The sequence below is a fragment of the Ambystoma mexicanum genome, chromosome 2q, assembly GCF_040938575.1.
Source record: "Ambystoma mexicanum isolate Mex_15411 chromosome 2q, UKY_AmexF1_1, whole genome shotgun sequence".
Lineage (NCBI taxonomy): Eukaryota > Metazoa > Chordata > Amphibia > Caudata > Ambystomatidae > Ambystoma > Ambystoma mexicanum.
In genome coordinates, this window is record NC_090924.1 from 1,476,617,907 (window position 1) to 1,476,678,854 (window position 60,948).

At 52.7% G+C, this 60,948-nt stretch overlaps 1 protein-coding gene across 1 annotated transcript; it reads left to right on the forward strand.

Annotated features, from left to right (window-relative positions):
• Positions 1-24,209: 24,209 nt before the first annotated feature.
• Positions 24,210-52,376, forward strand: LOC138570289 (zinc finger protein 271-like). Its single transcript, XM_069649061.1, has 2 exons — positions 24,210-24,313; positions 49,018-52,376. Exon 2 carries the CDS (start codon positions 49,181-49,183, stop codon positions 50,285-50,287), a length of 1,107 nt encoding a protein of 368 aa, XP_069505162.1. The 5' UTR covers positions 24,210-24,313; positions 49,018-49,180; the 3' UTR covers positions 50,288-52,376.
• Positions 52,377-60,948: the final 8,572 nt, after the last annotated feature.

Sequence of the window (60,948 nt, forward strand, 5' to 3'; positions counted from 1 at the left end):
CATGAGTGGGGGCCTGGTGGAGGGTGCCCTGCACTGCTGGGGGGTGGGGGTGCTGGGAGACATGAGTTGGACATGAGTAGGGGCCTGGTGGAGGGTGCCCTGCACTGCTGGGGGGTGGGGGTGCTGGGAGACATGAGTTGGACATGTGTGGGGGCCTGGTAGAGGGTGCCCTGCACTGCTGGGGAGTAGGGGTGCTGGGAGACATAAGTTGGACATGAGTGGGGGCCTGGTGGAGGGTGCCCTGCACTGCTGGGGAGTGCGGGAGCTTGGAGACATGAGTTGGACATGAGTGGGGGCCTGGTGGAGGGTGCCCATGGATGCTGGGGGGTGGGGGTGATGGGAGATATGAGTTGGCCATGAGTGGGGGCCTGGTGGAGGCTGCCCCTGGATGCTGGGGGGTGGGGGTGCTGGGAGACATGAGTGGGGGCCTGGTGGAGGGTGCCCTGCACTGCTGGGGGGTGGGGGTGTTGGGAGACATGAGTTGGACATGAGTGGGGGCCTGGTGGAGGGTGCCCTGCACAGCTGGGCGGTGGGGGTGCTGGGAGACATGAGTTGGACATGAGTGGGGGCCTGGTGGAGGGTGCCCATGGATGCTGGGGGGTGGGGGTGATGGGAGAAATGAGTTGGCCATGAGTGGGGGCCTGGTGGAGGCTGCCCAAGGATGCTAAAGGGTGGGGGTGCTGGGAGACATGAGTGGGGGCCTGGTGGAGGGTGCCCTGCACTGCTGGGGGCTGGGGGTGCTGGGAGACATGAGTTTGACATGAGTGGGGGCCTGGTGGAGGGTGCCCTGCACTGCTGGGGGGTGGGGGTGATGGGAGACATGAGTGGGGGCCTGGCGGAGGGTGCCCCTCAATGCTGGGGGGTGGGGGTGCTGGGAGACATGAGTGGGGGCCTGGTCGAGGGTGCCCTGCACTGCTGGGGGGTGCGGGTGCTGGGAGACATGAGTTGGACATGAGTGGGGGCCTGGTGGAGGTTGCCCTGCACTGCTGGGGGGTGGGGGTGCTGGGAGACATGAGTTGGACATGAGTGGGGGCCTGGTGAAGGGTTGCCTGCACTGCTGGGGGGTGGGGGTGCTGGGAGACATGAGTTGGACATGAGTGGGGGCCTGGTGGAGGGTGCCCTGCACTGCTGGGGGGTGGGGGTGCTGGGAGACATGAGTTGGACATGAGTGGGGGCCTGGTGGAGGTTGCCCTGCACTGCGGGGGGTGGGGGTGCTGGGAGACATGAGTTGGACATGAGTGGGGGCCTGGTGAAGGGTTGCCTGCACTGCTGGGGGGTGGGGTGTTGGGAGACATGAGTTGGACATGCGTGGGGGCCTGGTGGAGGGTGCCCTGCACTGCTGGGGGGTGGGGGTGCTGGGAGACATGAGTTGGACATGAGTGGGGGCTTGGGGGAGGTTGCCCTGCACTGTTGGTGGGTGGGGGTGCTGGGAGACATGAGTTGAACATGAGTGGGGGCCTGGTGGAGGGTGCCCAGCACTGCTGTTGGGTGGGGGTGCTGGGAGACATGGGTTGGACATGAGTGGGGGCCTGGTGGAGGGTGCCCTGCACTGCTGGGGCTGGGGGTGCTGGGAGACATGAGTTGGACATGAGTGGGGGCCTGGTGGAGGGTGCCCCTGGATGCTGGGGGGTGGGGGTGATGGGAGACATGAGTTGGACATGAGTGGGGGCCTGGTGGAGGCTGCCCTGCACTGCTGGGGGGTGGGGGTGCTGGGAGACATGAGTTGGACATTAGTGGGGGCCTGGTGGAGGGTGCCCTGCACTGCTGGGGGGTGGGGGTGCTGGGAGACATGAGTTGGACATGAGTGGGGGCCTGGTGGAGGGTGCCCTGCACTGCTGGGGGGTGGTGGTGCTGGGAGACATGAGTTGGACATGAGTGGGGGCCTGGTGGAGGGTGCCCTGCACTGCTGGGGGGTGGGGGTGCTGGGAGACATGAGTTGGACATGAGTGGGTGCCTGGTGGAGGGTGCCCTGCACTGCTGGGGGGTGGGGGTGCTGGGAGACATGAGTGGGGGCTTGGTGGAGGGTGCCCCTGCACTGCTGGGGGGTGGGGGTGCTGGGAGACATGAGTTGGACATGAGTGGGTGCCTGGTGGGGGGTGCCCTGCACTGCTGGGGGGTGGGGGTACAGGGGGACATGAGTGGGGGCCTGGTGGAGGGTGCCCCTGCACTGATGGGGGGTGGGGGTGCTGGGAGACATGAGTTGGACATGAGTGGGGGCCTGGTGGAGGGTGCCCTGCACTGCTGGGGGGTGGGGGTGCTGGGAGACATGAGTTGGACATGAGTGGGGGCCTGGTGGAGGGTGCCCCTGGATGCTGGGGGGTGGGGGTGATGGGAGACATGAGTTGGACATGAGTGGGGGCCTGGTGGAGGCTGCCCCTGGATGCTGGGGGTTGGGGGTCCTGGGAGACATGAGTGGGGGCCTGGTGGAGGGTGCCCTGCACTACTGGGGGGTGGGGGTGCTGGGAGACATGAGTTGGACATGAGTGGGGGCCTGGTGGAGGGTGCCCTGCACTGCTGGGGGGTGGGGGTGATGGGAGACATGAGTGGGGGCCTGGTGGAGGGTGCCCCTCGATGCTGGGGGGTGGGGGTGCTGGGATTCATGAGTGGGGGCCTGGTGGAGGGTACCATGCACTGCTGGGGGGGTGGGGGTGCTGGGAGACGAGTTGGACATGAGTGGGGGCCTGGTGGAGGGTGCCCCTGCACTGCTGGGGGGTGGGGGTGCTGGGAGACATGAGTTGGACATGAGTGGGGGCCTGGTGGAGGGTGCCCTGCACTGCTGGGGGGTGGGGGTGCTGGGAGACATGAGTTGGACATGAGTGGGGGCCTGGTGGAGGGTGCCCCTGGATGCTGGGGGGTGGGGGTGATGGGAGACATGAGTTGGACATGAGTGGGGGCCTGGTGGAGGCTGCCCCTGGATGCTGGGGGGTGGGGGTCCTGGGAGACATGAGTGGGGGCCTGGTGGAGGGTGCCCTGCACTACTGGGGGGTGGGGGTGCTGGGAGACATGAGTTGGACATGAGTGGGGGCTGCTGGTGGAGGGTGCCCTGCACTGCTGGGGGGTGGGGGTGATGGGAGACATGAGTGGGGGCCTGGTGGAGGGTGCCCCTCGATGCTGGGGGGTGGGGGTGCTGGGAGACATGAGTGGGGGCCTGGTGGAGGGTACCCTGCACTGCTGGGGGGTGGGGGTGCTGGGAGACGAGTTGGACATGAGTGGGGGCCTGCTGGGGGGTGCCCTGCACTGCTGGGGGGTGGGGGTGCTGGGAGACATGAGTTGTACATGAGTGGGGGCCTGGTGGAGGGAGTCCTGCACTGCTGGGGGGTGGGGTGCTGGGAGACATGAGTTGGACATGAGTGGGGGCCTGGTGGAGGGTGCCCTGCAATGCTGGGGGGTGGGGGTGCTGGGAGACACGAGTTGGACATGAGTGGGGGCCTGGTGGAGGCTGCCCCTGGATGCTGGGGGGTGGGGGTGATGGGAGACATGTGTGGGGGCCTGGTGGAGGGTGCCCTACACTGCTGGGGGCGTGGGTTCTGGGAGACATGAGCTGGACATGATTGGGGGCCTGGTGGAGGGTGCCCCTGGATGCTGGGGGGTGGGGGTGATGGGAGACATGAGTGGGGGCCTGGTGGAGGGTGCCCTTCACTGCTGGGGGGTGGGGGTGATGGGAGACATGAGTGGGGGCCTGGTGGAGGGTGCCCCTTGATGCTGGGGGTGGGGGTACTGGGAGACATGAGTGGGTGCCTGGTGGAGGGTGCCCTGCACTGCTGGGGGGTGGGGGTGCTGGGAGACATGAGTTGGACATGAGTGGGTGCCTGGTGGAGGGTGCCCTGCACTGCTGGGGGGTGGGGGTGCTGGGAGACCTGAGTTGGACATGAGTGGGGGCCTGGTGGAGGCTGCCCCTGGATGCTGGGGGGTGGGGGTGCTGGGAGACATGAGTGGGGGCCTGGTGGAGGGTGCCCTGCACTGCTGGGGGTGGGTGGGTGGGGGTGCTGGGAGACATGAGTTGGACATGAGTGGGGGCCTGGTGGAGGCTGCCCCTGGATGCTGGGGGGTGGGGGTGCTGGGAGACATGAGTGGGGGCCTAGTGTAGGGTGCCCTGCACTGCTGGGGGTGCGGGGGTGGGGATGCTGGGAGACATGAGTTGGACGTGAGTGGGAGCCTGGTGGAGGGTGCCCTGCACTGCTGGGGGGTGGGGGTACAGGGGGACATGAGTGGGGGCCTGGTGGAGGGTGCCCCTGCACTACTGGGGGGTGGGGGTGCTGGGAGACATGAGTTGGACATGAGTGGGGGCCTGGTGGAGGGTGCCCTGCACTGCTGGGGGGTGGGGGTACAGGGGAAATGAGTGGGGGCCTGGTGGAGGGTGCTCCTGCACTGCTGGGGGGTGGGGGTGCTGGGAGACATGAGTTGGACATGAGTGGGGGCCTGGTGGAGGGTGCCCTGCACTGCTGGGGGGTGGGGGTGCTGGGAGACATGAGTTGGACATGAGTGGGGGCCTGGTGGAGGGTGCCCCTGGATGCTGGGGGGTGGGGGTGATGGGAGACATGAGTTGGACATGAGTGGGGGCCTGGTGGAGGCTGACCTGGATGCTGGGGGTTGGGGGTCCTGGGAGACATGAGTGGGGGCCTGGTGGAGGGTGCCCTGCACTACTGGGGGGTGGGGGTGCTAGGAGACATGAGTTGGACATGAGTGGGGGCCTGGTGGAGGGTGCCCTGCACTGCTGGGGGGTGTGGGTGATGGGAGACATGAGTGGGGGCCTGGTGGAGGGTGCCCCTCGATGCTGGGGGGTGGGGGTGCTGGGAGACATGAGTGGGGGCCTGGTGGAGGGTACCATGCACTGCTGGGGGGGTGGGGGTGCTGGGAGACGAGTTGGACATGAGTGGGGGCCTGGTGGAGAGTGCCCCTGCACTGCTGGGGGGTGGGGGTGCTGGGAGACATGAGTTGGACATGAGTGGGGGCCTGGTGGAGGGTGCCCTGCACTGCTGGGGGGTGGGGGTGCTGGGAGACATGAGTTGGACATGAGTGGGGGCCTGGTGGAGGGTGCCCCTGGATGCCTGGGGGTGGGGGTGATGGGAGACATGAGTTGGACATGAGTGGGGGCCTGGTGGAGGCTGCCCCTGGATGCTGGGGGGTGGGGGTCCTGGGAGACATGAGTGGGGGCCTGGTGGAGGGTGCCCTGCACTACTGGGGGGTGGGGGTGCTGGGAGACATGATTTGGACATGAGTGGGGCCTGGTGGAGGGTGCCCTGCACTGCTGGGGGGTGGGGGTGATGGGAGACATGAGTGGGGGCCTGGTGGAGGGTGCCCCTCGATGCTGGGGGGTGGGGGTGCTGGGAGACATGAGTGGGGGCCTGGTGGAGGGTACCCTGCACTGCTGGGGGGTGGGGGTGCTGGGAGACGAGTTGGACATGAGTGGGGGCCTGCTGGAGGGTGCCCTGCACTGCTGGGGGGTGGGGGTGCTGGGAGACATGAGTTGTACATGAGTGGGGGCCTGGTGGAGGGTGTCCTGCACTGCTGGGGGTTGGGGGTGCTGGGAGACATGGGTTGGACATGAGTGGGGGCCTGGTGGAGGGTGCCCTGCAATGCTGGGGGGTGGGGGTGCTGGGAGACACGAGTTGGACATGAGTGGGGGCCTGGTGGAGGCTGCCCCTGGATGCTGGGGGGTGGGGGTGATGGGAGACATGTGTGGGGGCCTGGTGGAGGGTGCCCTACACTGCTGGGGGCGTGGGTTCTGGGAGACATGAGCTTGACATGAGTGGGGGCCTGGTGGAGGGTGCCCCTGGATGCTGGGGGGTGGGGGTGATGGGAGACATGAGTGGGGGCCTGGTGGAGGGTGCCCTTCACTGCTGGGGGGTGGGGGTGATGGGAGACATGAGTGGGGGCCTGGTGGAGGGTGCCCCTTGATGCTGGGGGTGGGGGTACTGGGAGACATGAGTGGGTGCCTGGTGGAGGGTGCCCTGCACTGCTGGGGGGTGGGGGTGCTGGGAGACATGAGTTGGACATGAGTGGGTGCCTGGTGGAGGGTGCCCTGCACTGCTGGGGGGTGGGGGTGCTGGGAGACCTGAGTTGGACATGAGTGGGGGCCTGGTGGAGGCTGCCCCTGGATGCTGGGGGGTGGGGGTGCTGGGAGACATGAGTGGGGGCCTGGTGGAGGGTGCCCTGCACTGCTGGGGGTGGGTGGGTGGGGGTGCTGGGAGACATGAGTTGGACATGAGTGGGGGCCTGGTGGAGGCTGCCCCTGGATGCTGGGGGGTGGGGGTGCTAGGAGACATGAGTGGGGGCCTAGTGTAGGGTGCCCTGCACTGCTGGGGGTGCGGGGGTGGGGATGCTGGGAGACATGAGTTGGACATGAGTGGGGGCCTGGTGGAGGGTGCCCTGCACTGCTGGGGGGTGGGGGTACAGGGGGACATGATGGGGGCCTGGTGGAGGGTGCCCCTGCACTGCTGGGGGGTGGGGGTGCTGGGAGACATGAGTTGGACATGAGTGGGGGCCTGGTGGAGGGTGCCCTGCACTGCTGGGGGGTTGGGGTGCTGGGAGACATGAGTTGGACATGAGTGGGGGCCTGGTGGAGGGTGCCCCTGGATGTTGGGGGGTGGGGGTGATGGGAGACATGAGTTGGACATGAGTGGGGGCCTGGTGGAGGCTGCCCCTGGATGCTGGGGGGTGGGGGTCCTGGGAGACATGAGTGGGGGCCTGGTGGAGGGTGCCCTGCACTACTGGGGGGTGGGGGTGCTGGGAGACATGAGTTGGACATGAGTGGGGGCCTGGTGGAGGGTGCCCTGCACTGCTGGGGGGGTGGGGTGATGGGAGACATGAGTGGGGGCCTGGTGGAGGGTGCCCCTCGATGCTGGGGGGTGGGGGTGCTGGGAGACATGAATGGGGGCCTGGTGGAGGGTACCCTGCACTGCTGGGGGGTGGGGGTGCTGGGAGACGAGTTGGACATGAGTGGGGGCCTGGTGGAGGGTGCCCTGCACTGCTGGGGGGTGGGGGTGCTGGGAGACATGAGTTGTACATGAGTGGGGGCCTGGTGGAGGGTGTCCTGCACTGCTGGGGGGTGGGAGTGCTGGGAGACATGAGTTGGGCATGAGTGGGTGCCTGGTGGAGGGTGCCCTGCAATGCTGGGGGGTGGGGTGCTGGGAGACATGAGTTGGACATGAGTGGGGGCCTGGTGGAGGCTGCCCCTGGATGCTGGGGGGTGGGTGCTGGGAGACATGAGCTGGACATGAGTGGGGGCCTGGTGGAGGGTGCCCCTGGATGCTGGGGGGTGAGGGTGATGGGAGACATGAGTGGGTGCCTGGTGGAGGGTGCCCTTCACTGCTGTGGGGTGGGGGTGAAGGGAGACATGAGTGGGGGCCTGGTGGAGGGTGCCCCTTGATGCTGGGGGGTGGGGGTACTGGGAGACATGAGTGGGTGCCTGGTGGAGGGTGCCCTGCACTGCTGGGGGGTAGGGGTGCTGGGAGACATGAGTTGGACATGAGTGGGTGCCTGGTGGAGGGTGCCCTTCACTGCTGGGGGGTGGGGGTGAAGGGAGACATGAGTGGGGGCCTGGTGGAGGGTGCCCCTTGATGCTGGGGGGTGGGGGTACTGGGAGACATGAGTGGGGGCCTGGTGGAGGGTGCCCTTCACTGCTGGGGGGTGGGGGTGAAGGGAGACATGAGTGGGGGCCTGGTGGAGGGTGCCCCTTGATGCTGGGGGGTGGGGGTACTGGGAGACATGAGTGGGTGCCTGGTGGAGGGTGCCCTGCACTGCTGGGGGGTGGGGGTGCTGGGAGACATGAGTTGGACATGAGTGGGTGCCTGGTGGAGGGTGCCCTGCACTGCTGGGGGGGGGTGCTGGGAGACCTGAGTTGGACATGAGTGATGGCCTGGTGGAGGCTTCCCCTGGATGCTGGGGGGTGGGGGTGCTGGGAGACATGAGTGGGGGCCTGGTGGAGGGTGCCCTGCACTGCTGGGGGTGGGTGGGTGGGGGTGCTGGGAGACATGAGTTGGACATGAGTGGGGGCCTGGTGGAGGCTGCCCCTGGATGCTGGGGGGTGGGGGTGCTGGGAGACATGAGTGGGGGCATAGTGGAGGGTGCCCTGCACTGCTGGGGGTGGGGGGGTGGGGATGCTGGGAGACATGAGTTGGACATGAGTGGGGGCCTGGTGGAGGGTGCCCTGTACTGCTGGGGGTTGGGGTGATGGGAGACATGAATGGGGGCCTGGAGGAGGGTGCCCCTCGATGCTGGGGGGTGGGGGTGCTGTGAGACATGAGTGGGGGGCCTGGTGGAGAGTGCCCTGCACTGCTGGGGGGTGGGGGTGCTGGGAGACATGAGTTGGACATGAGTGGGGGCCTGGTGGAGGGTGCCCTGCACTGCTGGGGGGTGGGGGTGCTTGGAGACATGAGTTGGACATGAGTGGGGGCCTTCTTAACTTTTTGTTCTGAACTGGTCCAATCTTTCGATAACAATTTGCGACAAAGACTCGAAGTGCATTTCCACTGAGATACTTTTTGGGACATATCGCCTCGCCTCTCTCCGAGTGGGCCTGGCCTCTGGACTTTGCGATCTACAGTAGACCCTGCCTTACTTGTCTTGCATTTGTTCGTAAAAGTATTGATGCTGAGTTGATTTCATACCCTGCCTTTTTCTCTCCCATCCTAACGAATACTAGAGTGCCATCTAGGTTAAAGCATTCACCTCTGTCTGCAAATAAGTGGTGCCGTTGAACCTAGACTTGTCGAACTATTGTTAGGGGGATTGATCTACTTATAGTAATTGTCGTTGAAGTTGTTTGCCGTATTAGTGCCAGAGTGTTTTTCATAGATGTGTTGTTATAAATAAATACCTTTATATCTTTACACCGAAGCTCTGTTCGTGTTTTCTTGTTCTACTGTGTAAATTGCCCTATTTTGTATACTCCACATACTGCCTAACTCTTCTTGAGGGAAGTCTGACTGCTCAGCCACAGCTACCAAGTGAATCTGTGTGGTACAGACTGCTACCAAGTAGGTTTACTGCCAAACACCTGTAGTCCTAAATCTTTTGCAGTGGTTCCAGAGGGAACTGCACAGGTTTCCGCCTAACACTAGTGTACAGCGGTGGGATTTGTATCGAGTATACAGTTTAGAGTGCTTTTCAACACTTTAGGATAACTAACCTCAAAGCTTAGCACTAAAAAGCAACTTTCAAAAACATGTCTACTATGGAAGTTTACAGCCAAGAGTCCTTGTCAGGTGAAAATACTGAGAGTTTGAAAGCTCTCTGTAGACAAGAGAATCTTTCTGTAAGAGGCAAGAAAATAGAACTGATAGCGAGATTGCTGGCGAACCAAAGTCTGGGTACTGGTTCAGAGGAACCAACTTCTCCAGCAAATGTAGATAACAGTAATGGTGTTGATCTAAATCAAAGTGATGATAGTGATGATAGTGATGAAGAGGCTGAAGAGGGAGGAGAGGCTAACAAAACTGTCTCCCCTGCTCCCCTGTCTGCCTTACCAGCTGTACCTATGGGGCCCATACCAGGTCCCACATGTAACCCTGCTTATTTTGAACTTGAAAAAATGAAACTCGAATTAGAATACAAACGGTTTTTGGCCCAGTCTGAAAGAAACCAAGAGCTCGAGTTCAGACGGATGAATGCCCAGGCTGTGCAGAAGCAAGCTGAGTTAAGGCTCAGAGAAATAGAACTTAATAACGAGTTAGAGATGAAAAAGTTGTCTGTGGAAAATGCTTCTCTCTCCTCTGGTTCCTCTAGAAGCTCCAGTCCCAAAAGACCCCGGATGCCGAAGGAATTAGTGGGTATGTATGAACCGAGATTGGATGTTTTGGATTGGTTAAAACTGTTTGAGTACAATCATGGGCTCCAGGACATCACTGGGAATGACTTACTTCCCTGGTTGTTCTCTAGGCTCCCCCCTGTTGCGACTGATGTGGTAATTGAGTTGGGGGAGGCAGATAAGACGGATTATGAAAGTGTGAAACTAGCTTTGATAGCGAGATTCGGGAAGACCCCTTCCCAGTATCTTAAGAGGTTTAGAACCCTCAAAAAGCATGATGGTACCCCTTGGGCTACCTGGGTGAGTGAAGGGTTGAAAAACTTAGAGGGATGGATTAAGGGTTACAAAGTGAAAACTTATGAGGGTATGAAGAATCTTTTTATGTTGTAGTCTATTTATGATGCCTGTTCTCCTGAGCTCAGACAGCACTTGGCTGATTCGAAGGAATTGGATTCCAGGAAGCTAGCTAAGGCTGCTGACTTGTGGGTTGCCAACAGGGCTACTCATAAGGATTCTGGGGCCACTCAGAAAAAGGATGAGGGAAAGCAGCCTAAGAAAGACTCAAAAGAGAATTCCAATAACTCAAATTCCAAAGAGGGCCCCAAACAAAACCAGAAGGGTAAGCCACAAGGAAAACCGTAGCAGAATAGTGTGTCTTCTGATGCCAAACCGGAAGGAGGCCAGAACAAGCCACCATTCCAGAAAGCATTCGGTAAATGCTTTGTTTGTGGCTCGACTGACCACGTGAAAGGAGATCCCAGATGTAAGGGTAAAACTTCAGGGGTCCAGCTTGTCTCCTTAGCCTTCGCTCCAGAGGGGGAAGCCCAAATGGCAAGTGGAAACTTTCTACTGTTAGCTGATGAACCCACTGGAGTCTCAGCCAGCGTTTCTTTAGTATCTCTGGGGTTGTGGGAACAACAGAATTTAGATGTCTATAATTCTATCCCTGATAATACTAAAGAGTATTATAAGGACAGTGTCCAGGTGAATGGTCAGGAGACTCCTGCCATTAGGGACACTGGGGCCAGCATAACTGTGGTGGATAAATCGTTTTTTCAGGCTGAGGATGTTGCTAAGGCACCAAACGCCTCACCAAGTTAGCTGGAGGGCCTGTGCAGATGCTTCCCCAATTACCAGTTCTCATCCAGTGTAACGACATAACTGTGAAGATACCTGTCAGCATACAGAGTGAGGTACCAGGACGTGTTCTGTTGGGTAACGATTTGAAAACTCTCGGAGTTGTATCTCACACCCCCAGACCTCCTAGTAAACGGTTACAGGAGCTAACCAGACCTGCAAGAGAGAGAACCATGCGCGGTACTCTCCAGGAGATGATGAAGAAAGAAATCACTCCTGCTCCACTGGAATTGTCAGCTGCTATCTCCAAGAAATCGGAAGCGAAAGGGAAACCTAAGGCTTCTATACCAAAACCAGTAGTCAGCATTCCAGTGCAGCCAACGAGGACATCCCCGCGGTTGCCCAAAGTTACACCCGTAACTCCACCTCCAGCTAAGGCTGAGAGGGAGGTACAACCCGGTGTGGTAGAATTAGTCTCTGAGGAAGAGCTAATGGAAGGCCAGGAACTCATTGGAGATCTGGATCCTGTTGACCATCCTGAGCTGCAGTCTTTACTGGCAGAAGGTGGACCCAGCAGGGCAGACTTCAGTAAGGGACAGAGAGAATGTCCAACTCTAGAAGGTCTTCGCCACCAGGCAGAAGCTCAGGCTGAAGGGCAAGAGCCTGGGAAATACAGGTTGCACTGGGAAGATGGCCTCTTCTACAGTGAACCGACCGAGTCTGCACCTGGAGACTACAAACGACTTGTAGTACCCCAAGAGAACAGACCACAGTTCTTGCAGTTAGCCCACGAGATTCCTTTCGCTGGTCACTTGAGTTTCAAGAAGACTAAGGAAAGGCTCTCTCTCTACTTTTATTAGCCAAAGATGGGGGCCAAAGTAGAAAAACACTGCAGGAGCTGCCACACCTGCCAGACCTCTGGTAAGGTTGGCTCCAAGAATGTGGCACCCTTAGTGCCTCTCCCAGTCGTGGGAGTCCCATTTAAGAGAGTAGGGATTGACATTGTTGGTCCCCTTGATCCTCCAACCTCCTCAGGCAACAGGTTTATACTTGTTGTAGTAGACCATGCTACTAGGTATCCTGAGGCAATTCCTATGAGGACTGTTACATCTCCGGCTTACCAGGGTCGGCTTTCCTAAGGAAGTAATCTCTGACAGGGGGTCAATCTTTATGTCCCACTACATGAAGGCCATGTGGAAAACCTGTGGAGTTACTTACAAGTTCTCAACAGCTTACCACCCACAAACCAATGGGCTGGTAGAACGGTTCAACCTAACCATGAAGAGCATGATAGGTGCTTTAGAACAACCCCTTAAGCGTAAGTGGGACCTTCTACTGCCATGCCTTCTATTTGCTTATAGAGAAGTCCCTCAGGAGGGAGTAGGTTATTCTCCCTTTGAGCTTCTCTATGGTCATCCCGTCAGAGGTCCATTGGCCCTGATTAAGGAGGGGTTGGAGAGTGCTCCTTCCCCCAAGCCAGTCCGAGTGACTGACTATTAGATAGGTCTCCGGAGGAGAATGTCGCACATGATGACGGAAGCAAGCGATAACTTGAAAGCTGGACAAGCATTGGTCAAGCACTGGCACGATCAAAAGGCTAACGTGGTTGAGTTCTCTCAAGACCAGCTCGTTCTCGTTATGATCCCAACAAGGCAGAGGGCCTTGCAAGACAAATGGATGGGAACCTTCAGAGTTGTGGGTAAACTCGGAGAGGTCAACTATCTGGTGGACTTGGGCAATCCCAAAGAGGCTCCGACAGTCTTCCACACCAACCGACTCAAAGCGTATGTCTCAAGACCTGATGTAGGAGCATTGCTTCTAGCATCATCCGAGGAAGAAGAAGAGAGTGAAGCTCTTCAGGATCTCCTCAGAGGCTTACCTTTATATGAAAAAATTGAAGGAGTGAATCTCTCTTCAAATCGGACACCCGAGCAACAAGACGAGTGCAAATCTATGTTAAATCAGTTTGCCTCTCTGTTCTCGCTTTCGCCAGATTGACCCCTTGGGGCCAGCACGACATACTCACTGGTGACTGTCTGCCAGTCAAAAGCAGAGGATACCGAATGTCAGAAAACGTACAAACCCACATCAAAGGTGAGGTCAGCAATATGCTTGATCTCGGGGTAATAGAGCCCTCTACTAGTCCATGGTCTAGCCCAGTTGTGTTAGTACCAAAGGCCGGATCTAAAGAACTTAGATTCTGCATGGATTATAGAGTTCTTAATGCAGTCACCAAGACTGATGCCCACCCTTTGCCAAGAACAGATGAGTTGGTGGATAAACATGGCGCCGCCAAGTTCCTCAGCACATTTGACTTGACGTCAGGCTATTGGCAAATAGCCCTGACAGACCATGCCAAGGAGAAAACGGCATTTTCTACCCCCGTTGGCTTACACCAGTTTAAGGAAATGCCTTTCGGATTGAAGAATGCCCCTGCTACATTTCAACGGATGGTAAACCAGGTTCTGAAAGGGATGGAGGACTTCTGCATGGCATACTTGGATGACATAGCAGTGTTCAGCAATTCCTGGGAAGAGCATGTAACCCACCTGAGAGATGTTTTGCAGGCTCTTGGACGAGCCAATCTGACCATAAAGGCGAGTAAATACCAAATTGGACAGAGTAAGGTAGCCTGTCTTGGACATGAGGTAGGAGGTGGAGAAATAAGGCCTTTGCTCAGTAAGATTGAAGCTGTGCAAAATTGGACAACACCTACTACTCAGACCCAAGTGAGAGCCTTCCTAAGCCTCACTGGGTATTACAGGAATTTCATAGAGAACTATGGGACCATAGCTTCTCCACTGAATGTCATCTCCTCGCCCAAATTTCCTAAAAAGTTTAGATGGAATGAGGAGTGCAATCAGGCTTTTGAAAACCTGAAAAAGACTCTTTGCCAAGCCCCAGTACTCAGAGCTCCTGATTACCACCAAACTTTCATTGTGCAGACAGATGCTTCAAATGTAGGAATAGGTGCCGTACTCAGTCAACTGGATGGGAAAGGTAGGGAGCACCCAGTTTGCTTCATCAGCCGCAACCTGAAGGATCCTGAAACAAGGTGGGCAACAATCGAAAGAGAATGCTTTGCTATCGTGTGGGCTCTGAAGAAGTTTAGGCCATACTTGTATGGTTCTACTTTTGTCATTCAGACTGACCACCAACCCTTGAGATGGTTAATGCAAATGAAAGGGGAAAACCCAAAACTATTGACATGGTCGATCTGCCTGCAAGGGTTTGATTTCACCATTGAGCACAGGTCAGGGTGTCACCACCAAAATGCTGATGGTCTCTCTAGGATGTATGTCATCGACTAGAGGTATGAGATTCATCCAGGAGTTGATTAAATCCTCCTGTCCCTTAGTCTGGGGGGGCGAGTGTTATGGAGAATTCTCTGTTTAGGCTGAATTTCCTAACCTAGTGAGTCCCCCAGCAGCTCTGCTGGATTTCTGGAGTTTGTTTTTTTCCATCCTGCCAAGAGTGGAACACTTTTTCTCCCGCTCTTGGACATGAATGTATGTAATTCCTTTGATTGTCAATGTGTTCGATGGGCTATGCGGTCTTTTACTCCATAGGGTCTCATACGTTGTGCTATGTGTGTTACACCGCACTCTCCGTGCCGTAGCACTGGGGCGTCCTAGCGGATCTTCCTCATAGACTCCATACCCGGGGACTGACTACTTTCTCCCCGGGCATGTAAAGTCACCATTGGCTTTACTAGACCTAAATTTACTAACAGAACTAGTACAAACCATCCTATTGTGGACGTACTAGTAGGGGTAATTCGATTACTCCTGGGTCTGTTATTCGAGGGGGCACTGTCCCGTCCCCCCTCGTCGAGTTTTGGCTGGTGGCAGTGGAAAACTACTTGTTATATTCGACCCCTAATGTAACCCTATGGGATTCTTCCCATTGTTGGAGGTTAATACTTGTTCTCGTTAATCTCTAACATACCACTGGTTTATTTATCTTAAATTAATCTATCGGTTGGTATTTTCTGCCAGAACTCGGTTTTTAAAATGGCATCTGTGTTCGTCTCTGTGACTCCTAAACCAAAGATTGAGCCCTTTGTTCCACTTTTGGCGGGCCTCTACACAGAGGCCCTCCAAAGTGGTGCCATTCTGTCTGGGTTACCACAGGGGGTATGGGAGGGGATTTAGGCACCCTGGACTGAGTTGCCTTGCCAACTCAAGTCGCCCTCTGGTGTGATTGGCCCAAGTGGTGAGCCACCCCGCTCACCACTTAGCGTGTTTTGATTGGCAGCTAGGCTGAATGAATGGGGGTTTTCTGCATAAAAGCAGGGCTTTTGGGACTGGATCTTCAGAAGTCGCCACAGGACCTAAAAATCCGACGAGGGTATGTCCACAATAGGATGGTTTGTACTAGTTCTGTTAGTAAATTTAGGTCTAGTAAAGCCAATGGTGATTTTACATGCCCGGGGAGACAGTAGTCAGTCCCCGGGTATGGAGTCTATGGTGGAGGTCTGCTAGGACGCCCCAGTGTTACGGCACGGAGGGTGCGTTGTAACACACATAGCAAAAACATATGAGACCCTATGGAGTAAAAGACCCCATAGCCCATAGAACACATTGACATTCAAAGGAATTACACACATTCATGTCCAAGAGTGGGAGAAAAAAGAGTCTCACTCTTGGCAGGATGGAAAAAAACAAACTTCAGAAATCCAGCAAAGCTGCTGGGGGACTCACTAGGTTAGGAAATTCAGCCTAAACAGAGAATTCTCCCTAACAGGACTTTCCATCCCTTCTTGTAAATCCGATTGATAATCCTGGGCTTTGTCTTTGGGTTGTGGTCATTTGAGTACGCTGGGTGGATCGGCTGGTCTCTGCCAGCAGAGCAAACACTGGGTAAGTCTGTCCAAGAGAGCCTCACTCCCTCTGTGTTTGGGGATTGGTCCTTGGGCACTCTCCACCAGTTGACCACCTCCCTACTCTGCCCACATACAAGAGGCCAGGAGAGTAGGTCCCCTTGACGGACATCCAACACCTGCATAGCAATAAACCTGACTTGTTTCATTGTAGCCAACAAACCTTAGGACGCACAGTATTCGTAATATTAGAAAAGTCTGATTAAAAATTCTATTTAACACTCATGGCTTCTAAATTGAGTCGCAGAATTCACTCTGTACATACCAATAGTTATCAAAGCATTTTATAGTACAGAAATATGCACAAAACAGAGTAACTTTTCAAAGTAACTTACAAATTCATAATTGACAGCGATACACAGACATTTACATAATCTCATTCCACAGAGCTACAGACGTTTTTACAATGTGGTAGACAAGATGACACAAATATGCTTCATCCAATAGTCAAAATTATTGCTCCTGCAGTATACAAATATGTATTCCGGCAATTTGGGAACTCCTAACACATAGAATTCTGCACCTGCGTGTAGCAGAAAACAGTGTGGAGCTCTTCCTCCGGTACTTGTATATGAGCTTCCCATGGAGGAGGAGTTTGAAATCACCTAGGGGGACTAGGATTATTCGTCAATTGAGGTCAAGGTAATCGCATGGCGGATGATCGTGAAAAAAGGAAATACAGAAAGAGGACTAGGACAGGATCTGGGATACTGGTAAGTAGTTATTTTTCCTTTACTAAGAGCTTCACATTAACCTCACCGGATATATCAATGTCTCCCTCTCAACTGAACCACATTCTGCATTTAAGTTCCAAGTTCTACTGGACATTCAACAAATGATTAAATGGTAAAACATCTCCCTTTTTCCCAAACTGAAAGATTCAGATGGAAGAAAATCTACTAGAGCGCAGGCTACAGAAACAAGATATTACAGGCCCGAAGAGGGCGAACTATTTACAGAAATCAAAATTACAAATGACTGTAGTTGCATAATAATAGGAAAGAAGTCCCAGGAGGATAGCTCAGAGAAAATGTGTCATTTAAGCAAGAGGACAGGATCGACACAGGTTTGATCCCCGGTCTGCGCTTAGAAACCTCTGGGTATTAAGTGCGTTATAAATGAGCTTATCATATCATATCAAGTTCCGTGAGGTTGAGGTATTAATAGGTAACACTCTAGATAGAAGCAGCATGCACAGTTGTTATTAAGCCTGTTTGGGAGTTCAGGCGGTTGAGCCTAGTTCAGCTGAGTGCGATCTAGTCTGCAAGAGCTGAATTGGCGCAGGAGGGAAGGGGCCGACGCGTACAGCAATGCCCCGCGGTCACCACACTCGGCACCAGGACGCTGACTGTCATGGATGTCACGCCAGATGGAATGATCAACGCCCTCTCTCTCCTGCTTTCACACTCCTCTACCTGTTCTATTGTTTACTTCTTCCTGTTGAAAATGTAATAAAAAATAAAAAACCTCACTACCCTGTGTGTCTCCAAGGCCAGTGAAAACACCTGGTTTTGTGTTAGGCGGGGGAGAGCCCATTGAAGTGTATGGGTGTATTGAGGGCTTGGCGGGTGAGGACAATGATTACAGGGCGGGTGAAACCGGCCAAAAGCGTTTGAGTTGAGAATAATGCTTACCCCAAACAGGGCCGGGAAACAGGGGCTACATCACCTTGGCTTTGCCACAGTGGGATAGAAGTGTGTGTGCTTCCCACACCCCGGGTCCTGCTGAACACAGAAACAATTATATGCAGGCATGTAGGAAGTCATGGTAATGTATTTCAAGCCTTAAAGGGACATAAGGAAAAAAAAGATTGAAGAGTCACTGCAACATGAGTAAGCACTGGAACATGAGTAAGCACTGGAACATGAGTGAGCACTGCAACATGAGTAAGCACTGGAACATGAGTAAGCACTGCAACATGAGTAAGCACTGGAACATGAGTAAGCACTGGTACATGAGTGAGCACTGCAACATGAGTAAGCACTGCAACATGAGTAAGCACTGGAACATGAGTAAGCACTGCAACATGAGTAAGCACTGCAACATGAGTAAGCACTGCAACATGAGTAAGCACTGGAACATGAGTAAGCACTGGTACATGAGTGAGCACTGCAACATGAGTAAGCACTGCAACATGAGTAAGCACTGGAACATGAGTGAGCACTGCAACATGAGTAAGCACTGGAACATGAGTAAGCCCTGGTACATGAGTGAGCACTGCAACATGAGTAAGCACTGCAACATGAGTAAGCACTGGAACATGAGTAAGCACTGGAACATGAGTAAGCACTGCAACATGATTCTATGACAAGACAGGAGGCTCATATTATGCATTACAATCTTTACTCTGAAACCACAGCAGCAAAGAAAAAACTTTTACAAACAAAAAAGTTTCAACAACAGAACTAGATAAAGTTCAATGTTAATGCATGGGGAACTCCCCAAACCATCATGGAGGATAGGTCATACCCTGCAGGGGACCAATGAGCAGGGACCCTCCTTTATATATGTCCATTACTCTAACGCCAACCCCTCTTTCTTTGCTGCTGACACCACAGAGCTAAGTCACCCCTTTCAGTTGTGTCTTACATTGTTTGTCAGTAGTAGGCTTTATTAGTTTGAATATGGCATATATGGTAAATATGTGTTAATTACCTTTTATTATAAAGGAATTTGTGTATTTGATACAATGTATCTGGATAGCCGCGTGCGGCCGTTGGTTTCATTTTGGTGTCTTTCAAAAAGAAAATATGTATTATGCTCATACATCCTGTTTCAGCTGAAGCAGTGGTGCAATGGTTGAATTTCGGACTACAGTCCATGAGGTTGTGAGTTCGAGGGAGCTCTCTAATTTATTTCTTCTTTAAAAATTTCTCGCGCTTGTAAACTCAGGTGTTTCTAGTGCATTAATCAACTCGCTCCCGGCGTGCGCGAGAGCAGTGTTGTTTACACTGTTCCCTCTTCATTTCGCCTGTTTGAATTCGTGCCCCTTGACAGATTTATGGTCACCTGGGGATTCCAGGTGCTGCAGGCTTTGGGTTCGGCCTGCCCCTGTGGCTTAAGTTTATAACAAAAGCCTCTGTTTCAGTACTGAGCCAAGTTAGCTCAAATATAGAGCTGCAGGTCTCCCATGCAGGAAGACCCGGGACCAGCGCATGTTTATTTGTATATTTTAAGATTAGATATTTTAATTGTTATATTTTAAATAATTGTATTTTACAGTGGAGGTATTTGATTGTCACCTTTTTTGCTCAGTTGAGCAGGGATTTCCTAATGGGCATTTGGTTGGTTCATGACTTCTTCAGAAAGATTATAGCACAAACATTTTAATAGTAAAAATGTGGTTTTGTTAAATGTTTGTAATTTCGTATCCCTGGTGACACAACACATTTCCTTACCTTTAGTGCTGGAAAGAAAGAATGTTTACTGATAGACTGTGGGTTTGTTAGGTCAAAGTCTGACCATCCAGCGCAAGAGCCCGATGCACTGCCAGTCTGCAGTTTTATTTTATTTTCTTTGTTTATTTATTCATTTACTTATTTCTTAAGTTATGTGCTTTGCCTTCACTGTAGGTGCCATAAGTTCGGTTTCAGGTTCAGCCTGATTCTATTGCGAGGTTACCCCCTCGTGTACTGCTGATTATCACACCCTGCTCGGGCGAGCAGTTGGAGGTGCACTTGCTCAGTGTATCCTACCTTCAACTTGACAGTTTTCTTTTGTTTGGGTTATCTTCCCTGGAAAGGTGCAGTCACCTGCTTGGTGGCAAGGTTGCCTGGGGTTTCTGCGAGGGGTCCCCTTGTATACGGCTGTGTCCAAACCCTGCTAGGGTGAGCAGTTGAGGTACACTTGCTCAGTGTTTCCTCCCTTAAAGTGGGCAACTTGGGTAATTACCTTAACTGGCATGCACCATAACCTGCTCGGTTTCAGGCTCTGCCTGAGTTCTAATGCGTGGTTACCCCCTCGTGTACTGCTGATTATCACGCCCTGCTCGGGCGAGCAGTTGGAGGTGCACTTGCTCAGTGTATTCCTTCCTTAAGGTCGGCAGCTTTGTTTAGGTGCTGCATATGGCTGACGCCATTGTTTGGTCTTGTAGGCGTGCAGTAACCTGCTCGGTTTCAGGCTTCGCCTTGTTCCTACTGCGAGGTGCTCCCTCGTGTACTATTGGTTGCCTCACCCTGCTGGGGTGAGCAGTTGAGGTGCACTTGCTCAGTGTACGCTTTGATAAACAATATGTTTAAGTGTTGACTGGAACACATTTGCGTTTTTTCAGAATTGTCAGTGGCCCAGAAAGCTCCGTGAGTATCAGCTTATATAAGGGCCGGGGATTCGGTCCCCTGTGAGGGCGTAACCCCTCTTCTTTGGATATTTTATATATATTTCATATATTATATATTCTTTATTTATTAAGTGCTTTAAAGAAAAGAGTGTGGAAGTGGTTGTAAACAGACCCATATGGGGTTGTACCTTCCTCTCTAACCATCTCTCTGGTGTTATCCTTCATCTTTTAGTTAAAAATTCTGTCACCCTTTACCTTAGTTAGTTTCAGGACAACTCAGTCCTTTCCTTAGGTTTTGATTCCCGACCTCAATTGCTCCACCCAATACCAGTGCTGATTAAGCTACAGTATTTTCTCTCAACATGAGGAAGAATAAAGATGATGCGTTATGCCTCTATTGAGGTCTGTAGGGCTTAAGGCTCTCTTTAGTGGGGACGTTTGTTCTCCCCTACTTTTGTCCCATTGGACATTCCTTATTCTTTTGGTTTCTGGTGGAGACAGGGTCAGCTCGAGGGTAACCGTTCAGTTTTTTACATGACAAGTTGAGCAACCATGTTTTACTTGGATGGAGTGTTTGGAAACACTTGATGGTATCAGTTAGACGAGTTGCCAAATAATAACTTGCTGGCGCCTGCCTCATGTTTTTCCTCCCAAAGCTTGCCCTATGGTTCAGCTAACCGTCTAACAGTGTGTTGCAACTTCTCCTCTGCTCGAGGAGTACACGCAGGCTTCTGTACCCTCATGAGCGTTGCTTAACCTCTTTAGAGTGCTGTTTTCATATCCGTGCTGACCGTTCTGATACAGGTTCCTAATTTTGGAAAGGTCTACATCAGTCTTTTATCCTGCTGAGAGCGATAAGTGAACACCTCACACCACACAACGCTCGTAGTAGTGTTAAGCACCACTCATATACCTGAGGGTTCGTAGTACTGTATAAGTACTGTTTTGCTATGGACAATGTGCTTAGTTTTTCCTTCCCCTGATTCCCTTAGTGGCCAGTCAGCCTCACATGAATACAGTGACTCAGACCTCAGGGTTTGAGGGGACAGTGGTCCCAGATTTCTTCTCAACCTTGCATTTACAGGGCATTGGTAATTATCCAGAGTTCTTTCCCCCTCATTCCCCTTCCTGCCATCCTTGGGGGAGATTGCATCATAATATTACACCTCTGGGAGTATCCAATGGTTTCAGTTTTTTCCTTTTTACAGGAGTTCTGGCGGGTGACCAGTGCAGACTCGCACTGAGCATTTCCCTCCCGTCTGTTACTTTCCTTTGTGCTAATCTCTGGTATTTCAATAAGTTAACTGGAGTCTGTCCAGTCAGGGGATTGGTTAGAGGCGCTAGTGGGTATTTATTTCTCTTAACGGTGTAAAGTGGGGCTTTAATGTGGTCCTCAGGGTAGTTTTCTTTCTGGATTGCAAGGTTTTTCCTTTGGATAAGTGGGGGAGGTTTCTCCTCTTTTGGGAAGGCTCAATATCCCTTGGTGGGATAGAGTGATACTATCCCCCATCCACGTTATGACCCTCTATCACGATGCGTTCCAGAGTCTATACATTAACTTTCAGACGGTGTCTGCCGCTACGATTACCAGAGTGCTGGGATATATATTTGGTTGATGACTTGATTATCATAGTCACCTGCATGGCAGGTGGACCTTTGGGGTTTTCACAAGAGTTTGTTTGCAGTAAGGTGCCAGCTCAGGGTGCTGTGAGCTTCAAAGATCTGTAAATTGGCTGAAATATAGGTTGGACCTCTTCTGGTGTACACCTTCAGTTTAACCATTTAGTGATCAGTTCTTTGCAGTTTAGAGTCTTGCTAAGATTTTGGAAATTTGGTGTCCTCCTTCGGTTACTTTTGATCCGCTAGGGGATTTATCACCAGGGAGGAGGGATCAAGGTTCAAGCACCGGGCATACCTACAAAGGAGTTTAGATATCACTATAATGGTAGTGATTGGATGTCGGATACATTTTTTCTTCTTGCCAAGTTTGGCCTCTTAAGGATCAGGTTTATAATATCTGCCTTTTGTCATGGTAGCAGAGTCCTTCTTCAAGAGTTCGGGAGGTCTGAGGGTCTTCGTGTTGGCGGTTTGACGGGTTTAGCTTCTCAGGTGGGGCCCTCTCTTCCATTCTGCTTCTGCCTCCAGAAGACTTCCCTCCTTAGTATACACATATGTCTGAAGACAATTGTAGATTAATTCTATTGCTTTTCAGCTCCGCTCAGGATGGATTGTCCTATTACAAAATTTATAAAAATGTTTTTTTACTCCCATTTTACCCTTTTGAAGATTTGTCTTTCCCTCTTGGTTCCCCAGTGTAGTTCTGTGGCATGCCCTGTTTCTAATGCGATATCTTCCTTTAATGCATGGGATGGAACCTATAAGACTTTCACCCCTATGGGGTACTTTTCTTTATCTCCAGGAGAGCTAGGTGTTTGTTTTCATTGGTTTGCTTTCTAGGTCCCCAAAAATGGTACGAATTTAAGTGTTTTGAATATTTGATTGAACAACATAGGTGTTTATTTCAGATGGTTTTGTCCTAACCTATTAGTATAGGAAAACTTTGTTCAATGTTTTCCCCTCTTTTAACCGGTTGGTTTTGGTGGCCTGTAAGGAACGCTGGATTTGGCACATTCCTGTTTTTCTTGCAGTGGCTTTGACTTTGCCTTATAAGACAGCTTTTCGGGCAACCTAGTCTTGGGCAATTCTCTGATTGGTCAACAGATTGATTTAATGAAAGCATTTAAAACATGTTTCCTTTCCTATTATTTTATTATATTATCTATTATATTGGATCATTTTGTACGTACTAATGAGATGCAAGGGCTTTGAACTTGCATAATATGAGCCTCCTGTCTTGTCATAGAATGACTAATCCCCCATACTAACGTGAGATGGGGGTTTAGATTCTATTAAAGACAAGGAGGCGATTATTATCCCTCCCACCCACCCTGGATATGATATGACAATTGTGATAGGCATGTACACAGGTGGTTCAAGTGAGAACATTCTTTGGTTTGTTGTTCTTCCCAACCACCCACCCTTCTTGCTTGTTGTTCTTACAGGTACGAGTTGAGGTTCTGCTCAGGAGTGTGGATCGCAGTTACAAGTTCTGGAGTGCGTGATTTCGGGTGAGAAGTCCTATCCAGAAGAACTTCTTCATTGCTTCAGGCTGCGGAAAGGTTGAGATCTCCGGTTTCGCTGGATCCTTTTTCTCTGCGCTACGCAGTTCAACCGTTCCATTGGGCGTCTGGTGCAAGTCAGCTGCAGAAAGAGGGGTTGGCGTTAGAGTAATGGACATATATAAAGGAGGGTCCCTGCTCATTGGTCCCCTGCAGGGTATGACCTATCCTCCATGATGGTTTGGGGAGTTCCCCATGCATTAACATTGAACTTTATCTAGTTCTGTTGTTGAAACTTTTTTGTTTGTAAAAGTTTTTTCTTTGCTGCTGTGGTTTCAGAGTACAGATTGTAATGCATAATAATCGCCTCCTTGTCTTTAATAGAATCTAAACCCCCATCTCACGTTAGTGTGGGGGATTAGTCATTAAGCACTGGAACATGAGTAAGCACTGGAACATGAGTGAGCACTGAAACATGAGTAAGCACTGGAACATGAGTAAGCACTGCAACATGATTAAGCACTGGAACATGAGTTAGCACTGGAACATGAGTGAGCACTGCAACATGAGTAAGCACTGCAACATGAGTAAGCACTGGAACATGAGTAAGCACTGGAACATGAGTGAGCACTGCAACATGCCGGTAATTAGTAATAATGACATATACAGCGGTGGGAGGACTCCATATGGGGCTCATTAACTGATGTTATAAAGGTTAATTGAAAGTGAAGATTTGTGTACCAGTAATCTGTAAACCAATCCACATTCAAAAAGTGAATCCCAATTTCTTCCTCCATCTCCCCTGTGCACCAATCAATAACCCTCTGTCTGCTCAAGTAATTTCTCATTTTAATCCGTTACCAATGTTTCCAAGTTGTGGAAAAAGAGAGCCCAGTGTCTGCTGAATGATTTATTTCTGATTTCCTTCCCCTTTCTCTAATGGAGGCTTTAGTCACGGGATGTGAGGGGGTGCGTTACTCCCCATTCTTCGCCCTTGCTCTGATGTTACTCCCCATCCCCTCCTCTGCATTGGCGTTACTCCCCATCCCTATCACCTATGTGCTTGTGTAACTCCCCATCCCTATAGCCTGCACCCTGGTGTTACTCCCCATTTCCAGCCTCTTCCATTGCACCCGTTTTTTGCTGTTTCATTCACATCTCTGCTGCCAGGAGAGGGGGACCTGCAAAGGGCTGAACAAGATCCCACTCAGGTAGGAGCCCCTGTGATCTGAGAGACCTCCCAGGGAGATCTGCCTGGTGGGGGGTGGCCTCTGTGTATGCAAGATCCTACTCAGGTAGGAATACCCTGTGATCTGAGACCCCCCCAGGGAGATCTGGCTAGTGGGGGCATGGCCTCTGTGTATGCAAGATCCCACTCAGGTAGGATCCCCTGTGATCTGAGACCCCCCAGAGAGATCTTCCTGGTGGGGGCGTGGCCTCTGTGTATGCAAGATCCCACTCAGGTGGGATCCCCTGTGATCTGAGACCCCCCAGAGAGATCTTCCTGGTGGGGGCGTGGCCTCTGTGTATGCAAGATCCCACTCAGGTAGGATCCCCTGTGATCTGAGACCCCCCAGAGAGATCTTCCTGGTGGGGGCGTGGCCTCTGTGTATGCAAGATCCCACTCAGGTAGGATCCCCTGTGATCTGAGAGACCCCCCAGGGAGATCTGCCTGGTGGGGGCGTGGCCTCTGTGTATGCAAGATCCCCCTCAGGTAGGACCCCCTGTGATCTGAGAGACCCCACAGGGAGAATTGCCTGGTGGAGGTGTGGCCTCTGTGTTTGCAAGATCCCACTCAGGTAGAACCCCCTGTGAGCTGAGTGACCCCCCAGGGAGATCTGCCTGGTGGGGGCGTGGCCTCTGTGTATGCAAGATCCCCCTCAGGTAGGACCCCCTGTGATCTGAGAGACCCCACAGGGAGAAGTGCCTGGTGGAGGCGTGGCCTCTGTGTTTGCAAGATCCCACTCAGGTAGAACCCCCTGTGAGCTGAGTGACCCCCCAGGGAGATCTGCCTGATGGGCGCGTGGCCTCTGTGTATGCAAGATCCCACTCAGGTATGACCCCCCTGTGATCTGAGAGACCCCCCCAGGGCGATCTGCCTGGCGGGGGCATGGCCTCTGTGTATGCATTCATCTCTCAATGCTTGAATCATAGGGATGGGCCAGGATTGGGGGTGTGTTGGTGGAAGAATGAAGATTTGTGTAAACAGTGTTGGAAACTTGAACAGGAACTGCCCTCTGGCTAATATGAGTTACCTTCGCCCTCCTATACCTGGGGCGTGCCCCCTTTAACGTAGTTCTTTTGGAAATGACGGTGTTAAACTATGTGTAGCTGACTTTTTTGTTTACATGTATTTTGGAATGTGTTACTTTTAATCGTCCCTATTATAAAGAGGTGGATTATTTACCAGTAATCTTCATTAATCCTAGTCCAATTCTTGCTCCTCACAGTACTTACATGGTGCTAGACCAAATGAAACATCCTGAATGGGCAAAAGCAGATAGACAATCAAGAAGTCATGCTTACATCCTGTACCACTTTATTAATCATACAGAATAAATAATCTGACTCAGAAATTACCATTTGTAGATCCACCCTTGTTGCGACGATACACAATTCATCAATATAGACTCCCTGGGCCTGCGCCCAGGATACTGCAATGGGTCTTGTGTACCTGGCCTGTATGCCCCCTGGTGAAGGGGTACCTGTGGGCTGATAGGCAGGGATATCGCTTCTCTAACTCACCGACTAATGATCGGAACTGACACATGAGGTCAAATGTAATGAGGAGGTGATCTATCTTCCAGAATGCCTGTGAGCGTTCCAAATATTCCAAAACTACCCTTCTGATATCCAGGTGGCTCCACAGCAGCACTTCAGGATATCCTGGATTAAGAGAAAAGTCTAGACTAGACTTTCCTCAATGCTTTGTCTAATCTCCTGCCTCCTGTCTGCTGAGTCCTTAATGGCTTCTTCTGTAGACATGGAGACACGATCGACCAAGCCATGAAGAGTTGTGCCAACTGTCACCTTCTGTCTCTCCCTAGAGTGTAAACAGCTTGGTCTGCAGCCTGGGCACAGCTATCCTTTCTGGATTCCTCCATTCATCCAATATCTCCTCCTTCACTTTTGTCGGGAGGGGGAGACGCACCTTCAGGGGTTTCTTAAACTGAAGAAGGGACTCTGGTCACACCCTCCTTAGGTGTAGGATCTGGCATTGCAGATCCCATAGAGTGGTCGTCCCGTATAAGAACCGAAACAACAGTGCATTATAACCAAATATTTCATCTCGGCTCCCCCTCTTCAGACCTCAGGTATGCAGTGGAATATGGGGAGGAGTCTGACGATGAAGAACTGGGAGAGGCTCTGCTTTTCCTCTTCCCTCTAGACCCCTCCTCCTGTGTTGCCTTCTGGAACATCTGCACCAGTCTTTTCACAGAGCCCCCAGCCTTCCCTTTACTCGGTGTCTCTGGGGAAGAGGAGGACAATTCAATATGTCTTCTCTTTTCCATGTGCTTTCAGTCTTGGCCCAATCCTTTCCTCCGGCGGCAAGATCTCTGTCCAACACACACAATAGCCCTCACTGCTCTTTAAAATTAAAAAGTGCGCAGAGAACTGGAGCATTGGATATACCCATGGAGATAGTCCTGCTACATGGGTCTTCCCCATGGTATCCGTGCAATGGTGGGTCATGCTGGGGAGCTCCGTCCCACCCCCAACTCCTTACCGGTGCTGCAGAACATGACTGGTGCTCCATTGCCATCTGGAGCAGGACCGCCATGCTGGGCTCTCCTGGGCCTCTCCCTGCATGTCCATGCCAGGAACACCAGTGCCATAGGCATGCATGCCGTGTCTGACTATCTGTAGGAACCTGGCTTGTCATGTTACAGTGTGGTGGCTCAACCAGGCTCCGACAGCTATGCAGGGAAACCAGGAGTGCAACCAGTGGAGGACCTTCAGAAGCTTTGCAGTGATGTTCGCCGGCAGGTTCATTTCCCCTACTAGCACTGCTAGCCGAGGGTCGGACTCCAATGAAGGTAAGTCCCCGCCTGAGGCAGGAATTTCTTTAGATGAGGCTTTTAGGGTGGAGGGAAAGTTATAACCTCCTGGGAGAGTCAGGACTCGATGGAATAAAAATAGAAAAGGATTCCTGGGCAGGTGGGACACCTCACGTATAAGTACTGGGACGAGGAAGCGGGATGTGGAAGTAATGTTCGATTGGCAATATTTATAAACACTGATCAGGGATTATTGGAGAGGAGGTTGAGGTTGTGTCCAGGCCCCAGCATGGTAACTCAGAGGATAAAAGTGTGAGGCGGATGTAGCACCCTCATTCCTACTGTTGCCCCCTGTCCTAGTTTAGATAGGATGGTACTTGATTTCATCTCACTGTCCTTGCTAAAGTGAAGAGGTGGCCGGGACATACCTCTGTCCCTCAGTTCTCCCTATTAACCTCTCCTAGAGAGCTTCAGAGATACTAGTGAGGGGGGCAGGAAAAATGTAAAATGTAAACATCAATGACCGCCACATCCTATCTTCCTCGTCACAGTTTTTACTCTATGAAGGCCATCTATCTTCTGACAGAACCATTTTCCAGAATACTAATTATTTTTTTCTTTGGCACCTTCCCCTCGTAGCCCGGGTATAAAGCACCTGACTAGTCCCATAATCCCCTGTTTCCTTTCTGTCCTTCCGGACAGGAGGGCAGAGAACTAGGGAGAGGCCTGCTAGGCTTGTCTCTTCTTTTCCTGAAGATGTTCACCCTCTGCTAGACTTCTTGGGTCTAGGAACGCTGTTTGTGATTGCCCCCCAGTCCCTGCTATGCTTGAACTTCAGGAGGAGAGCGCAGCCCGAGGGACGACTCTTGCTTCCAGGAAATTCTGACCCCACTGCTGGGCTTTTGGGTCTATATTTGTGATTTTATTTCCCCTTCAATCCCTGCTGACCTTGGGCTTCGGGAGGGAAGGGCAATCTCTGACCTGGTGAGTATGGGGCACCTGGAAGGCTCTGCCAGACTCAGAGCCAGGGACGCCCAGGCTTGCAGGGGCCTGCAGTGGGCGTGGCACTAGATTTGAGTCGCAGAAGTTATCAGAGTAGAGAGCGCTGCATGATGGTGTGTGATTCATAGACACCCCTCCAAGGAGCCTTAAGGTTACAGTGCGCAGGAGAGAATTGCACTGCATTCATGGTGTTATTCTCTATGTCTCATGTGCCCTCATTCTATGTATTCCCTTTCCCCCTACCCCTGCACTTGCCTGCACTTACCTTGCACTTGCCACCAGCTGGCCCTATTTATTTATTTTATTCTACTTACCTTGCACTGCACTTCCCCCCTCCCCTTCCTCTTGCACTTTTTCCCTTCCCCTACCCCTGCACTTGCGCGATCTGAATGACACCTGGCCTAGTAGGATCGTTGTCTGTCTTCCCTCTGTTCCCCCTCCCTGCCTCGTTGCGCCTTGAAACACTTGTGTATAGGCGTGTTATAAATGCCATATCATATCATATCATATCATGCCATATCATATCATATCATATCATATCATATCATATGGGGGCTGGTGTTCCCCGCTCTCAGGTTTGCAACCAATAAAGCTTCTTGCAGATTCTGCTGCACTTCCCAGTCTCTTGGTGGTATTGCCCCCCTGTTGCAGCAGTGACAGCTTGACCATGATTTAGGGGGGAGCAACATTTGGGGACCCTTTCACCAGCACAGTAGACACGTTCCTAGAGATGCTGAAAACCCCTATTTGTGGCTCTTCCCCCCAAATTGACAGAAGGAGCAGCACATGGAGATGTGTGGACTGCAGACACCTCTCCAAGGAGCCTTAAGGTCATAGTGAGTAGGGGATGATAACACTGCTACCACTGTGTTCCTCTATGTCTCATGTATCTTGACTGTGGTCTTTATTTCGGTCTGAAGGTACCTCATTCTCAGGTTTATTTATTTATTTTGTTTTATTTATTGGATAGTTATGCCCATACTGCAAATAGTGTTTCACGATGCATCAGGGAAAAGGGGTGTGGGGGACAGGGATGAGGAAAACAAAAACAAAATGTTCCTACTAGGACTTGAGACATTCGGATCTTGCAAGTGCTGTAACAAGAAACACAGGTGAAAGGGACTAGGGGGAGTGCAGGTGAGGGAGGGTCTGGGGTGAGGAAAACAAAACAAAAACTGTTAGAGGCATACCCCCCGGGCCGGCCGAGCCGCTCTGGGAGCCTGCAGATGCATACTTGTGGAAGGACTAACTCCTTCCCTTTGCCCAATCAAGAACACCAGGTCCACACAAAAGGCAAGGAATTACTGTGGTTTATTATAACCAAAACACCACAGGGATCACATACATGGAAGGACCTCCACGCATCTCTCAGCAGCCCCTGTCTCGCAGGCCAGTTTTGATATCTGACATCACAATTGGCGTCATTCACGGGAACCATCTTAAAAACATATCTTCACTCGGGATAGGTTGTTGAGTGGTACGTCCCATGCAGGAGCCTATAGAGGTGCTGTGTCATTGGACAAAGTTGGGTCAGGTGGTATGCTTGGCCATCCCCAAAAGTTGTTACACTAAATTTGTTACAGTGAGCATGCCCCATGATTGGTCGATGACCCCCACTGTCCACCCCTAGGATCCTAGTCTATGATTGGCTGAGCCACGAGCCCCCATGCCTGGGACAATATCTGTTCCCAGCCCGTAAAACACCTGTGAATGGTGGCTCGTGCAATTAAGTATCTGCAAGGTGCAACTATGTGTCAGCATCATAACCGTGTGTAGCTCATGGCTGCAGTGAGTGCTCCCTGGTTCTCAACATAGAATATATTATTATTATTATTATTAACTGTAGCGTACATGTAACAATGTTGTTGCAGCTATTGTCTGGATGGCGGGGCAGGTTGCTTCTTCTCAGACACCAACCTTGGCAGCACTTCAGCTCGGCCTGGTCACGTGCTTGGAGATCATGGGCCACATTACGGGTCTGGCAGTAGCCGTGCCTGTAAAAAAGACATGGCTGCCGCTAGACCTGTAATTTTACCGGCACCCGCAAATGGGCATTTACCAGGTCATGCCGAGGTCAGCGGACCCGGTAATTGTCCATTCGCGGGTGCCGGCAATAAGGGACTCCCCATCTCCATTTGGCCCCATAGGGGTGAATGGGAATGGGGAGCTTGGCCGCACCGGCACCATTAATAACGGTGCCGGTGCACCCATGAGTTGTGCTCGCGGGTGCCACTCTGCTCCCCAGGTCGGACCTGGTGGGCAGAGCGACGCCCTCGAGCACAAATCGTAGTATGGCAGTAAGGTAGCAGTGGCGCAGGTAGCGAGACCGGTGCAGTTGTTGCCTTACCGCCATACTTGTAATGAGGCCCCATGTTTGAGAGCAAAGGAGCTTCGAATGATTCTGTATTTTGTCGGAAAGCGCACCTCTCCTGCAGCCGGTGTTACTTGAGATCAGAGTGAGGAATGTCATTTGCAACATTGTGACCTTGGTGGTGGCTTCGCGTCTGACACAGTAGTTCTGCTTGCACAGCATTCTGCAAGTCTTGGGGTCTCTCTGAGTCGATCGTGGCCTACTAGGTTTCCTAAGCCATGGTCTGGCTTCTACTGTACACATCTTCTTACAGTCTGAAGGTTAGTGCGTCATGGCTGTCCAGCCTCTTGAGTGCTCCTGCCACACCATAGGGTTGTTCGCATAAAAGCATCTGCAAGCATTTACACACACTCTTCTTGCTTCTTGCATTACCGCAGTGCTGTAGCAGGCCTAATGGCAAAATAATAAACATGCCGATGGTATGTATATGTCACTGTCCTCTAACTCATAGATTTGAATACCTGTGTTCTTCGTGTAGTTGAGTGTGTTTGTGTGTCCAGAGTGTGCGGATAGCACGTGTGCTTCATGTCTGACGTAGCTAGGTCATGGTGGTTTCTCTAACGACTCATGGCCTGTCTTCTTGGTGCTTTAGTCGAGTCTGTCCATGTAACTATCTCCAGCTCCGTCTTGTGTCTCTTCGTTCACTCTGGGTAAACCCCATACTGTCGTGATAACTGTCCATCGTGGGAGCAGTGGGAATAGATGTAAGTTCATATGAATGACAGCCAAATTGTCGCAGGTGCTTCTTCCTGTTCCATGTTGACTTCAATGGGTCATTTTATTTTTACTTCACATTTCGGTTTAGAAGCTTCCATATATTGGTGTAATTGTCATTCTATGTGTTTCATACCCTGCAATGGCTCTTCAGCATAAACTGTATGATGCTTGTGCTTCTGGTTCTAGGCAACATTGGATAGTGTATCCAAAATGTACAGGTAACGCTTGATTGTACTTTGTGGTTGGGGATCTCAGGAGGCAAAGCCTAGAAATGATTCTAGTGTCTTGAGGTGCATCTTGGGATCCTCTAGTGTAGCTTGCAGTCAGCCAGTATGGAATCTATAGGCACATTAAGCCTATAGCTTTAAACTTAGACATGTAACACCTTGACATTATGAGCAGTGCCTCAGTGGTTTACATGGAGCACGTCCCCTACAAGGGCAATAGATGCCGTATATGCTCCGCTGATGCACTCTTAGCCGATATGCATGCCTTCCCTGTATAGCAGCCAATCATTTGTATTATGTTGTGGTTAATTCCACATCGCAGCTCATTTATCCATGTCATATGTCCATGTTTCACATTTTTCTCTCCAGCGCTCCATGGTTGTTATTTGGTAAGGATCATGCCTTCCTCCCTGGCATATGCTGTGTTGTCCCTGCCAAAGACCATCCACAGCCAAGATGGCGCTGCTGAAGAGCACAGTGCCACACCTTTGTAGTTCAGGCTGCTTTGTGGGGACTGTTAATGGTGCCGGGGGAGTGGGTTCTTCCTCCTCACTTCCCCGTGCCTTCCTAGTATCATTATCTCACTTGCTGGTGACATTTGCCCCAGTGTCGTGTCCATACTCTTAAAGTCCATTTGTTACCACTTGTGCGTCCACTATGCTCACCTTTGAGCCAGGCGCTGTCCCGTGCTTCTCTGTAGTCACGACAGCGAAAGCATTCAGAAGGTGGATTGCAGAGTAAAGCCGCCCCACATCCAGAGGCTACGCATGAGGTCCTATGCACCATTGACCCATTCACAGGTACCCCGATTCTGCTATCACAAACCACTTCCACTCTCTGGGATAGGAACGCTACTAAGAAGCAGCCATCTTGCGCGGGCTCTCGAGCAGACCCTCAGAATATGATGTAGCTTTCAGATGCCTCTGTGCATGTACCAGTGGTGTATCACTCATGAGCATATGCTGTAATTTTGTGCTGCCCATATGCCGGAGGACGGGATTGTGACATGCCTCACAGGTCAACGTATGTCCACTTGAAGGACATCCGATGCCTGCATAGCAGTTACGCTGAATTGACCCACTGTAGACATCAAATCTAAGGAAGCATAATGTCTTTGTAATGTGAGCCACAAAGCTCTCAATGAATTTCTTAAAGTCCACTTAACACTCATGGGTACTAAACAATAAGACACTGATTCTCAAGTCATCCGGATTGCCTGATATACTCCTCTGTCAGGAATCATCTTATGGGGAATATCAGACTCCTGGTATATTTCCCTGCAGGTATCTTCCCCAAGGGTCAACATTCTTTATACAGCTTCAAATTCCCCTTGTAATTGACTACCGGGACTTCTCTTTATGGCGTTCTTAGATCCCCTGGTTTACTTCCCTGCCAGGAATCCTTTCTCTGGAGGTATTACAGATACCCTGGTATACTCCCCTGCCAGGAATCCTTTCTCTGGGGGTATTACAGATCCCCTGGTATACTCACCTGCCAGGAATCCTTTCTTTGGCGGTATTACAGATCCCCTGGTATGCTCCTCTTCCAGGAATCATTTCTCTGGAGGTATTACAGATCCCCTGGTATACTCCCCTGCCAGGAATCCTTTTTCTGGAGGTATTACAGATCCCCCGGTATACTCCCCTGCCAGGAATCCTTTCTCTGGAGGTATTACAGACCCCCTGGTACACTCCCCTGCCAGGAATCCTGTCTCTGGAGGTATAACAGATCCCCTGGTTTACTCCCCTGCCAGGAATCCTTTCTCTGGAGGTATTACAGATGCACCGGTTTACTCCCCTGCCAGGAATCCTTTCTCTGGAGGTATTACAGATCTCCTGGTATACTCCCCTGCCAGGAATCATGGCTCTGGACATATTACAGATCCCCTGGTATACTCCTCTGTCAGGAATCCATTCTCTGGAGGTATTACAGATCCCCTGGTATACTCCCCTGCCAGGATGCTTTCTCTGGAGGTGTTACAGATCCCTTGGTATACTCTTCTGCCAGGAATCCTTTCTCTGGGGGTATTACAGATCCCCTGGTTTGCTCCCCTGCCAGGGATCCTTTCTCTTGAGGTATTACAGATCCACTGGTGTGCTCCCCTGCCAGGAATCCTTTCTCTGGATGTATTACAGATCCCCTGGTATGCTCCCCTGCCAGGAATCCTTTCTCTGGAGGTATTACAGATCCCCTGGTATACTTCTCTGATAGGAATCATTTCTTTGGAGGTATTACAGATCCCCTGGCATACTCCTCTGTCAGGAATCCTTTCCTTGGAGGTATTACAGATCCCCTGGTATACTCGTCTGTCAGGAATCCTTTCTCTGGGGGGTATTACAGATCCCATGGTATAGTTTCCAGTTGGGCAAGTGTGATTTTCAAAAATCCTTTGTGACCTGTATTAGGAGCGTATAACGATCCAATGGTCAGGTTAACAATACCCAATTCTAGAACAATAAATACATATCTACCCTCTTTCTGGTTCGTGTTACAGGTTATCTTAGCTCAGAACCCAGCTCTTAGTCCTATCAACACTCCTGCTGCCTTTCCATCCGCGTTGGCTTAAATAATAGTCGGGTACTGGCCAATGCAGAGTTTACCTATATCCAATTTCCGGATATGGGTTTCCTTGAGCGCCGCCAAGTCCTGTTGGTGACGCCTCCGAAAGGAATCCAGCTTGCTACGTTTCACCGGGGTATTGAGCCCCCGTATATTTAATGGAAGACACCTGAATTTAGGGCATTAACTTCAATTCAGCTCTGATTTCTTGATTCTCGGACTCAACTCTGTTACTGCATAATAAACCAACATTTACACAGTGGATAAGACTCCTCCTGTCCCCCCTAACTCCCCTAGTTCCCCACCCCCCTTCAGACCCTGTTTATCCCCTATCCTTATCCCTAAAAGTCCCCTGGTGTGAGACACAGAACCGACGGTTTCCTGAGGTGTGTACCACCAGTTATGAAACACACTGTGATAAGTGCAGGGCACTCTAACATCCCCATCTGTTACCTGAACGGATGAGTCCCAAGATGTTGCACTCCGTCACTTACTGTGGTAGTAGCTTATATTACCCCAAAGAGAGTTTCTACTTTGAGTTCTGTTTTGGATCCTCATTTTGCTGATTTGAGATGCAGGCCCCGAAGGCGGGCTCTCCAGTCCTCCCTTCGTGCACCCTTTTGTCTTCTTCTGCGGGCTTTCATTACAGACCATTCTCCTACCGGGGCAGTCTCTATGGTGGAGGCTTCTCCATTTGTCGTATTTGTGACCACCTCCTCTTCTGTTTGGATTAGAGACATCCCTGCTTCTCTGGACATGATCCTGTGTTGTTGACCCTCAAAGGTAAATAGCAATCCAAACAGAAAAGTCCATCTAAACTTAATTTTGGGTGCTTGAAGGGTTTTCACTATGTCATGCATGTCTCTACGTTTATGGGAGTTGATATAATTGGATATAATTGGAGAGGTATTGATATAATTGGATTTCTGATATGTTATATGTAATTGGGGCTATCGTCCATGCCGCTCTTAATATTGTTTCGAATGGATTTTGTCCTCCAACGCATTCCACATCTTTGACATGTTATGTTCACAGCTGTGCACTTCAGAAACTTTTTCGACAGAGGGCATCCTGCGTCGATGGTGTCGGGTCCATGTCCCTCGAGGGTCTCGGTCGAGGATGACATCACAGGATGTTATAAATAGGACACGAACGGCGCCCGTAGCCTCAGTTCCGTTTTTTCCATCAACGTGCTAACTTCGTGAGACTCTGCGCGCCTCGTGTGTTTTCTTCATTGAAGATGTCTTTCTCTTCGACCCCTCTGACTCTGTGGTCCAGTTTCAAGACCTGCCGGGACTGCAAGTCCAAGATGTTGCTAACCGACCCCCACCGCATTAGGTTGTGGTCCCACGGCGAGTCGCACAACACCGACGACTGCTTAAAATGCCAGTCGCTGACTGCAAAGGCCTTGCGGGAGCAGAAGCGGCAGCTCCAAGAAGGAAGGGGCTCGAAGCCTGTTAAGTCCCACACTTCCAAGTCCAAGTCCAAGGGGGTTTCCACCAATGACTCGAGGGGTGACTCTCTGTGTTGGAAGGAATCCCGGGGTTCCCGCCACTCGTCTTCCTTGGCCCGGCACTCGCAGAAGCGCCGTCACCAGTCGCCTTCCCCGTCCTTCTCGGAGGATGGTGCCTTGAGGAAGGTTACGTGCCCTATGAAGTCCTCGACTCCTGAGAGTTCAAGAATCTATGATGGTGATTTTTCAATCGCGAGACACGGGTGCGGTCACGACTTCTGACAAAGCCAGCCTGGATCAGTCTCTGTCTGTGGCTCGCATGCCTTCGGGCTCGGGTTCACGACGCAACACACATAGGGAGCCGTCGAGGTGCTGTACGGACTAGGTTCCGAAAGGTCGCAAGAGACATGTCTCTAGGTCTCGGTCCTCGTCCCCAGCAAGACCGCAGCAACCTATTGAGGGCTTGGGGCCGGCGTCGACTTCTTCGCCAAAGCCTTCAGCGATTTCGACATCTAAGCCATCGGCGCTATCGGCGCCTTCGGGAATTTTTTCTCAGAATTTGGCGTTGGAGTAACCAGACATTGTGGATCCTCCAAGAAAGGCTACATTGAAGTCGGTGAGGCCAGTTACGGCCTCCAGGCCCCCTTCTGTCCCCAGACCGTGGTTTCAACCCCCTCTCGATGATATTTTTGAAGAGGAGGAAAGGTCTGAGGTTGAGGAACCTGGTGACCTTGATTATGCTCCGATTTATTTCTGGGGACAGTCAGTTGGAGGAGTTGAGACAGACCCTCCATGATGCAAGTGGACAGGACACTTCCCAGGAAATAGAGTTTGGTAGGCCTGAGCCTGGGGCTCATACAGAGTCTTCTTATAGGAGACTCATGGCACAAGTCTCAGAGTATCTGGGCTGGTCTAGTCCTCCAGAATACTTTGTGCAAGATGATCTGACAGACATCTTGGATCAAGGTCCGCCCTCTGATCCTGTTTTGCCGTATCATTCTACCTTGCAGAAAAGGGTGGCAGCTGCTTGGCAGTCCCAGGAATCTCTTCCAGCTGTAAATAAAATCTTACTAAGAAATACCGCCCTTCCGTTAGCGACCCCAGCTATTTGTCTACTCACCCACTGCCATTCGGATTGACCTCCACCCCGAGGGTCTTCACCATGCTTATGGTGCTGGTGGCAGCGTACCTCAGGCGAGGGGGAATTCACATCTTCCCCTACCTGGACGACTGGCTGACCCGGGCGCGCGCTCCAGAGCGAGCTTTGGATCATCTTGGTGTCACCTGCCGCACCCTCCACAGGCTGGGCTTCTCCCTGAATTTAAAGAAGTTGCACCTGACACCTTCCCAACGGCTCCAGTACATTGGGGATGTGTTGGACACGTCCTTGGGGAAATGTTCGCCTCCCAAGGTGAGGGCTCGTCACATTGTACAGATGGTGCACAAGTTTCAACATGCCCAGATTCTCCCGGCTTTCGAGTTCATAAGGTTTCTCGTCCTCATGGCATCCTGCATTTTTCTGGTGCCAGAGGCCAGGCTGCGGATGAGATCCCTGCAATGGGTCCTCAAGATGCAGCGGTCGCAGTTCTCCGGCAATATGACAGCTCCTGTTCCGATCCCACGCTCATTCTCCCGGGACCTTCTGTGGTGGGTGAACGAAGGGAACCTGTTGAAGGGGGAACCGTTTTGGCAACCATGGCCGGAGGTGACTGTAGTGATGGATGCTTCCCTCACAGGATGGGGCGCTCATGCCAACAACTTGACCGCCAGCGGTCGTTGGTCTCAGTTGGAGTCCAGACTCCACATCAATCTGTTAGAGCTGAGAGCCATCAGGCTGCCCCTTAAGGCCTTTCTGCCCTCGGTACGAGAGAAGATTGTCTTGGTCATGACGGACAACACAGTGGCCATGCATTACCTCAACAAAAAAGGGGGGGCAGGGTCACTCCTGTTGTGCAGAGAGGCAATATAGCTCTGGTTCTGGGCCATCCAGCAGGACATTTCGATCTCGGCAGTTCATCTGGCCTGCGATGTAAATGCAGCGGTGGATGCTCTGAGCAGGCAGAGCACAGTCTCTCATGAGTGGGAGTTGGCTCAGTAAGTCCTTCAGGAGATCTTCGCCCTTTGGGGAACCCTGCAAGTGGATCTCTTCACCACCAGTGTCAACCGGAAGTGCGAGAGATTCTGCTCAAGGGAATTTCCTCCAAGAGGAGCCTTTGGAGATGCGTTTGTGGTGGATTGGTCATTCCCACTGCTGTACGCATTTCCTCCAGTCCCCGTCATTCCTCAAGTGTTGCAGAGGTTACAGAGGTTTGGTTCCCACATGATCCTCATTGCTCCAGATTGGGCCAGAAGAGCGTGGTACCCGGACCTTCTGGAAATGTCCATCTGCGCTCCACGCTGTCTTCCCCGCCAAGAGGATCTGCTCTCGCGCGAGGGGGGGTCAGGTTCTCCATCCAGAGGTCAAGACTCTCAACCTTCACGCTTGGTATCCGAAAGGTTGAGGTATAAGGATTGGGACCTCCCGGATGACGTGATGGAGGTGTTGCTCTCGGCCAGATGGCCTGCAACAAAATCCATGTATCATTGCTGTTGACATAAGTTCTGCAACTGGTGCAGAGATCACAATGTTGATCTTTTTCAGTGCTCCATTCCTATGGTTTTGTCTTTCTTGCTTTCTTTGGTCCACAGGGGCCTTCAAGTGGGTACCGTTAAGGGTTACCTGCTGGCACTGTCTATCTTTAAGTGCTCGTATGAAGAATGTTCTTACTTTAAGATTCCTTTGATTTCTCAGTTTCTTAAAGGACTGTCTAATGTGTTCCCGCCGTCCCCTTTCCAGGAGCCGGTTTGGGATTTGAATTTGGTTTTGAGATTTCTCATGGTTGCTCCGTTTGAACCTTTGCACTCTTGTCCTTTGGGATTACTGTCCTTTAAGACTGTGTTCTTGGTTGCAGTTACTTCCGCTCGCAGAGTAACTGAATTGCAGGCACTTTCAGCTAAGCCACCCTTTACTGTGTTCCACAAGGACAGGGTTGTACTGAGGGTACGTCCTTCTTTTCTACCTAAGGTAGTCTCTGAATATCATTTGAGTCAAAAGGTGTTTCTTCCATCTTTCTACCCTCCTCCTCATCCTGGGAAGGAAGAGGAGCATCTCCATCGGTTAGATCCTAGGAGAGCTCTTAGTTTTTACATTTCTAGGATGTTCAGGGTCAGAGTGGACGATCAACTCTTTGTAGGATTTCCTGGACACCGATTGATCCAGGATGTTACCAAACAGACCTTGTCCGGGTGGATTATCCTTACCATTATGGAGTGTTACTGGTTGGTGGGTAAAGATCATCTTGAAGAGTTGTGAGCTCATTCCACTAGGGGCGTGGCTACTTCCACCGCCCTCCAGCAGGGTGTTCCTATTAGGAATATTTGTGATGCCGCTACTTGGGCTTCAATCCATACATTTGTAAAACATTATTCCCTGGATACAATCCATGGTCAGGATATGGCCTTTGGGAAGGCGGTCTTTATTCCGCAATCTAATTGGGTACTCTAAATTCTTTTCCCTCCTCCATTCACTGATACTGCTTTGGGAGACTGTCAAAGATGTGGAATGTGTTGGAGGACACAATCCATTCGAAGAACAAGTTACTTACCAACTGCTAACGTTCTTTCAACTGGATGTTCCTCCAACGCATTCCACATCGCCCTCCCAGCCTGCCCCTCAGGAGAATTTCCTATGCGATTGCTGCTTCCGTTTCCGCAAGGCTAAATGCAGTCCAGCAGGCATCTGAATGGTGTCACACGTTCTGGGGGAAAAAACTTAAACTGAGGCTACGGTCACCGTGCGTCCTATTTATAACATCCTGTGATGTCGTCCTCGATGGAGACCCTCGAGGGACATGGACCCGATGCCATTGACGCAGGAAGCCCTCTGCTGCAAAATGTTTTGAAGTGCACAGCTGTGGACATTACATGTCAAAGATGTGGAATGCTTTGGAGGAACATCCAGTCGAAAGAACGTTACCAGTTGGTAAGTAACTTGTTTTCCTTTGCGGGTACAGTGAACAACCCACCAGCACATCTCGAGGACATGCTCCTGCTTAAAGTCTCCTTGGCCCTGTCCTATGAACCCTGTCTATCAGGATATTCACTTCCTCCTCTTGGGGAGTAAATTTGCAAAGATTTGCATGACTGTTTCCCTTAGCTCCAAATCTGTGACCGACTCTGGGAGATTTTTTATTTAAATATTTGAACATCTAGATCGGTTCTCCAAGCCTTTATATTGTAATTCAAGATTCTGTGTATCCCTTGATAGTTCTTCTAAGGCAACATCTGTTGTTTATTATCCTCTATTAATTCCAGTATTGCCCTCTCATTTGTATTGACGAAGTCACCCAGTGCCAATATTTATTTGCCAAAGTCATTTAATGAGAGCCAAATTTACGACGTGAAGGAGGTAAACTGGGTCTGGAAAGAAGCAGAACATTTCTCCTGGAATTGCTGAAAGCTCTTAGTGAAGTCTTCCTTGGAGGCAGCCATGTCTATACTCTCGATTTCAGGGAAGGAAAGTAGCTGTGGCGCAGATGCAGACGTTAGCTGTGATGTCTCTGGCTGCCTCCTCAGAGTAGGTTGTGTCACGTCTAGGTGTGGCTGCTCACCCTGAATATGTTTCTTCTTGCCTCTAGGCACGAGCTGAGGACCTGTGCATCTATTTCCTCAGTACTGCTTCCAAAGTCGAAGCTTATAAGCGGACAGATGGGCCCAATCCCAACTCTGTTGTGCTCTGTAATGTGATGGGGCGTAAAGGCTTTAAGGCGATCCGCTCCAAAGCTTATTAATTATAGGACCTTTATGTACCCAGGTGCGTCTTCGGTGGCCTATCTCACCAACTCCAGCGAAAGCCGACACCCCCTCTGCTCACCCAGCCAGTCACACCATTTTATGCTGAAGTGGCTTCCTAGAATGTTATCTTGTGAACAGGTTTAGCCTGAGGTTCCTGATTTCTGCTCACGCTCCTCCCACCTTCACCTTTTGAACATAGAATTACATATATAGGTCAGACCTGTAGTCCAAAGTGGTCGCCTCTTGTCCAGGCTGTGGTTTAATAAAATGTGCACCTTCGCCTCGGGTTCCGCTTCTGAGGTCCGGCTGCAGCTCTATGTCGATGAGTTAGCGTGGGTGCATACTCAGCACCTTTGTCTGCCGTACTTATGGCTCCTGCAGGGTGACTCTCCTTTTGCCTGTCCCAAGCTGTTGGAACCGCAACATTGGGGGTCATTACGAGTCAGGCGGAAGGGGATACCGGGCATCGGTAAGGAGACCGGTGCCGGTAATCCCCTACTGCTGATTCCGAGGTCCCCTAACGGGAACCGTTATCCACCATTAGCAGGCCCATAAATAGCGCCTTCCCCATTCCTATTGAACCCTATGGGGGCTCAAATGGGAATGAGGAATGGTTGGTGCAATGGGGACTTACCGGTCCCGCCAGGGTCGGACTAGACCGGTAAGTCCCCATTGCACCACACTGGACTTGGTCCCGTTATTGGAGAAAGTCATGGTGCACATAGCGCCATGACTACCTCCAATCTTGTAATGACCTCCATTGTGTCGTTACATGCTCTTAGCATCGTCTTACTTGTAGAGGAGAGCACTTCTCAGCAGTTTTACCGCTTTGCTTCCCTGGACCTGCGACTTCCTTCCAACACTGCTGACCACTGACCACTGGGCGTGGACCCTTTCCTGCGGTGCATGCTCTCCACAACGACGGCAGCCTGCCTTTTGATGCCACACCTTCCCAACGTCAGGAGTTCTCTCAGCTGATGAGAAGAGGAACAGCCACTCTTCTGTCCTGTTCTCCTCTGGGTGGACACCTCTACCCCCAGTCCAGAGGCCTGGTGTCACGCCCGGTATCACAGGAGCGGGCCCACAGCAAACCGCAATGAAACCGGGAAACAGTCCACTCTCGGATAGTCGGGGGGGTTTAAGACCATCCATCGATCGATGAAGATCCGAATACTGGTTACTCGCTCTGAGGGATAAAATTCTGCTAGAGACGGAGCGCTCGCGCACAAGTCTTTACCGTGTGACAACCATCTTGGGAATTCGTTGATGTTACTTTCAATGTAACACATCAGCATTTACTTTTTCTTGTCCAATGTATTTGCTTTGAGTAACACTTTTGTCAGCTCTCCCCCACGCTGACATTTCATGCATATGTAATTATTCACATCTCGCTGTTGCACTTTTTCTTGTCGGTATTCAAATCTTCCTCTTTTTAAACTTTGATTTAACATTAGGTTTTGCCTATGATCTAAATCGTCTTTGAGAATTGTCCAAAATATCAGTCTCACTTAGTTCATTCACTTGCTTGTTTGTCAGTAAGGCATACGGTTTCCAATCGCTCTCGGCCAACTCGCCAGTGATTCGTGTGCCGCTGCAGTGAATCTTCCTCCCTGGATTGACTTCCCAGGTAATGCAGGTATCTCGTCAGAATTCCCTGCAGCTCTTTGTATACTTGCCGACTTCCTTCTGTGGCCTGAATCAGAGGACGCTGCTTCCTGACCCCACCGTACCGCCAGGAGCTCTGCTATGCTTCACAGTGCTTTTGTGGTCCTTCACGTGTGCCTGCTGTGCTCCTACCTCTTTCCAGCCACGCTGGTGAATGTACCGCGCGTTTGCGAGCCGCCGCATGAATGTGTCTTCCCTTCTGTGGTTTTATCCCGTATTGCTGTTCTGAATGCTGAGGTTCCCATTTTTAAAGTTCCCGGGCAAATTAATTTTAACGGAACAACTAGTCTGCGCATTGATCTTTGGACTTGGCTTAATCTGCATTAACTCTTCCCTCCTCTTCTTCATCTCAGTGCTTGAGGCTTTATGGGAAATTAAGTCCATAGATGAAATTGGAGTTCCAAAATGATGTTTTTCAATAACAGAACATAGTTTCTCTGTTTTGTGAATATTTTAGGTATACAAGGAGTTTTGCTTAGAGTGACATAAAAAGTTTTCTGATTGTCACCAGAGGGGGATATTTGGGTGACAACAAGTCATCACAAACTTGAGTATTGTAAGATCTACAGTCGGAAGGGAAGAATACCACATCTCATTTATTGAAGTCACCACCTTGTCCCAAAAGCCGTCTCCTCCCATGTGATCCTCCCTCATATTACCCACCCCCAAGCTCAGGATCAGCTAGCGGCTGCCAACCCTGGCCACATGAGATGAGGGACAAGCCAGGGAATCAGTGATGACTCTTTATGATTCATCAGAGAAAGTAGAAGGGATCTTGGAGTAGGTAAATATAAGGTCTATATCGAGGAGAGAGAAGAAAGGAAGACACATGTCAGCAAGGGTTTACTTAAATCGGGGTAGAGGAATATGCATATGGCAAAGCCGGGGGAAAAGCTCAGTGGCAACGTGCTCGCCTTGGAAACAAGACGACACGAAGCAACACAGGTTAGATCCCTGGGTATTAAGCGTGTTATGAATACGCAACTAAAACATATTCCTGTAACAGCGCCTCAATGCCCCCAGGCTGTGTAGCACTTTAAAAATGCAAATAAATTAAATACATTAAATTAAAGCCTTTAGGGGTAGAGATTGTGTTTCAGGAAAAGGCGAAAGAGAGCTGATGTCAGGATGTTGCTTGTACCCTTCAGGTGATTCCTGGGCCACTACCCCTAAATAGGCTGCAGGCAGCAGACTCTTTAAGACCTTCTGCAGGATGATTGCCGAGGGCCCTGGGGTTGCTAGGCTTAAAGCCATTCAGACTCTTCCAGTCCTTCCTTGTTAATATTCCTCCTGTGCTCCTCTCATTCTTTCCTCCATTGGCTCCTCCTCCTCCTGACTGTTCCTCTTGTCCTCTTCCACCTCCTTTCCTCCTGATCCTTCTAATGTTCTGCACTCTTCCTCTGCCAGACTGCTACTCTTTACCTCTGTAATCTCCTCCCATCCTCCTCTCTTGGGTGATCTCCCTTCCTCCTCCATTATTCTACTCCTCTCCTTCACCTCGACTTTCCCCACTCTACCCTCTTCCCCCTTGTCTTGCCACCTCTCTATCTTCTCAGGCCTCCCAGTCTTTGATATCCAGGAGTCATCAATGTCTTAGGGTACCTGAGAACTTCAGGGTGGCGATGGACTTGGGAATCCTCTGTGTACCTCCTCCTGGAAATGCATAACAATCACAGCCCCCAAGCACACCTCAGTCACATCACCCTGCCTCTCACTTGGAACATCATCACACATCACCATCACAGGCCCCCAAGCTGACCCTGTTATGGAGAATTCTCTGTTTAGGCTGAATTTCCTAACCTAGTGAGTCCCCCATCAGCTTTGCTGGATTTCTGGAGTTTGTTTTTTCCATCCTGCCAAGAGTGAGACTCTTTTTCTCCCACTCTTGGACATGAATGTGTGTAATTCCTTTGAATGCCAATGTGTTCTATGGGCTATGGGGTCTTTTACTCCATAGGGTCTCAAATGTTTTGCTATGTGTGTTACACCGCACCCTCCGTGCCGTAGCACTGGGGCGTCCTAGCGGACCTCCATCATAGACTCCATACCCAGGGACTGACTACTGTCTCCCCGGGCATGTAAAGTCACCATTGGCTTTACTAGACCTAAATGTACTAACATACTAGTGCAAACCATCCTATTGTGGACGTACTAGTAGGGGTACTTCGATTACTCCTGGGTCTGTTATTCGAGGGGGCACTGTCCCGTCCCTCCTCGTCGAGTTTTGGCTGGTGGCAGTGGAAACTACTTGTTATATTCGACCCCGAATGTAACCCTATGGGATTCTTCCCATTGTTGGAGAACGATACGTTTTCTCGTTGATCTCTAACATACCACCGGTCTACTTATCTTAAATAAGTCTATCGGATGGTATTTTCTACCAGAACTCGGCTTTCTAAAATGGCGTCTGTGTTCGTCTCTTTGACTCCTAAACCAAAGGTTGAGCCCTTTGTTCCACTTTGGCGGGCTTCTGTACAGAGACCCTCCAAAGTGGTGCTATTCTGTCTGGGTTACCACAGGGGTGTGGGAGGGGTTTTAGGCACCCTGGACCGAGTTGCAAGGTACTGTGTCCGCCTGGCTTCCCTTGTTGCCGGATAGAGTGAGGTGTCTTAATCCTCGCCTCTCCATAGGGCCGCCTCCAAGCTTTCTCTAGCGTGTTGTTGTGAACTGGTCCAATCTGCCGATAACAATTTGCTACAAAGACTCGAACGCATTTCCACTAAGATACTTTTTGGGACATATCGCCTTGCCTCTCTCCGAGTGGGCCTGGCCTCTGAACTTTGGAATCTCCCGTGGTTCTTGTCTTCTTGTCTTGCATCTTTGTTCATTATACGTACTGCTATCGAGTTGATTTCTAAAACCGCCTTTTTCTCTCCCAACCTAACAAATACTAGAGTGCCATCTAGGTTAAAGCATTCACCTCTGTCTGCAAATAAGTGATGCCGTTGAACCTAGACTTGTCAAACTATTGTTAGAGGGATTGATCTTTTTTCTAATAGTAATTGTGATTGAAGTTGTTTACCGTATTAGTGCCAGAGTGTTTTCTATAGATGTGTCGTTATAGATAAATACCTTTATATCTTTACACCGAAGACTTGTTCCGAGTTTGCTTGTCTTACTGTGTAGATTGCCCTATTTTGTATACTCCACATACTGCCTAACTCTTCTTGAGGGAAGTCTGACTGCTCAGCCACAGCTACCAAGTGAATCTGTGTGGTACAGACTGCTACCAAAAGGGTTTACTGCCAAACACCTGTAGTCCTAAACCTTTTGCAGTGGTCCCAGAGGGAACTGCACAGGTTTCCGCCTAACAGACCCCAGTCACATTACTCAGCCTGTCACTTGGAACATCATCACACATCACCATCACAGGCCCCCAAGCTGACCCCAGTCACATTACTCAGCCTCTCACTTGGAACATCATCACACATCACCATCACAGGCCCCCAAGCTGACCCCAGTCAGATCACCAAGCCTTTCATTTAAGACATTGCCAAACATCGCCATCACACACCCCCAAGCTCACCCTAGTCCCATCACTCAGCCTCTCACTTAAGACATTATCACACACCCGCATAAAAGGACCCAAGATCACCCCAGTCACATCACTCAGCCTCTCACTTAAGACATTGGGCCTAATTACGAGTTTGGAGCTAGCCATGGCGTCATTACCGGCATGGCGACCTCCAATCTCGTGTCCGGGGTCCCAAAAAAAGGGAATTACTGGGCCATTCTGACTTTGGAGGCCCAGTAATTCCCATTTTCGAGACCCAGACCCGGTACATCCTCATTCCCATTTCAGCCCCCGTAAGGCTCAATGGGAATGGGGAGGATGCTAACAACGGACCCGTTAATGACAGGTCCGTTGTTGGCACCCCAGTCTGCTCGCGGGTGGCGGTATGCACGTCTGGCCAGACCACACGTGCATACCGCCATCCACCAGCAAACTCGTAATGTGGCAGCCCGGTATGAACGGTACTGGTACCTTACCGGCACCGTTCATACTGTGGCCGCCAGGGTCATAATGAGGCCATTGCCACACATCACCATCACATGCCCCCATGTTCACCCTAGTCCCGTCGCTCAGCCTCTCACTTGGAACATCACAATCACAGGTCCCCCAGCTCACCCCAGTCACATCACCAAGCCTCTCACTTAAGACATTGCCACACATCACCATCACAGGCCCCCAAGCTCACCCTAGTCCCATCACTCAGCCTCTCACTTGGAACATCACAAACACAGGTCCCCAAGCTCCCCCTATTCCCATCACCCAGCTTCTCACTTGGGACTTTGTCACAGGCTGCACCTGGAATATGACAGCTGAAACCTGTTGTTTTTACCATTGTATGTTTTTTTATTAATATATAATGTAGCTGCATGTCTATACGGTCAGCTTTTATTCCTGTAAGTTTGGAGACTCAGTTGGATGTATTTATATTAATTATATACACTTAAAGAAAACTGCTCAGGTTTCATTCTTACACACATCATTGTCTTTTTCTAAAAAGATCTGGTTAAAATCGATCACTGCAAATCATAGGTAATACTAATCCCATGCAAAGGGCGGAAATACATCCTACCATTACATTTTACATTAGAAAAAGAGAAGAAAAGTAAAAATAACATTTAGGAATCATGTACTTTCAGTTAAGATTGTTTTAGCCTTAATAGTGAGACACAGTAGGAAAGGGGCGGGGATGTAGAGAGGGGAATTAGAATAGGAGGAAGTCTGCAGGATTGTATACACTGTAGGGTGGGGATGTAGAGAGGGAATTAGAACAGGAGGAAGTCTGCAGGATTGTATACACTGTAGGGGTGGGGATGTAGAGAGGGGAATTAAAACAGGAGGAAGTCTGCAGGATTATATACACTGTAGAGGTATGGATGTAGAGAGGGAAATTAGAACAGGAGGAAGTCTGCAGGATTGTATACACTGTAGGGGTGGGGATCTAGAGAGGGGAATTAGAACAGGAGGATGTCTGCAGGATTATATACACTGTAGGGGTGGGGATGTAGAGAGGAGAATTAGAACAGGAGGAAGTCTGCAGGATTGTATACACTGTAGGGGTGGGGATGTAGAGAGGAGAATTAGAACAGGAGGAAGTCTGCCGGATTGTATACACTGTAGGGGTGGGGATGTAGAGAGGAGAATTAGAACAGGAGGAAGTCTGCCGGATTGTAGACACTGTAGGGGTGGGTATGTAGAGAGGGGAATTAGAACAGGAAGTAGTCTGCCGGATTGTATACACTGTAGGGGTGGGGATGTAGAGAGGGGAATTAGAACAGGAAGTATTCTGTAGGATTGTATACACTGTAGGGGTGGGGATGTAGAGAGGGGAATTAGAACAGGAAGTAGTCTGTAGGATTGTATACACTGTAGGGGTGGGGATGTAGAGAGGGGAATTAGAACAGGAGGAAGTCTGCAGGATTGTATACACTGTAGGGGTGGGGATGTAGAGAGGGGAATTAGAACAGGAAGTAGTCTGTAGGATTGTATACACTGTAGGGGTGGGGATGTAGAGAGGGGAATTAGAACAGGAGGAAGTCTGCAGGATTATATACACTGTAGGGGTGGGGATGTAGAGAGGACAATTAGAACAGGAGGAAGTCTGCAGGATTGTATACACTGTAGGGGTGGGGATGTAGAGAGGGGGAATTAGAACAGGAAGTAGTCTGCAGGATTGTATACACTGTAGAGATGGGGATGTAGAGAAGGGAAGTAGAACAAGAGGAAGTCTGCAGGACTGTATACACTGTAGGGGTGGGGATGTAGAGAGGAGAATTAGAACAGGAGGAAGTCTGCCGGATTGTATACACTGTAGGGGTGGGGATGTAGAGAGGGGAATTAGAACAGGAGGAAGTCTGCAGGATTGTATACACTGTAGGGGTGGGGATGTAGAGAGGAGAATTAGAACAGGAGGAAGTCTGCCGGATTGTATACACTATAGGGGTGGGGATGTAGAGAGGGGAATTAGAACAGGAAGTAGTCTGCAGGATTGTATACACTGTAGGGGTGGGGATGTAGAGAGGGGAATTAGAACAGGAGGAAGTCTGCAGGATTATATACACTGTAGGACTGGGGATGTAGAGAGGAAAAGTAGAACGGGAGGAAGTCTGCAGGATTGTATACACTGTAGGGGTGGGATGTAGAGAGGGGAATTAGAACAGGAAGTAGTCTGCAGGATTGTATACACTGTAGGGGTGGGGATGTAAGGGGAATTAGAACAGGAGGAAGTCTGCAGGATTGTATACACTGTAGGGGTGGGGATGTAGAGAGGAGAATTAGAACAGGAGGAAGTCTGCAGGATTGTATACACTGTAGGGGTGGGGATGTAGAGAGGAGAATTAGAACAGGAAGTAGTCTGCAGGATTGTATACACTGTAGGGGTGGGGATGTAGAGAGGGGAATTAGAACAGGAGGAAGTCTGCAGGATTTTATACACTGTAGGACTGGAGATGTAGAGAGGAAAATTAGAACAGGAGGAAGTCTGCAGGATTGTATACACTGTAGGGGTGGGGATGTAGAGAGGAGAATTAGAACAGGAGGAAGTCTGCATGATTGTATACACTGTAGGGGTGGGGATGTAGAGAGGAGAATTAGAACAGGAGGAAGTCTGCATGATTGTATACACTGTAGGGGTGGGGATGTAGAGAGGGGAATTAGAACAGGAAGTAGTTTGCAGGATTGTATACACTGTAGGGGTGGGGCTGTAGAGAGGGGAATTAGAACAGGAGGAAGTCTGCAGGATTGTATAAACTGTAGGGGTGGGGATGTAGAGAGGGGAATTAGAACAGCAGGAAGTCTGCAGGATTGTACACACTTTAAAATATACCCATGACCCCATGAGTGATGTACTCTCTAGCATCACTTGCTGTAACAATGTATCCATCCACGTTCATGCTTTTTCAAGTCATGTTGACATTACGTGAAGTCATCTATTCAATTTGAAGGCCCCAGGGGAGAACATACATACCCAGTATCGCCCAGAGTGGTAGTTGGGTTTTGGGGGTACCTCTGTGAGCCATATTTTATTACTGGCTGTACAATGACATGAAAACAATCGTACATCTTTGCTTCTTTCAACAGAGAGCAGCACCATTACCAAAAGCAACGATCGAGATGAACATGAGAAGATTGGATATACAGAGAAAGAAGTGAAAAGCCACAGAAGAGGAGCAGCGTCAATGCACTGAAACTGTCAATCCCTCAGAAGAGCCAAGTGTCCTCCACGTCGGTGAATAACCATCCAATGGAGAATGCATCTGCCCACAGTGATTGTGTGACAACCATCACTCCCGGGTCCAGTCTAATCACGCCCCTGAGAAATCACCAGGGTGATCGACCCTATAAGTGTACAGAGTGTGGGAAAAGCTTCAGTCGCTCCTCAACTCTGATTATCCATCAGAGGGTTCATACTGGAGAGAAGCCCTACAAGTGCACAGAGTGCAAGAAGAACTTCACTCATATCTCAAGTCTGATAAACCATCAGAGAGTGCATACCGGGGTAAAGCCCTACAAGTGCACAGAGTGCAAGAAAAGATTTAGTACCTCGTCCGCTCTTAGAATACATCTGAGGATCCATACTGGAGAGAAGCCCTACAAGTGCACAGATTGTAAGAAGAGCTTCACTCAGATCTCAAGTCTGTTAAACCATCAGAGAGTCCATACTGGGGAAAAGCCCTACACATGCACAGAGTGCAAGAAGAGCTTCAGTCGCCCCTCAACTCTGATAAACCATCAGCGAGTCCATACTGGGGTAAAACCGTTCATATGCACAGAGTGCAAGAAAAGCTTCAGTAGCTCGTCAATTCTGATAAACCACCAAAGAGTCCATACTGGGGAAAAACCCTTCAGATGCACAGAGTGCATGAAGAACTTCAGTAGTTCCTCAAGTCTGATAATCCATCAGAGAGTCCATACTGGGGTAAAACCCTTCAAATGCACAGAGTGCAAGAAAAGCTTCAGTCAGTCCTCAGCTCTGAGAAAACATCAGAGAGTCCATACTGGGGTAAAGCCATATAAGTGCACAGAGTGCAAGAAGAGCTTCAGTCAGTCCTCAATTCTGATAAAACATCAGAGGGTCCATACTGGGGTGAAGCCCTATAAGTGCACAGAGTGCAAGAAGTGCTTCCGTTTCTCCTCAAATCTGATAAACCATCAGAGAGTCCATACCGGGGTGAAACCCTTCAGATGCACAGAGTGTAAGAAAAGCTTCAGTCTTTCCTCAACTCTGAGAGGCCATCTGACGACCCACACTGGGGTAAAGCCATATAAGTGCATAGAGTGCAAGAAAAGCTTCAGTCAGTCCTCAGCTCTGAGAAAACATCAGGGAGTCCATACTAGGGTGAAGCCCTAAAAGTGCACTAAGTGCAAAACGCTCTTCAGTCACTCCTCGATTCAGATAAGACATCAGAGGGCCCATACTGGGTAAAAAGTCCCAAAATGAAGCGCTTGAGTCACCCCTCACCTCTGATAATACATCAGAGGACCCATATTGGAGGGAAACCCTGCAAGTGCATAGAATGAAAAGAAAAACTTCAGTAGCTCATCACATTTTATGCACCAACACAGGATCAGCACCGAGGTGAAGCCCTACAAGTGCACAGAGTGCAAGAAGAGCTTCAGTTACTCCTCCGCTCTGAGAAGATCTGAGAGAATCCATACTGGAGTAAAGTTGTTTAGGTGCCCTGAATGTAAGAAAAGGTTCAGTTGCTCATCAAATCTGAGCAGGCATCAAATGATCCATTCTTTTAAAAGGACTGGAGAATCACCAAGTATTTAGGAAATCACACTCTGACAGTATTTGTCAAATGGAGAGTTGGGATGGATGAATTCCTGTAAGTTATTAGCTCCAAGAATCCCTTAGGTGGTCACACACGATCTATAAGTAACTAATAGCATAACAATATGGGGAGAGTGTACAAGACCTGCACACTGAGATCCACAAAAAACTGGACATACCATCAACACAACAATCAGGACTCGGCAGCCCAAGATCAATCAGTCAAATAAACGGATTAATAGGAATTCAGTCGAGACAACTCATCATATGTCAACAATGCAGAGCAACATACTACCTTAATGAAGACATGACACCAAGGCTGGAAACCTAAACCAGCCCCATTACCACACACTTGGCAACACAGAAAATAAATAATGAAATATCATGTCATGTGCAGATGACGGAATACTTCAATCATCTCTGAAAGAAATAATACAACCAAAGTCCTGAGAAATAAAAGAAGGGAACTGGGAAAAACTTGACATTAACTTCAAGTATAAACAAAATGAAGATCTTGCAAAGATCAAAATGATAGATGTTTTTACAGACCATTTAGGTAAAAAGCAAAGTTACACAAAAACACCACCAGATATAACTGAAACTATGTGGCTGGACTTATTTAAATGAAATATACAACAAACAGATCAAATAGAAATGAAACACCAACCAATAACAAATGAAAACAGAGAATAGCTTTAAAGGGTCATAGACAAGAATGTGTGAGACCCTGGGTCTCTGCCAATGTTATTTCTGTAGACATCGATGCATGAGGGACTATTAATACCAATGCTGGGAATGAACACCAACCTGCCCAATCACAGGATGACCTTTTCCACTATTGACTAGTAATTGATCACTTTAATGTTTTTGTAAAGACAGTCATGCAATTACATTCCTAGAAAATGCAGTTGTTACATGATTCATAATGACAGTATTGCTACTGTAAAACACTGCATTGTCTCCATGCTTTACAGCCAAGTTTAGGTTAGTGTATCTAAATCTCAGAGTTTTAACTACAGTTCATTATGAATTGGAAGGTGTGTCATATTTGAACACTTGAATATGTAGATGATCACACGGACACATGCGTTTTATGGCATAGTTATGTGACCTGTTTGTTGCATTCTTCTATGAAACTGGTGCTCAACCCATGAGCTGATTCCATGGTCCTTGACATTCTATCTTATCACCCTGTTGCTTTATACCAGATACCCTGAAAGTGAGATGACAGTAAACTACAATGGTCCACCTAGTATGCAGAACATGCTGCCTGTTACACCATCCACTCTGCTTACTGTCTTTCCTTTTACATAATGAATACACACAGCTGACTAGAGGTTTATGCAAAGTAGTGATCAATAGTCTCATTGAGTCCACAGATCTACAGATCTACTGCAATACCATACACTGTAGGTACCCTCCAGGGATCTATTTACTCTATGAGTATGATTGCTTTGAGATGCTTTTTATCATACCTATTTATTTTTGTGGCTAACCTTTCGCATTTTACAGACACTCCCCCAGGGCTGACAAAGTCCTTTCACCCATTTGCATAGTCGAGTAGATTTTATGAATAGCGGGTACCATTTGCAGGGGATGTTTTAACTTTTCTTTTAAACATGTTCTTTGCAGTAAATGTCAAATAAAAGTTTCAGTGTGCGTGGCTGGCGTCTGGGTATCATCAGTGAACCACACATAGGGGTCGATTCATGGAATTAATGTGCGCCGAAAATTCCCACGCAGAGGTGCCAAAACGTGCGAATCGCAGTAAAAGTGCGAAAATAGCAGTGCGAGTGCGAAAATCGCAGGGAAACCAGCGCACATCGATTCATGGAAGTCTGTGCGCGAGAAAAACATTGGATGTGCGCTGAAAAAGTGCGCCGCACACGCCGGCGCATAGGTCATCCAACAGCGTGCACCACGGACACTGCGAAATCGCACATAGCGCGGCGCACATCACAAAAGTAGGCGGAACACGGGGCGTAACACTCGGAATGGGGAACAACGCGTGAAAACATGGGCGTCACGGGGGAAGTACAGGAGGCAAGTGCGCGGAATGCCCACACGCTCGCCTACAACCTGGGCAAACCAGCACACGGTGAAAGATGCGCACAGGGCCAAACAAGTACGCCACAAGAAAGCAGGCGGTAGCGTCCCTGCGCCTGAAAAAAAGGTGCGCCAAAATGAGCGCTAACAAAAAGCACCCATATACAGCCATGATGAATGGTCCATACAGTGGCCCTCTAGCACAAATGAGGTGCAAAGGGGTACCGACAAACACGGACACCCGCTGTGTGAAAAATAGCATGTGTGTGTGTTCCTGGGTGCGCCGGAAGTTCCACACGCGATTGGCCTGGGTACGTGTACTTCGGGGAGCGCGGAAAGTTCCACACGCGATTGGCCTGGATACGTGTACTTCGGGGTGCGCGGGAAGTTCCACATGCGATTAGCCTGGGTACGTGTACTACGGGGTGTGCAGGAAGTTCCACACGTGATTAGCCTGGGTACGTGAACTTCGGGGTGCGCGGGAAGTTCCACACGCGATTCGCCTGAGTACGTGTAATTCGGGTGCGCGGGAAGTTCCACACACGATTGGCCTGGGTACGTGTATTCCGAGGTGCGCGGGAAGATTCACATGCGATTTCAGCAGGGTACGTGTATTTCGGTGGTGCCGGGGAATGCTACACGTGATTTGGCCGTGTGGGTCCTCCCAGGTGTTCCCTCTATACCCTCCACGGCCCCTGCAGGCAGCCCACACCACAGGGGACTACCCTGCACCCCTGCTCATGTCCCACAGGCAACCCATCCACCATGGCCATGCCCCCTAGCCAACCCACATGTCACCTTGCACTACTGATCACCAACACATGTCTCCCAGCACCCCCACCCCCCAGCATCCAGGGTCACCCTCCACCATGCCCCCACTCATGTCTCCCATCACCCCCACCCCCCAGCAGTGCAGGGGCAGCCTCCACCAGGCCCCCACACATGTCTCCCACCACCGCCACCCCCCAGCAGTGCAGGGGCAGCCTCCACCAGGCCCCCACTCATGTCTCCCACCACCCACCCCCCCCCAGCATCCAGGGGCAGCCTCCACCAGGCCCTCACTCATGTCTCCCACCACCCACCCCCCCCCAGCATCCAGGGGCAGCCTCCACCAGGCCCTCACTCATGTCCCCCTGCACCCCACCCCCAGCATATAGGGGCACCCTCCACCAGGCCCCCACTCATGTCCAACTCATGTCTCCCACCACCCCCACCCCCCAGCAGTGCAGGGGCAGCCTCCACCAGGCCCCCACTCATGTCTCCCATCACCCCCACCCCCCAGCAGTGCAGGGCACCCTCCACCAGGCCCTCACTCATGTCCCCCTGCACCCCACCCCCAGCATATAGGGGCACCCTCCACCAGGCCCCCACTCATGTCCAACTCATGTCTCCCACCACCCCCACCCCCCAGCAGTGCAGGGGCAGCCTCCACCAGGCCCCCACTCATGTCTCCCATCACCCCCACCCCCCAGCAGTGCAGGGGCCCCCTCCACCAGGCCCCCACTCATAGCCCCCTGCACCCCCACCCTGCAGCATCCAGGGGCACCCTCCACCAGGCCCCCACTCATGTCTCCCATCACCCCCACCCCAGCAGTGCAGGGGCAGCCTCCACCAGGCCCCCACTCATGTCTCCCACCACCCCTACCCCCCAGCATCCAGGGGCACCCTCCACCAGGCCCCCACAAATGTCCCCCTGCACCCCCACCCCCCAGCATCCAGGGGCACCCTCCACCAGGCCCCCACTCATGTCCAACTCATGTCTCCCACCACCCCCACCCCCAGCAGTGCAGGGCACCCTCCACCAGGCCCCCACTCATGTCTCCCATCACCCCCACCCCCCAGCAGTGCAGGGGCAGCCTCCACCAGGCCCCCACTCATGTCTCCCATCACCCCACCCCCCAGCAGTGCAGGGGCAGCCTCCACCAGACCCCCATTCATGTCTCCCATCACCCCCACCCCCAGCAGTGCAGGGGCAGCCTCCACCAGGCCCCCACTCATATCCAACTCATGTCTCCCACCACCCCCCAGCATCCAGGGGCACCCTCCACCAGGCCCCCACTCATGTCCCCCTGCACCCCCACCCCCCAGCATCCAGGGGCACCCTCCACCAGGCCCCCACTCATGTCCAACTCATGTCTCCCACCACCCCCACCCCCAGCAGTGCAGGGCACCCTCCACCAGGCCCCCACTCATGTCTCCCATCACCCCCACCCCCCAGCAGTGCAGGGGCAGCCTCCACCAGGCCCCCACTCATGTCTCCCATCACCCCCACCCCCCAGCAGTGCAGGGGCAGCCTCCACCAGACCCCCATTCATGTCTCCCATCACCCCCACCCCCAGCAGTGCAGGGGCAGCCTCCACCAGGCCCCCACTCATGTCTCCCATCACCCCCACCCCCCAGCAGTGCAGGGGCAGCCTCCGCCAGGCCCCCACTCATGTCTCCCATCACCCCCACCCCCCAGCAGTGCAGGGCACCCTCCACCAGGCCCTCACTCATGTCCCCCTGCACCCCACCCCCAGCATATAGGGGCACCCTCCACCAGGCCCCCACTCATGTCCAACTCATGTCTCCCACCACCCCCACCCCCCAGCAGTGCAGGGGCAGCCTCCACCAGGCCCCCACTCATGTCTCCCATCACCCCCACCCCCCAGCAGTGCAGGGGCAGCCTCCACCAGGCCCCCACTCATGTCTCCCATCACCCCCACCCCCCAGCAGTGCAGGGGCCCCCTCCACCAGGCCCCCACTCATAGCCCCCTGCACCCCCACCCTGCAGCATCCAGGGGCACCCTCCACCAGGCCCCCACTCATGTCTCCCATCACCCCCACCCCAGCAGTGCAGGGGCAGCCTCCACCAGGCCCCCACTCATGTCTCCCACCACCCCTACCCCCCAGCATCCAGGGGCACCCTCCACCAGGCCCCCATTCATGTCCCCCTGCACCCCCACCCCCCAGCATCCAGGGGCACCCTCCACCAGGCCCCCACTCATGTCTAACTCATGTCTCCCACCACCCCCACCCCCCAGCAGTGAAGGGCACCCTCCACCAGGCCCCCACTCATGCCTCCCACCACCCCCACCCCCCAGCAGTGCAGGGCACCCTCCACCAGGCCTCCACCAGGCCCCCACACATGTCTCCCACCACCCCCACCCCCCAGCAGTGCAGGGGCAGCCTCCACCAGGCCCCCACTCATGTCTCCCGTCACCCCCACCCCAGCAGTGCAGGGGAAGCCTCCACCAGGCCCCCACTCATGTCTCCCATCACCCCCACCCCCCAGCATCCAGGGGCACCCTCCACCAGGCCCCCACTCATGTCCAACTCATGTCTCCCACCACCCTACCCCCCAGCAGTGCAGGGCACCCTCCACCAGGCCCCCACACATGTCTCCCACCACCCCACCCCCCAGCATCCAGGGGCACCCTCCACCAGGCCCCTCTCATGTCTCCCATCATCCCCACCCCCAGCAGTGCAGGGGCAGCCTCCACCAGGCCCCCACTCATGTCTCCCACCACCCCCACCCCCCAGCAGTGCAGGACACCCTCCACCAGGCCCCCACACATGTCTCCCACCGCCCCCACCCCCCAGCAGTGCAGGAGCAGCCTCCACCAGGCCCCCACTCATGTCTCCCATCACCCTACCCCCCAGCAGTGCAGGGCACACTCCACCAGGCCCCCACTCATGTCCCCCTGCACCCCCACCCCCCAGCAGTGCAGGGCACCCTCCACCAGGCCCCCACACATGTCTCCCACCACGCCCACCCCCCAGCAGTGCAGGGCACCCTCCACCAGGCCCCCACACATGTCTCCAACCACCCCCACCCCCCAGCAGTGCAGGGGCAGCCTCCACCAGGCCCCCACTCATGTCTTCCATCACGCCCACCCCCCAGCAGTGCAGGGGCAGCCTTCACCAGGCCCCCACTCATGTCTCCCACCACCCCCACCCCCCATCATCCTGGGGCACGCTCCACCAGGCCCCCACTCATGTCCCCCTGCACCCCCACCCCCCAGCATCTAGGGGCTCCCTCCACCAGGCCCCCACTCATGTCTCCCATCACCCCCACCCCCCAGCAGTGCAGGGCACCCTCCACCAGGCCCCCACTCATGTCCCCCTGCACCCCCACCCCCCAGCATCCAGGGGCACCCTCCACCAGGCCCCCACTCATGTCCAACTCATGTCTCCCACCACCCCCACCCCCCAGCATCCAGGGGCACCCTCCACCAGGCCCCCACTCATGTCCAACTCATGTCTCCCACCACCCCCACCACCCAGCAGTGCAGGGCACCCTCCACCAGGCCCCCACTCATGTCCCCCTGCACACCATCCCCCCAGCATCCAGGGGCACCCTCCACCAGGCCCCCACTCATTTCCAACCCATGTCTCCCACCACCCCCACCCCCCAGCAGTGCAGGGCACCCTCCACCAGGTCCCCACACATGTCTCCCACCACCCCTACCCCCCAGCATCCAGGGGCACCCTCCACCAGGCCCCCACTCATGTCTACCACCACCCCCACCACCAAGCAGTGCAGGGCACCCTCCACCAGGACCCCACACATGTCTCCCACCACCCCCACTCCCCAGCAGTGCAGGGGCAGCCTCCACCAGGCCCCCACTCATATCCAACTCATGTCTCCCACCACTCCCCAGCAGTGCAGGGCACCCTCCACCAGGCCCCCACACATGTCGCCCACCACCCCCAGCATCCAGGGGCACCCGCCACCAGGCCCCCACTCATATCTTCCATCATGCCCACCCCCCAGCAGTGCGGGGCAGCCTCCACCAGGCCCCCACTCATGTCTCCCACCACCCCCCATCATCCTGGGGCATGCTCCACCAGGCCCCCACTCATGTCCCCCTGCACCCCCACACCCCAGCATCTAGGGGCTCCCTCCACCAGGCCCCCACTCATGTCTCCCATCACCCCCACCCCCCAGCAGTGCAGGGCACCCTCCACCAGGCCCCCACTCATGTCCCCCTGCACCCCCACCCCCCAGCATCCAGGGGCACCCTCCACCAGGCCCCCACTCATGTCCAACTCATGTCTCCCACCATCCCCACCCCCCAGCAGTGCAGGGCACCCTCCACCAGGCCCCCAATCATGTCCCCCTGCACACCCTCCCCCCAGCATCCAGGGGCACCCTCCACCAGGCCCCCACTCATGTCCAACTCATGTCTCCCACCACCCCCACCCCCCAGCAGTGCAGGGCACCCTCCACCAGGTCCCCACACATGTCTCCCACCACCCCCACCCCCAGCATCCAGGGGCACCCTCCACCAGGCCCCCCCTCATGTCTCCCACCACCCCACCCCCAAGCAGTGCAGGGCACCCTCCACCAGGCCCCCACACATGTCTCCGACCACCCCACCCCCCAGCAGTGTAGGGGCAGCCTCCACCAGGCCCCCACTCATGTCTCCCATCACCCCCACCCCCAGCAGCGCAGGGGCAGCCTCCACCAGGCCCCCACTCATGTCTCCCATCACCCCCACCCCCCAGCAGTGTAGGGGTAGCCTCCACCAGGCCCCCACTCATGTCTCCCATCACCCCCACCCCCCAGCAGTGCAGGGCACCCTCCACCAGGCCCTCACTCAAGTCCCCCTGCACCCCACCCCCCAGCATCCAGGGGCACCCTCCACCAGGCCCGAACTCATGTCCAACTCATGTCTCCCACCACCCCCACCCCCAGCAGTGCAGGGCACCCTCCACCAGGCCCCCACTCATGTCTCCCATCACCCCCACCCCCCAGCAGTGCAGGGGCAGCCTCCACCAGGCCCCCACTCATGTCTCCCATCACCCCCACCCCCCAGCAGTGCAGGGGCAGCCTCCACCAGACCCCCATTCATGTCTCCCATCACCCCCACCCCCAGCAGTGCAGGGGCAGCCTCCACCAGGCCCCCACTCATGTCTCCCATCACCCCCACCCCCCATCAGTGCAGGGGCAGCCTCCGCCAGGCCCCCACTCATGTCTCCCATCACCCCCACCCCCCAGCAGTGCAGGGCACCCTCCACCAGGCCCCCACTCATGTCCCCCTGCACCCCCACCCCCCAGCATCCAGGGGCACCCTCCACCAGGCCCCCACTCATGTCCAACTCATGTCTCCCACCACCCCCACCCCCCAGCATCCAGGGGCACCCTCCACCAGGCCCCCACTCATGTCCAACTCATGTCTCCCACCACCCCCACCACCCAGCAGTGCAGGGCACCCTCCACCAGGCCCCCACTCATGTCCCCCTGCACACCCTCCCCCCAGCATCCAGGGGCACCCTCCACCAGGCCCCCACTCATTTCCAACCCATGTCTCCCACCACCCCCACCCCCCAGCATCCAGGGGCACCCTCCACCAGGCCCCCACTCATGTCCAACTCATGTCTCCCACCACCCCCACCCCCCAGCAGTGCAGGGCACCCTCCACCAGGCCTCCACCAGGCCCCCACACATGTCTCCCACCACCCCCACCCCCCAGCAGTGCAGGGGCAGCCTCCACCAGGCCCCCACTCATGTCTCCCATCACCCCCACCCCAGCAGTGCAGGGGAAGCCTCCACCAGGCCCCCACTCATGTCTCCCATCACCCCCACCCCCCAGCATCCAGGGGCACCCTCCACCAGGCCCCCACTCATGTACAACTCATGTCTCCCACCACCCCACCCCCCAGCAGTGCAGGGCACCCTCCACCAGGCCCCCACACATGTCTCCCACCACCCCACCCCCCAGCATCCAGGGGCACCCTCCACCAGGCCCCCTCTCATGTCTCCCATCATCCCCACCCCCAGCAGTGCAGGGGCAGCCTCCACCAGGCCCCCACTCATGTCTCCCACCACCCCCACCCCCCAGCAGTGCAGGACACCCTCCACCAGGCCCCCACACATGTCTCCCACCGCCCCCACCCCCCAGCAGTGCAGGGGTAGCCTCCACCAGGCCCCCACTCATGTCTCCCATCACCCCCACCCCCAGCAGTACAGGGGCAGCCTCCACCAGGCCCCCACTCATGTCTCCCATCACCCTACCCCCCAGCAGTGCAGGGCACACTCCACCAGGCCCCCACTCATGTCCCCCTGCACCCCCACCCCCCAGCAGTGCAGGGCACCCTCCACCAGGCCCCCACACATGTCTCCCACCATGCCCACCCCCCAGCAGTGCAGGGCACCCTCCACCAGGCCCCCACACATGTCTCCAACCACCCCCACCCCCCAGCAGTGCAGGGGCAGCCTCCACCAGGCCCCCACTCATGTCTTCCATCACGCCCACCCCCCAGCAGTGCAGGGGCAGCCTTCACCAGGCCCCCACTCATGTCTCCCACCACCCCCACCCCCCATCATCCTGGGGCACGCTCCACCAGGCCCCCACTCATGTCCCCCTGCACCCCCACCCCCCAGCATCTAGGGGCTCCCTCCACCAGGCCCCCACTCATGTCTCCCATCACCCCCACCCCCCAGCAGTGCAGGGCACCCTCCACCAGGCCCCCACTCATGTCCCCCTGCACCCCCACCCCCCAGCATCCAGGGGCACCCTCCACCAGGCCCCCACTCATGTCCAACTCATGTCTCCCACCACCCCCACCCCCCAGCATCCAGGGGCACCCTCCACCAGGCCCCCACTCATGTCCAATTCATGTCTCCCACCACCCAGCAGTGCAGGGCACCCTCCACCAGGCCCCCACTCATGTCCCCCTGCACACCCTCCCCCCAGCATCCAGGGGCACCCTCCACCAGGCCCCCACTCATTTCCAACCCATTTCTCCCACCACCCCCACCCCCCAGCAGTGCAGGGCACCCTCCACCAGGTCCCCACACATGTCTCCCACCACCCCTACCCCCCAGCATCCAGGGGCACCCTCCACCAGGCCCCCACTCATGTCTACCACCACCCCCACCACCAAGCAGTGCAGGGCACCCTCCACCAGGCCCCCACACATGTCTCCCACCACCCCCACCCCCCAGCAGTGCAGGGGCAGCCTCCACCAGACCCCCACTCATGTCTCCCATCACCCCCACCCCCAGCAGTGCAGGGGCAGCCTCCACCAGGCCCCCACTCATATCCAACTCATGTCTCCCACCACCCCCCAGCAGTGCAGGGCACCCTCCACCAGGCCCCCACACATGTCGCCCACCACCACCAGCATCCAGGGGCACCCGCCACCAGGCCCCCACTCATGTCTTCCATCATGCCCACCCCCCAGCAGTGCGGGGCAGCCTC

Excerpts from the sequence above, each read along its gene's own strand:
- LOC138570289 (XM_069649061.1), top strand. The coding sequence starts at position 49,181 with ATGGAGAATGCATCTGCCCACAGTGATTGTGTGACAACCATCACTCCC.